The following is a 72089-nucleotide window of genomic DNA, read 5'->3' as shown; positions in this document are numbered from 1 at the left end:
TGATGATGAGATGCATATGTTAACCTACATCTCATGACTGGTAACAAAACACAGTTCACCTGCTGAGAAGTCCAATCCTTTAATGTAAAATACAATTCATATGAGCGCTTTCGTCTGCATAAAACAAACTTCATCAGATAAAGTCCCACTATAACTGACATAATTTATAAAAAATGTTTAACCAATGAAATCTTCACATTAATAAAACAATTAATCAATAAAATTCTAAAGATACTGAACATTCAAAATTTAAAGAAACAAGAACATGTTGGTGGTTGTTTGTATGTATACACACACTTCTAACAGATTAAAAAATAATGCATAATGAAAAATTTGTGTTAAAAATATAAATAAACAAAGGAATAGTCTACAACATTATTTCATGGGTAAGTTGATGTAAAATGTATGGTTACATCTGATGTGTTGAAAATATATTTATGCCATTTTCAAAGTATATTTGCCTTTCCTATTAAGATGGCTTTGATGTTTATATACTCATTTAAACCTGGAGAAATATTGGATTTTAATCTTAACTGCCATCTAACTTCCTTCTGCAGTAAAATATTTTTGTTATCTCCTCCTCTGATTTCCAAATTGCCCTGATCTATGATACCAAATTTGAAAGAAGGGACGGGTTGGCACATGGTGGTGTGTTTGTATAAAGCACTGGTCTCTTTTTATTTTTTATGTCGTTCTTATGTTCAGAATCCTTTCTTTTAAATGATGCTCAGTTTTGCCATAATAACATGGGCAATAACAACAGGTTGCCAAATACACCACCATGGAAGAATAACAGTTACCCCTACAGAATTTAACCTCCATTATTCAACCCATTTTTAAAACAATACTATTGGAGGTGTTGATAGAGGAACATTGGGTACATCTACCACAGGGGTGGGTACCCTAGAGTTCTTGTAAGAATAATCTCTTCCTTCCAAGGTTCTTTTTAAAATTATTGCCCACCCGATGAATAAATGCAGGTTGATTCCCTATAACTTCAATAATTTCAGGGTTAGTTTTTAAAATAGACCAATTATCTTGTAAGATTTTTTAAAAATAGGAGAAAAGTTGTTGTGTTGAATAGAACAAGAACTTGAAAATTCATGGGTCTATCTTCTGATGTTTCTATATTCTCAATGGGTGCCCAAGTAAAGGTTTGAACGGGTCCCCACCCGTTATATACTTCCGTCAAAATGTTTTCTACCAAAACCTCAGGATACCCTCTTTCTCCAAACATTTTACCCAGTTTAATGAATTCTGGTTGGAGATCTTCTCTGTGGGATGTCATCCTAGCCACTCTGACAGCCTGCCCTTTTATAATACTTTTTTCTGGAAAAAGGATGTTGGCTGTCAAAGTGGAGGTAGCTGTTACACCAAGTTGGTTTTCTATACACCCGAGATTTAAAACCATTCAAGGTTTTGGATAGTGTAATGTCTAGATAATTGATACATTCTGCACTAACTTGGTGAGTAAAGACAACCAGGAGGTGGTTTGGTTGATGTGTAAAATAAATTCTTCCAACTCAACTGGTGTCCCTCCCAAATCACAAAAATGTCATCCAAAATCTGTAATAAGCTGTGATTTTAGCAGAAAAAGACTCTCAAAATGTGTAAGGTCTCCCATTCCAGGAGTACCAGGTTGGCATAAATGGGGCGCAAGCTGCCCCATTGCCACTCCACTGGTTTGTTTGTAAAAACCCCCTTCGAAGTTTATAAAGTTATTGTCTAAAACTATTTCCATTAGTTCCAACAATAAAGATTTTCTGTCTGGTGTTAATTCAGAATGTTTATGAATACTGGTTTCAAAAACTTCAAAGCCCTCTTTCCTAGGGATACAGGTAAATAAATCTTTCACATCGATGGTAATGAGGAGACTATCCTTGGACCATAACCCTTGGTGCATTTTGCCCAAAAAGTCCCAGGAGTCTTTTATAAGATGTTTATGTTTTTTTGCAATATTTTTGAAATTCTGATCAATAAATATTGCCAAGGGATGGGTTTTGGATCCACGGGCAGAGACAATTGGTCTAAAAGGTGGTTCCATGATGTTTTTGTGTGTTTTTGGTATCCCGAAAAAACCAGGAATCAGTGGGTGGGTTTGTCGGAGAAAATGAAAGGTCGTCTGGTTAATTCGTTGTTCCACCAAATACTCCTCTAAAAGGGAGTCAATTCTGTTGTAGGCAGTAGTAATTTCATTGAGGGACACCAAACAATAGGTTTTTTCTTGTGTCAAAATGGTACTTATGGCTTTTGTATAATCGTTTTGCTTAAAAATTACCAAACCTCCCCCTTTGTCTGGTTCCATGAAACGTAGTTGTTTATTTTGTGTTAAATTCTTCAGAAGGGTGGCTTCTTCTGCTTTTAATGGCTGTAGACTGTACTGCCTTCCAGCTTACCCCTGTAGCTGCATCCCAGACAATGTGTTGGGTGTGGTGTTAGGTGGGTTTGGCAGTGTACATGGCACAGAGATTAAATTCCCCCAGGATGGCCACATACACAAAGCCGACATTAGTAAACACCAGTGGCTGACTAGTGGACATGCCTGTATGAGCATTCAGTACTACAAGTACCAAGTACTGTATTTAGTTTACTTATTTCTTATGAAGATGTTTTAGACAGTGATGCTCACATGTAAATATTTGTGTTATGGATGTGACAACACTGGCTATTACGGAAACGTTGTAGCTACCTTTAGCAGCAATCTTCCTCTGAGGAGCACATCACATCCTGATAGTTGATTACAGATGATGCAAGTGTCTACAGGTCTGTTTCCTTCTCTGGGTATATACTCACATATCCACTGGGACCATGATCTCTGTTGGGCACAGACACCCACTCATCAAACAGAGTCATGTATCAATAGACTCTGATGTCACTATCAGCATGATCAGGATATAATCAGATAGTGTAAGCCATCACCTATGAAGCAGCTATTACACATGGGCAGCAGTCTGCTACATCTTACACTCCTACTGCAGATGTTACACTAGAGTTAAAGATGATATGCATCCTGTTTCATTACCAGTACTGTGCACTACCTTACATGCAATATGTGCAAGCGGCTGTTAGGTTGGCAATGAGAGGTTAGGCTACACAAACCTGGTAGTTCAACCAGTGTGTCTCTACTCTCAATATCCATTCTATGTAGATGTGCATAGTATTTTGGCCCAGCCCTGAAACAAGGGTCACTACACATTTGCATAACATGCCCACATGCACAGCTGTTATTGCTTGCAAATGATACTAGAGAGGTGGATATTACATGTGTTATGTGCATGGATAGTTACATAGCTCTTCCAATTATCTTTGCTATCATGCTGCTAAACTGTCAGATGAATACAAGTGATATGTATCCTGTTATTGAGTACTGTAATTGCCAATAGACATAACTACTGTTTGCATAACATAACAGAAATGCTATGTAGAATGGAATACAGATCTGCCTAAAATACTGTAAATTACAACGTTATTGTCACAATATCCCACAATGCAAACCATATTTGCTCAGTAAGCCCACCTTTGACATGTTCATCTTACTTATACACCCATACATATGTTGACTGTTACAATATATCAACATATACTATCCCCTGTTATAGCACATACTTGTTGTACCAACCCTGACACTGACAGTGGCTACAAGCGAATTGGTGAGTTCCAAGCCCATATCATCCCTTGTGGTGTATGAGGAGTTTGCCTTGTGACCTACAGCAGTACACACATAGAATACTACAAGCATTACTACTGCTCAACAATACATCGCTACAAGATAGCTATTTCCACTATATGCATTGATTACACTGCAATTCTTACAGAACAGGTACTACATACACAGACATACTACATGTTATACATACCTTCTTAGTAATTGGAGGTGTTATTGACTAGTAAAATACTCGTGTTCAGTTTGTCTTTCAGTGTTTTCCACTGTCCTACAGGTAGATACAGATGGTTTGAATGTGTGACAAGGCAACCTTTTATAGTTACAGATCAGTAACATGTGCTATCCCGATAACCAATTGGTGTTCCTAAGTAGCTAATTACATGCACGTCAGCTGTGCTGCTACTGCCTTAGCCAATACCATGGCAACAGTGGAGTATAACTGAGTACTCCACTTGAGCATTGTCCCTTTGCCTTACTTGTGAGGAATACAGCCTGGAAGTGTTGTTTGAAATCTATTGCAACAGTTGTATGGAGACGGACAGTAATATATTGTGTGTAATGCCTAGAGGATTTGGTCTAAATGTGAGTACTGCTGCTATATTTCTGAACATTGCTACTTGTGCAGGGTTTGTCTGTACCTAATACTTCTGCATATGTTTCAGTCTGGCCAGGATGTTTGACCAGCTGAAGGCTGCATAACTATGCATATAATGTTAGGGGGTTTACAGTGTGCTTACCAGACATATTTAGTTTGGTGTTAATGTGTTTCATACTATGCTGATAATCAGTACTCTGTAACACCTCCTGGTGTATGAACCTTTCAACCCTCTGAAACAGGATTAGTTCATACAAACCCTGTAACATCAGCAGCTATTCAATTGCATAACAGCAACTATTTCACATACGGCCATGTTAGTGTGTCTGTGTCCAGGTATGTTAAGGTTTCAGCAGATGTTGTACAGTAGTTGAATAATTGGTTATGGTATGACACTATGTACTGATGTAATTATTTTGGTTGTGGTGTAGATGTTGGTGGGTGTACATAGCACATGTAGGTGTGTAGGAACCCCTTTTATACTTCTATATGTGTGTGGGTGTTCTTTCCCTATGTGAACACCTATCCCTTAGTGGGCTAATACTATGGTAATTGAAGGCTGATTCATTAAGGCACTGTTAAATGCTTCCTGTATAGCATGCAGGTACTGTTAGTCCTTGAATCCTTTTGGCAATACATCAGAATGTAATAACGTTTTGCTAAATGAAAGCTGTCTGTTTATTTCTGTCATGGATATTTGCAGTCATTGCAGTTGTGCTGGTGACTGTGTCCATAGAACATATTTGTAATAGTCCATTGGCATATATTCTTCATATGTTATGTTCATATTGTTTGGGGGAGGTCGGAATGTGTGATTGCTATGGTCCATGTTATACTCAGATATGAACACTTCAGATGCTGTCTACACACATGTATGTATGTGTGTGCGTATATATATATATATATATATATATATATATATATATATATATATATATATATATATATATGTATATATATATATATATATATATATATATATATATATATATATATATATATGTATATAGATATAATGCATATTATTGCATATGTGTATCTGTACCTCCATAGATGTGCAGATGTTTTTAACCTATCTATTTATCTACATATATATGTAGATCTGTATATATTGACATGTCTCTATGTCTCTCTCTCTCTCTCTCTCTCCCTCATTCTCTCTTTCTCTCTCTCTCTCTACATATATATATATATATATATATATATAAGGTACATGGCGGTTTGTCCTATTTCTACACATTCCTCCCTTTTGTGTTCTAACCTGTCTGCATACACAACTGGGATAGATACATCTCAAGTAGCTTAGTGGTAGGTTACCCTGAGGATGGAGTATATGGTTGTGGGTTCTAATCCTGGAAGGTGTTATTATTTTACCTCTCAGAGTAGACACTGGTAGGGAAAGTGTGAATAACACACATTTAAGCTGTTGTAAGCAGGTTTGCCCATGGTCTGCGCAACATTTAGCAAACGTTAAACCTATGAAGCACTTCTCCATTTACCGTGTTTAAGCGCCGCTTACTGTTGTGCAAACCTGTGGAAACCGGCTTACAACTGCTTTAATCCACCTGCATCCAACAGCCCTTATTCTGGCCCTCAAAGTAACTTAACAGCCCTTGCCGGTCTTGAACCTAGGACCATGAACACCACTGTCACTGACTTTACCACTAAGGCATCTGAGATATATACAAATGTTATGGTGTTTAGAATATACATTTTACTACAGGCATTCCTCACTACTGAAAACAAATGTGACAGTCAGTTGGTGTACATATGTTTGATACATGTTAATGTTCATATGCTTGTGAAATTAGGTGTTGCAATGTGACATGACAGGGTGTATTATAAATGAAAAAGGTTCTTGTTTTGTGTCCTTTTTTATATTGTCCCCATACTCCATCTATACCCCTCCAGTTCACTTATTGAACATCCGACCCAGGCTCTCCTTAATGCATGATTTCATTACCCATCATTACTCCTCCACCCCGATCTTCACATACACAACAGCCATCCCTTCTATGTTGAATTAGGTTAATATTAATAGTTATAATACCAGAGCTACATGTGTTTTGTGTACACTTCAATTCCTTTGGATTGTTTCTGTGTCACAAAGTGTTTTCATAGATGTTTATATATATGGCTATTGATGTAACTGTATAATATATATATATATATATATATATATATATATATATATATATATATATATACAGTCATCACTGACATATATAACTTTATATTTATATCTATGTGCAGACATTACTGACATGTATATATATATATATATATATATATATATATATATATATATATATATACATATTTCATATTAATTTGTAACAGTAATACATATGTAGACTTGTATGTTTTGGTTCACATACTACAGTACATTACAATGTACTGTACATATGTTATCAAAGTGACTATCCCATTTGTGGTCTTTACAGTGTAATGCATATTTTATAAGGTGTAGTCTAAAGACCATGAAACATGTAGACACCTCAGATGGCTTAGTGGTAAGTCCAATGACTATAGTGTGCATGGTCCAGGATTCAACACCTGTGATGCTTTAAACTGTTTTTAACTCCAGAATAAGGCTCATTTAAGCAGTTGTAAGCATGTTTAAAAGTGTTTGTGTGACATTATAGTAGCGGTTAAACACAGTTAAACAAACTTTGTAATGTATAACCTGTGCACACAAACACGGCCACATCCGCTAACTACTCAGGATATATATATTTCAGTGAAGTAACATCTCACTATGTGCTTACATAACATTACATTCTCTGTTGACTATACTCTCCTGCACACATGGGTTTATATGAGTGTTTCAAATGTTTATTATACAGACGATTACTACCTATATATGCAAGCTGTGGTTAAGGTATACTTTTTAACATGATAAACATCCCTGATTTTATTGGGATTGGGACCTCGAATGCACAGATACTATGCAGATGCCGTAACCATTACACTATTGACATTAATGTTGCTTCCGCCTATTTCCTATTTAGATGATTTCTTTGTGTAAGCTAGGCTAAGCAAAGGGCGAATGCCCCCAAACCCACTGAGCTTCACTTACTCTTGAAATAACAACATATAACAAATGTAATGTGAGACAGTACATTACATTCCTAACTACATTAGGCATAGCCCCTCACTGACACACTTCAAGGGAAACCTTGTTGTGTGAATGGGTAACAGAATATACACCCCTGGGATCATGTGTCCCAGAACCATACAGCCAGGGGGTCATTGGACTTACCACTAAGCCATCTGAGGTGTCTACATGTTTCATGGTCTTTAGACTACACCTTATAAAATATGCATTACACTGTAAAGACCACAAATGGGATAGTCACTTTGATAGCTGCGAGACCTGTTGGGAAAATTGAATGGTGTTGAATTGTCACATTAACATGTCCTCTTTAGATCACTAAGTGCCCCTATCACCCTTCACCACCCCAGTCTTCAACAGCATCTGGCAACTCTGCCTGGAATTGCTTCATTGGCTATGCTTGACAGAGGCTCAGTTACTTCATCAATGGTGCAGAGAAAGCCAACACACTGTAGCTATGCTTCTAATTACCCTTGGGCAGATAAGTAGTAGGCTATCTGTGAACCTCAAATGTGCAGGCCATCACAGCCATAGTATGTGAATAAACAGACTTTCAGATCACAATATACAGTGAGAAATCACCATGTAGTCAGGAAAAGGTTAAGTACAGCAAGAACATACAGAACACTGATACTTAGTCACTCCAAAAGCCTATCTTGGAAGCTAGAAGACTTAGTTTAAGGCTTTCTATTGCTTACCAGTAGGTTACCTACAGGAGAGATGAGAAACAAGCACAGATGGGAACATGCATGCAACAATACCATACCGGCTTATGTGTCAGCCTTAGGCTTTGGAATACTGGTCAAGGCTACTGGTGCCCCCATGGTGCTTTTTTTAGGAGAGTCTCAAAGGTGAATACCAGCTCCATAAACAGCACAATAGCAGAATCAATGAGGGTTATACTGCTCAACACCAGGGGTTGGGATCACAACATGCATGCACTCACAGCACTCCTCAGGATGAACAACATCAACATCTGTGCAGTAACTGAGACTTGTCTTAAGGCTCCTGAGAGAGCACACCAGCACTACCAGACTACAACCCATACCACACATTTCAGCCACAGAACATGAACTGACACAGACATGGAGGGGGTGTATCCATATTCATCAGGGATACCTACACCTCCAGGTTAGTGGGGCAATACCTCTGAGATCATCCATGTGCAGCTAACGTCAGCCACAACTGCAGTATAAACTGTGACCTGCTACAGATCACCATCCATGACCCAGGACCACCACGCCACTTACCTGGAGACAGTGGAGAACATGACAGTCCTAACGCACACCCTGGCATTGGTCGATGTCAACTACCTAACCATTAACTGGGAAACTTACTGAAGTACTCACTTCCAGGCCCAGTGCTTCCTGGAATTTATCACCTCATATGTCCTGTATCAGGTGGTAACCTCCCTAGCGAGGGGCACAGCAGAGGTTAACCGGTCACTGGTTAGATATGACCATGAACTATTCACTGTTTCCACACCCAAACATCTCCCCCACCCATAGAAACCACAGTGTATACCTTTCCTACAGCTAAATCTGCACTACTAGTGACAGGGGTGGGGGGTTTTACAGTCCCCACACTAAGGGGAAACACTGCTCAAGATACAGACATATTTACAAATGCAATCTATAAGCACCTACATGGATGTATGGATTGTGCCATCACTGGTAAACCATGAATCACTCCTCCTAGACAAGGACGCCAGTCTGGTGGACCCCTGCAATAAACAGGCTATACTACGGAAGTAGGACAGTGTTCCAGACTAACAGCAAATCACATGAATGGCAGACATCCATGACCACTATTAGTATGATACGTAGGTCCCTCATGACATCAACAAAGGCTAACATCAGCAGGAAAATACGCAAGGATTCGAAAGATAACCACAAAGCCTTCTTTGGCTATGTCAAGGATCTAAGTGGGGACACACAGATTTGCAATATGCCGGTGAAATATAGCACAAAATATGCTGACCCTAGTGATGTCACCAACATACCTGCAGAAACATTCAATGCAAACTTCACCCCCTAAAGAGCCCACAACACTACCTGAATGGTACAGTATCCCACACATCAGAGACACACAGGTGGAAATGGCCCTCTCTAACAGCAGAACACAGCATCAGTGGAGGCAGATGTTGTCCCAGACTGCATCTTGCAAACTGTACAAGACAATCTGACCCCCCCACCTATTTAAGCTTTTCAACCTCAGCCTCTCGACAGGCTGCATGCCCATGCAATGGCACATGGCAGTGGTTATTCCACTCCATCAAGGTGGAATCACAACTGACCATGGTATCTACCAGCCCCTAAGCCTGACTAGCCTGGTCTGCAATGGTATGGATTGCATCCTCATGGCGCTCATTAACAAAGACATTGGTAACCTCCAAACACGTGACCCAACCCAGGTCAGCTTGGCTGAGTGCAGTTCATGCCTACTGAACCTGTTTGACGTCTTACATACAGTCACCAAGACATTAGATGATGGGAGAGGTGGTTCACACATACTACCTGGACCTTGCCAAGGCTTTTGACACCATGCCCCACTTAGGTATTATTGATAAACACACCAGCCTGTACATACACCCATACATCACAGGTTGGGTTCCCAATGGGCTTACACACAGAACTCACATGGTATGACTAGCGGTCTCCATGTCCAACTCTTGACCAGTCATGACTGGTGTCCCACAGGACTCAGTCCTGGGAGCCCTACTGTTTGGCATATACTTCTCAGAGGTACAGGCAAACACAGGTGGACTATGGCAGACCTTGTTTGGCAATGACTGCGAACTGGGAGCCATGATTGATAGTCCAGCTGACGCAGACATCCCTCAAGGTGCCTCACAGAGACCGACACAGGGTGTCAACATCATGGCCTCCAGCCAAGTGCCACTTACTTCATGGTCATTCCATTGTGGATATTAAGCACCCACATATTAACACATAAGTGTCAGCCACTTTAATACAGACAAGGTAATGGGGTATCTGGGGACTAAGGTAGATTGTGATCTCCCCTTTGACTATCATATCTCCAACGTAGTTAGGACATCCTTCTATGTAAGCCATCTGATTACTAAAGGGTTTCCATCTAGACATAGTGGGGTTATAGTGCCCCTTTACTCATCAGTCCTATCATAGGGTATGAAAACCCCATTTGGGATGTACCTCAGAAGACACTTCCTACAGCTTGAAGGTCCACAAATGTACCTCACCAAGGGGATTACTGGCCTCAAACATATGCCCTATGTAGCTAGACTGAATAAACTCCTGCTTTACTCAGTGGCATCTCGTTTACCCAGAGATGATCTCTGCTGGCCAACACAGCCATGTCGAACTCAGGCTTAATGGATATGCTCCACCTGTGGGATTCCATGTCACAGTGAGCCACACACTGTAGTGAGCTGAACCTTGCCACAACAATAACTGGAAGATGCTGGAGGGACAGATTCCTGTCACAGACACTCCCCATACTTTGGAACAACATTGCTAACCACAATTATACAGAGTCCCTCACTAGCACTCTGCAAGAGAAACCTTGAAAAGTGGATAAGGAACAGTAGATGCACCCCAGGGATCGCACCATTGGCTCTGCTCCACAGAGGGACAGTTAATGAATCAATGGGATGGCAAAAGCTGACACATTTTGGCTAGGCTTATGAATGGCCTCTGGCAGTTGGTCAAGTACCTACCTATGAACCTATACATACAGTATCAGCACATGCTGATAGCTTAATTTACTGTTCAGGTGTTGACTTACCTTGTGCCAATGGCAGTTGTGTGTACCATAGTTGAGGGCTGCCTATGTTGGATGCACACAGTAGACTGCTTATACATGAAAATTTACAGGTGGTCTTGTATGTGTGCCATCCATTTTTACTGTGTGTGCAGCTGGAAAAAGGTGTCAGTCCCTAAATGCCTACGCTGTCAGTGTGTGTGCTATACATTCCCTCCTTGCCAAGGCATGGGCATACTGGGCATGCCTCCATTTGCCTACTGGGGCTGGCTCAGGGTGTTCATGGTCTGAGTACCTCTGTGCCTGTGGGGCCCTTGGCAATGGTGGTGGGCTGTGACGGCCTTCACCATTCTGTCCCTGCTGCAGTTGTTTCTGCAGGATCATATTGTGTAGCATGGCACATACTATGAAGATGTGGGAACACATGCCTGGAGAGTACTGCAAGGCTCCTCCAGATATGTCCAAGCAACGGAACCATGATTTCAGTATCCCAAACACACGCTCTATGATGATTCTGGTTTGTGCGTGTGCCTCATTATGGCATTCCTGCATGGGTGTGTGTGCATTTCTGATGGGAGTCATCATCCACGGTTCCAGTGCATAGCCAGCATCCCCCACCAGGTGGCCATTTGGAATGTCTCCCCTAGCAAATAACTGATACAGCTGTGCTGCATGCCAGATGTGGGAGTCGTGATAGCTTCCAGGGCTGCCAGCACACACATTCATGATAATGCCCTAGGCATTGCACGTGACTTGGCAGTTGATGGAGGGGTATCCCTTGCGGTTTATGTAGCACCTATCCTGCTCACCGGGTGGTGACTTGATGTGTATGTGTGTGCAGTCTATTGAACCCAGTACCTTCGGGTATTCTGTCACACAGTAGAAGAGACGCATATTGCTGTCCAACTTCTCATGCATTCAGGGGAAGTATACGCGCTGATTGGCATGTGGTAACATGGCATCCAGGAACTGGTGTAGTACCCTGGATGCTGATGCCTGTGAGATCCCCATGATAACCCCAGTTGGTCTTTGAAAGGTATCTGTAGCTAGTATTCTCAGGCTTAAACATACCTTCATATCCACTGGGATCGGTTCCCCTCTGTTTGTTCTGGCTCTGAAGCGTGGCCGGTACAGCTCCACTAGTTGCTGTAGGGTGTCCCTGTCCACCCTGTAATGCTCTACTATCTCCAGATCATGTAGCCCCTAGTAGGTTACCCTGGGTCTGAACACTCTCCTCCTCCTCCTCTAGTGCCTGCAGTGGTCGTGTGCATCATCCTCCACACCACCTTCAGTCTCCAACACATGCTGGTGGATCAAAGCTGTGGCAGCCCCTAACATGTACATACTAAAAGTTCCCCGTCTGCATACACCACTGGTGCAGAGTGTATAGGAATACACAAATGTGTGTGAGGTGCTTTCACACTTTATACTACTGTACTATGGATGCTGCTGATGTCATTGGGTGTGTATGAGCTATTTCAGCTGCAGAGTGTCTTAATTATGAGTTTTACAATGAGTACTGCAAGTGTGGGGCCTTTACTGTGGAGTTATGCTTGCCTGCCTTGAATAATCTGTTGCCCTTTAATTCACTTTTAAACATGGATCCCCTCCCATTATCAGGCATGCATCCACTTGCCGTCTTTCTTGTTTTGTACTTTTCCTACTCAGTCATGGCAAAATGTGTCTTGTAGCTGATATACTGCAAATCGGCTTTGTTCTGCTTTGACACTTTACTGTTTTCTTTGCAGTATAGCCCCTCCCCTTTCCTGTTCTGCAGGTAGCTGCTTTCAGCCTTGTTAGCTGTTGTCAATGGCCCACTGTAGGCTCCTAGGTGTTAATTAGTCATTTGTACTCCAATTTCCCTGCTGCAGCATTTCCTTATTTCTTTCCTATATCCTTCCTGTTTCAGCTGCAGTGCGTACCGCGCAAACCCGTTTACCGGGTTTATGTGAGTTTTCATCATCTTTCACATGCATACTCAGTTACCTTGTGTACTCTCAGCTAAGCAAAGCTATGGCCAGTTCAACACACCCCTATCCTGCAGCTTTGCCTAGCTAGGGGCAAACCAGTTTAGCAATGCTCCAATGTGCTTACAGCAATGGCGACACACTCCTTGATGTCATCTTTATCTCAAGGGCACACCTCGGTGTTATAACGCTACGCTGTGAGGTGCATCCTTACACCAGTGGGGAATCTGTGATTCACTATTACTCCTCTCATTTGCATGGCATTGCCTACTAATTCCTAGCTACCGAGCATAACACTGTCACAGCCCCTTAGCAACCCTTACGCCATAGTATGGTGTAGCATGCCTGCCATTGACTATTATGGGGAAATCATGATATGTGTTACATTGCAGTTTTATTCTATATTTTTATATTTTCCTTGAGATCCCCTTTGCACGCCGCTGCCCTGCGCTTCCATGTCACGATAGTGCGACTATATATATTTAATGCTAATTTTATATTTTGTACATTTTTTTATGCCAATGGCTATATATTTAGCCATTGGCATTTATTAACAATATAATACATGTGTTTGGTTGGCTGTCATGGCTCCGATTTTATGTTTGCAAAAATGTAAACCGTTTTCTACAGTTTACATTTCTGCATGCTTACACTATGCCTGCACCACTTTCTAGATCACTACATACCTTCATTTGCATGCTACACTGCAGCACATGGGGTAATTAGCATACAGGGCCCGGGAGTTGTGCGGGCGTAGCATACGCAGGTAGTGCATGTGGGAACAGCTCATATCTGGATCGCTCGGTGGCCATATTTGGTGTTAGAACGCTGATGCTACACCTGCACCTGGCGCAAGCTTTATGAATCCCGTGGACTGTATCAATATGGGAAAGCAGATGAGCCAGAATGACTGGTTATTATTCAGCAATAAGACAGATTTTTTTATTTTGTTTCACAAGCCTGTTGTAATGTAATTCTCTCATTTTATGTGGCAGACATTGCAATAAGGGCCAGATGGCAGAATATATACTATGACCCATGAATGTCTCTCAAAGTGAAAGTCAAAATGTATTGAAAATGGTTCTGCTGCTATTTTGTAACTTGTTAATAGGTTTCAGGTTATGCCACAATGGCAATCATGTTTAATTTTCAAATTACATTTTAGAATCTAATGGGCATTGCTCCCTGAACATTCAGGTGACAAGGACGAAATGCCTGTCTGCTACATATTCATACTTGTTTCTTGTGTCGAATATGTGAAAGTTAAAACCATATTCTGATCTGGAAGACAAATGAGATGTCTGCAATCAAGCTCCACACATTAGTTTTTGTCCTTACTAATTTCATAACTTCTACAGTTTATATGATTGGGCACAAGGCTGCCACATGTACAACATGCACATAAGTTGGAGACTGTTAAATATTTGGAAATAACTTCTGGTGACAACGTGTTACAGCACTGGTGCCTAACAGCCTTTGGTTCTCTTTTTCAGGTCCAGACTAAAATGCTGCCTGTATGGATTTTTCACTCCTTCCTACTTCTGCATGGCTTTTCACAAGGTGATCCATTTTAACTTCCACAGCCCAAGGACACAGAGTGAGGTGAGTGTGGATTGTGCAAACTAAGTATGCATATGATATATGAATGATTCCCTGTCCTGGACTTACTGCTTACTGGTATGGGCCCCAGAATCCTAAATAACATGTAACAGGTATCAGGAAATGGATGAGTGATGTTAAACCTTATTTAATTATTTTAGTGCAGTTGTAAAGTAAATGGGTGATGCAAACAACTTAAGTGGAATACTTCTGTATTTTATTTATATTTTAACATTTGTTGACCATGAAATTCCAATTAGGACAGAGCCTATTTTTAGTAGAGACCCAGGGAGAAACGCTCCAGATGCACATCATTCCTGAGTGTCTACTCTCATCTAACCTGCCTACTGGCTGCTGCTTTCTTCTGCTTCTTTTCTAACTCCCTAACACTCATTTCTCTGCTGTCTGCTTTGCTATAACTAACTCTCTTCTCTGCTATTACCCCTTTTTGTTCCTCTACTTGTCCTAACTAGTCTGTCATTTGTAGCTCTTCTGTATTACTCTTTGATCGATCTCTCCAGACCCTGTGCTATGATAGGCTATAACTAAATATCTTGTATGTTCCCCTTTTAAGTTTAGTCCTTGCATACCAGTGTTTATCAACCTCCTAGGCAGTGAAAGGTCTTGCCACAACTTAAAAAAGAAATCTAAAACACTTCTAAGTGCTTATCTGCAACTGTGGAGTGCACTGCAGACTGAAATTATAATTTGAAGTATTGCTTAAAAGATTAACTAACCAGTTCAGTAGCTGTTACTTACTGTAATACAGTTAGCCCTATTGTTGCCATGGACTTTGTTGTTTTAAGCCTAAGGAACATTCTGGTTTTATAGAACACTTGCCCATATGCATGATTTCTGCTTAACATTTTAGCCATTTCCATTTGCACATTCCTTACAGTTTTAGGATTGCCCTCAGTCCCTCTTTGAAGTACTTATTGTTTTCTTTTCTGTAAGTTTCTTTTCTTCTCATTCTCAGCCAGGCTTCCAACGCCGTAGTACACGTATTCACATTGATTGGCCTCACCACAGCTCACCAGTTTGAGCATGCATCTCTCCCTGAGCAACCCCCAAATCACTGGCCACACTTTTGGCTCCTTACTCTTATTGCTGCATTTCCTCTCCCACAAATGGGTTCTGAGAAACACCCTCTTAAAGTACATAAACCAGCACTACTAACTTATGCTCATCCTAAGAACCTCAGTTTAAAAGCAGTAAGTTAGCCATTTCAGGACAACCAACACAAGGTTTTAACTCAGTATCAAAACAAGAATGCAGAGCCTCATAACATAACTCAAATTAAATGTACTATTATGATAGCAGAAACACACAAACACCTCTCACTTATATTCTGCTACAAGCACTTTACCTATTAACTCTCCACTACCTTCTTCCATTAAACATATCAGTTTGCAGAACCAATTAAGACCTACAACCTTGCCAAAATGCAAACTTTCAGAATCCCACTTAGCATGACACTTCTAGAAATAATACAGATCACATCCACCCACACCTCCCAATATTCACCTTCTCAACCATATACTTCAACTTCCCAACTGCTGTTACATGGCAAATAGTCAGAAATGCTTCATATTTACCATCAAACTAACCACATTAATCCAAGTTCATTCTATATGCAGTTATCTTAAACATCTAATCTGCAGTACTGACAGATACTCAGGTGAGATGCAGAATAGAGTGAAATCAGTGTTGTACTAAGCAGAAATTCAGTGTGATGTGCACTTCAAAAGCACATTGATTGCAGGGAGAAACACACTCAAAGATATGACAGCAGGTTGTATACTGGTGCACATCTAGGTGGCATTATGCATTCTGGAGTAATAAATAGTACAAGAAGTGGTATAGGTTTACACTGTATAAAAGGTGCAGTGTCACAGCCTGCATCTGTTTGTTAACAGTGCAACAGGCTCTGTGAGTGGTTGACACTTGGGTGACTTACTTACGGGTGCACAGTATTGAAGGTCTTGAATGCATATGATAGCAGTGGGCCTGCTTGAACCCTACTCTGTTATAGTGCCTGCAGGCATAAACAGTCATTTGAGAGCAGACTGCATAGTATTCCATGCAGGTGATGGCTTTTCACAGTGTGGATAAATGCTGCTAAGATTTCTATACAGCAATAAGTAGGGTGAATCTGAATGTAAATTAACTGCATTATGGGTATTACTCAGTTCTACAAACTACTGCTCATTTTATTTAATTTGGGTTTCATGTGCTGACTGATATCCATAGAGCACAGAATCTTGCTACGTTGCAGTGTTGTAGTGTTCTGCACTGTTGAAACAATGTTCCACTGGTGTCCATTACAGAGTTTGGGTGGTGATGTGATATAATAACAGTGGTGGTTCCATACAAGGAGACACATGGACATTAATCTACTTCTGTGAGTGAGCAAGTGTGTTAGAGGGAAGCTAGGGAATCAGCAGCAAACTAAACCCACTTCTGGCAGCACATCTTTGTAAGTGATATTTAATGTAAATCTTGGAGACAGCTTTGGTATGCAGTATCAGTATTTCTAAACTGCATCAGCAAAAGAGGTCTGCTCTTAAACTATAGAAATCTGCGTTCTACATATATAACAAAGAGTGTTTTAGTACATACACTATAACTGCAAGCGCAGTATCAGCATTAATTTCTGAAGCCAGGATGTTCACCTGGCTTCAAAACCTAATTACAATTCTGAATTTCCACAGCATCACACAATCTACTCAGGCACTCCTGTAGTTTGTTTACACCCTCATTTGGCATGTAATCCCCTAAATCTTCTCTGACCATCTTCAACACCTCAGCATAAATCTGCTTCCCTAATATCCCTACACCATCATCATCACTATCATAGACAGCGTCTACCACCATCTTTGTATCTGTATTTTTACCCTTTCCATACTGTGGACTACATATTGACATGATCATTATTGTATAAAATTACTTTCATCTTAACCTTGATATCTCTGACCATTGCCACCTTGGTTAGACTGCATCCTGAATTCTAGTCTTTCTGTACACTCTTGCATCACTTGGGTGAACTCATGGTACAAGATCTCAGTCCACTTCCATTCCATCTGTGCCTTGGAACATGTCTTTTCCTTATCCAGTCCTGGTAGATTCCAATCTTCCATGAACATAAACATCTTCCTTCAACCCCTCTCCTTTATTATCTAATGTGGGCTCTCAACAAGACTCTCATCCCCTCCCTCAATATTTCTCAGGGTCAGTGCACTATAATATGCCTTTCTCTACTATAACTGCCAGGGTACTTAATCTAGGTTCTTACCATGCCTGCTCCTTTGCCTCCTTCATAGTGCCCTTCTTCTCTCTTGTTTTGCATTTAATATCCACCTTTATGCAGGTCACCACTCCACCTCCAACTATGTCTCATTTGACATTTGTAAAGAACCAATACCAAGGCACTTTCATTTCTCTCCTATTACCAGAATGATTACTTGTGAATACCTTTAAGGCTGTATTACCAGGAAAAACAGTACACATGTTTATTTATGAAGCACTGTGCTACTGATGTTTAAATTTCCTCATGTGAGCTCATTCACCTGACACTGTTTAACTTTGCAATTGCCTATAGGTCTGAGTCACAATAAATTAAAATGTGATGCTGTATACATTTTCTTGCAGCAGTGATCCTATTATTCATAAATCTATTGTTATTGTTACTACCTCCATACCTCTCAACTGTCCAGATTTTCACAGAAAGTCTAATTTTTGCCTCATATTTTTGGGCTGTTCCTTTCAAAATTTGATTTTAAATAAAGACAGGCCTTTGAGTTTCATACTCTTCAGAAAATGTATGCTAAAGCAAAACCTGATATTCTAGCAAATTTCTCTTTATAAGAGTCTTTGATTGTGGGCATTTGTCCCCCCCCCCCCATTATTTTTGGCTTTGCCAAGATTTCTTACACCAAGAGATTGAGAGGTATGGCTGCATGACACAACTGAACTTAATCTCACAGAAAATTAAACATACATGAAGGAATGCTGCTGCCCCCGGGGTTGTTTAGCATTGGTACCTGTTTACAGGAGGAGATGTCCAATAGTACATGACAGCTTGACAGAAGAGCCCCTTAAATGACTACTCTGAAATTTTCATATCAGAATTCCACAAAGTTGAAAAGTTCTAACCCCACATATCAATCAATTAAAACAGTAAAAAACAATAAAACACAAAAATCATATATAATTATTAAACTATTCAAAATACTGATGCTCATTTAGAAGTGCAATAAGGCATTTGTGTGTGGACAATACAGATATTACCACACACCCTGAGACTGTAAGGCATAAGTCTGAATAATATGGGTAGTATCTCTGCCATGCATACCACAAATGTCTTCTTGCATTTACAGAGATAGACAGATAGATAGACAGATAGATAGATAGATAGATAGATAGATAGATAGATAGATAGATAGATAGACTGATGGTCTGAAATATAGCTCTGTGTACAGTTATTTCAGTTTACCTTTACAATGTTGCAAATATGTGTGACTCAACATATATTTGACTCTAAAGGTCAGAAACTGCACTTTCAAATGCTGAAAAAATGAAATGTGCTAAAAAATGAATTTGACATTCTGGGAATGAGAGATGTTTTCAAAACACCCGACATTTCCAGATGTCTCCAAACACTGTTATGCAGGGAGGCAAGCCTCTCCTGCACATCCCACTCCCCCTGCTAATTTAATATACTAACTCCAAGATCGCACAACAGTGAGGGAAGGGGTACATATTCCGATCCCCACTGTAGTGCAATCTCCACTCAGAATGCCGAATCCACATGAGCGAATGCACACTGGCATTCACTCATTTGTGATTTTGGCAATTCATAGTTCATTATTACGAACTTTTGAAATTGTACTTTCGCACATCTGGCCATCGCAGATGTGCACTTCAGCCTTATACAGGTAAACTGTTATTTCTTATTCTATTAGGCCAACTGGGAAGTTAAAGAAGAAAGGTCAAATAGTAGGCCTACCTCACTTCAAAAGGGCACACAAGCTAATAACAGTACCCTCAGTTAACATCCATTATACTATCCTCTCTTACAATAATTCAGAAAATACATCTTCAAAGTTGATAAATGTGAGCCACTGGACAATGCAGTATTATAAAACACATCAGCATGACATGCAGTCCAAGACAGTTTAAACCAACAAAATGAGTTTAAAATTAAGATGCTTGTGATAAAAAGCAATTCAGTAATTAAAGTAGGAAGTAAAGTACTGATACTAAGTATAAAATGCTGAGATTTAAAATATATTTTCAAATACTGTACACCATTTTGTAAGTGAGGAATAAAATCTGCAAAGTGTATAAAACCTTTGCTGTCAGATAGTTAGAATATGAACTGTACACTAATTGTTGTAAGTAGCTGTAGATCTGCATCAAGCCATTCATTCTCTAATTACCCACGTAACCTAGTAAACAATACATGCTGCAAAAGGCTCCCTTTACGTTTTAATGTGACAGAAACTTACAGAAAGCTATATTTTAATTTATAATATTCTTACAGCATTAACAGCAGCAAATACAAAGCAACAGTCCAAAAACAAAAAGGAAATGAAACATAGATCCACTTTATTGATGTATTTATTTATTTAATTCATTACTTATTTATTTCAATTTGTCAACTGACTAGACAGGCTGATCTTACTAACTCTCTACAGCCAAGATCCAAGCTCTCAGATCATTAATAGACACGCATTAACAATTATTTACAGCCAATTTTAAACAAAGTATCAGCAGATTTCCAGTCATATTTAAAGCAGAAGGTGACAATTGTAAAATGTTTACCTCATGAACTGGTATAGTAACACAACAAACAAATAAGAGTAAAATAAAATAAGCAAACTGATTTTACACTGTCTCTTTGATAAGGTTTTACAATTTTCCCAGCATGTTGTCAATCTCTGTTTTTTAAACACATGATTCTGGTTAGTATCCCACTTTCGTATTGTAAGCAGGAAGAGTTGTGTGGCATTTGCTATTCATACTTTATGCTGATTAGATGTTCAGATTTGGCGCTGGCTGTTTCTGTTTCTCAAGGGACTTTGTTCCTATTTTCAATGTCTGCGGTCTAAGATTTATGATTATCATTACCTAGATTGTGACATTTTCAAAAGTCACTTCTGATCTACTTAATCCCCTTCTTACCAAACAAATAAATACATAAACTGCCTTCCATAACCCAAGATGGGAAACATTTTTTTCTAACTGAAGCATTGAGGTGGGGCATGACCCTTGGCCCTTGCACTAGCCTTCAGGCATTTAAAATTAAAACGGGCCCACATTTTTCTGTTATTTGGATGATAGTAGTTATCTCTCCTCTTTTATTGGCTGCAAAATGCTCTAGTCTTTCAAACCATTTATTTTAAAATGCTTTGCGTTGTTTATGTAAATTTTTGTTAGTACATTTTGACATTGTGACCCAAAACTTTTCTCGGGTATTGATCAAAGTAATTTAATTTAAATTTAGCACTGTAAAATTACTGAAGTAACATGCAATTTTAAAAGTGTACAAGACAGTGAGATGGTACAGACATACTAAAGAACCGTTTTATAACTTGTGAAGTTACATGCTTTATCCTAAAGATGAAAATAACTTTCTGCAGCTATTTGAGTAACATAATTCTGATAGGTGGTGGATAGTAGGTATCTGCCATTGCAAGTCATTTATTGATTGATTGAGATTATGTTTTGTTAATCAACATGTCCTGCTTGGCAATGCCCATTTTTGGAGGATTCCCATTGAGGAAAGATCCACATAAGTACATTGTACACACTAGGGTATGTCAGTATGTAATAAGCATATTGCAGAATTGCCATTAAAATAATACAGCTAGTCACAAAACAATACAGAGAAGTTCACAAGTATAAATCCTTTTCAGTTAGAGTACAGATAAGCACAGATACTTAGATGAGAGAAATGTTTATGCAATCTCTATACAGATATATTAAATATGACAAAGCTGAACAGGCAAGTTTTCCTATTATGTGACTAAAGTACACATTCAGGAATCTTACAACCATACAAATAATAATGTTGCTTTAAAACTGAGATATTATATGCTATTTATACTGTGCATATGTGATTAGGTGAAAAGGCTGCAATACAAGGTTCACAATGAAACAGCCGTAAACTCTTTTAAAGATCATGTCCAAAGGTTGTTTTCTTAACATTTTTTCTGCAGTAATTTTTGTTCTCATCATGTAAATTATGCTTTCTGAGTCTAAAACCTATAGTTTTTACTTTATTTTCTTCACTGGAACTGTGTGCATTAAGATTAATAAACTTGTGTTTGCATTTCCTGTAAGCTGATCAGCTGTCATGTCTGAGTCATGTAGTCCTGCATTTTGATGATGCAAGTGAGGTGGCAAACATCTGCAGTGATAAGCATGTAATCTGTAGTCTGCAGCAGAGTTCAACACATAAAGTGAGCCAGACTGCAATACAGTCAGTCACTCAGTCAAGCAATTAGACAGTAAATCTGTAACTAACTAAATGCATATATATTCAAATAAAAAGTAATAAACGAGAAATGGGAAAGGATAAAACTCCTAATGAAGTGCATAATGTTTGGAATAAGGTCTACTCGCATAGATATAACACGGTGTGATTACACCATATGCCAAACATTATACAGTGTAAGCACACAGATATAGGGAGTTGTCTATGGTGAGATGATCACTCTTAGGAAGAAAACTAGGGATATGTGAATCATCACAATGACAACTGCAGAAAAGTATGTTGGTGTGTGTTATACAACAAGTGTAATAGTGCTAGAAAGAAAAATGTTCATTGAACTGAATGGCCTTCAATGCAAGATGAAAACTCCACCCATATGTGGATGAGGTACTGAACCTGGCAGGATGCAAGACCACTTGCAATACGGAGTTACATCTACATATACAGCTGCACTCTAGGCTTCAAGTGTCAGGAAGAAAGCCTGGAACTATGCACTTGTGCAGTTTGCTGTAGTGTGAGCCACCCCCCAAACTCTCGTGGAGGTGATTCACAGTGCTCTGTCTTCAAAAACAGATTTAATGCCCTGGTGTACTAGTATGAGACTGAAAGCTTATCCCTCATCTTGGATGGGGAGAATGCAGTTCTGTTACCCATGATACTCTACTGGTAGAGCTCTTGGACTGGATAGCCTCATGGCCATGCTGTTCCACCTGTATGTCCAACCTGGTAACCTGCAAGCAATATAGGTCTGTCATACAGGCAGAGTTACAGCAACACAGAACATTCATAAGAATCAGGTGCCCTGCCAATGCCAAAGGAAAGTTTGGGTTATACGCAAAACAGGTAATGAGATTCAATAGCATAGAATATTACAGAATCTCAATACCTGTTCTTAGCAGAGTGAAATGTCTTTCGTTTCAACACCTCAAAGAATTGAACCACACATTGTTTATCCCCTTATGATGTCATCAGACAGTGCCACCATATTACAAAGAATCAGAAAGTAATTAGACAGCTGCTCAACATATGTCTCATATTTTTTTATTTAATATAGTTTCATTGCTGTAATTACATTAGAATCAGAGGCCATTTTACTTGATGAAAGCATAATTACAGAAAAATGAAGTGGAAAAACATGGCACATGATTTTACATAAATGAATGTACATTTAGTTTACAGTGGTATGGAGATTAAGTAAAAATGGGCCCTATATGATATATAAAAACACAAAGAATAAAGGTTGTGAAATAGGGTGAAATCAGAGCAGAGAGAAAGCAGGAATGACCTGAAAAATACAAAACTAAATGTGGGAGGAAAGGTAGCTGTTTAAGCAGGTGTAAGGGAAAGGAAATGAAAGAGCATGATCAGACATTCAGAGGAAAACAAGACAAGCTGAGGGGTAAACACTAAAAAACAAGTGTAGGAACTAGGGAAAATAAGCAAGGAGTTTTGCTAATGTCATAGTTCTGGTTTGGAAAAAGAAAGCTAGGTCATAATATTATTAAGTTTTACAAAGGTTTCTATAAGAAAAGGCTGAGACCTTTTATCCTAGAGTTATGACTATTTATAGTGTCCTCTTTACGGGACAGCAGGAACACCTATTGTAAAATTAGAATTTAGATTTGAATTATACATTTTTTTCACTTCTTAACTTACTTGACCAGTCATTCCAAGTTTTGTACAGACAACAGTCGTTATCTTGATGTCAAAATAAATGACAAGAAGAGAGAAAAATCTTTTTTTTTTTCAAACACCTTTATTGAATTATCACTTGTGACATAATCAAATTTACATTCATATAAAAGTAATCAGAGTAAATTAACATAACAAACATTATACTTCACATATATTGCTATATATCATATAACCTAAGCTATATTACATAAATTATTCAATTCTTCCATTTTTTTAAACAAGAAGCATCTTTATTAAACCATCACTTACTACATAGGCAATCATATATTTATATAAATGAAAACAAGACATACTGACAGAATCCTTGTTGCAAGCATTTTACATCGCAAACCATACTGACACACTCCTAGTTGCAAACATTATACATCACTTATAATCTACCCAATCTTTCTCACTCAAACACTATATAGCTCATTTAAGTTCTGCCACCTTTTAGGCCTCATTCCTCCCCATTTTCTCCTATGTAGTTTGCCCCTACCCTTTTCTAAAGATCTCAGTTCCATTTGTTTTATCTCTGTTATTATATTCACTACTTCCAGTATAGTTGGTTTAGATTTTGATTTCCATTTTCTAGTAATTGCTTTTTTGGCAGAAACCATTATTAGGCTTAGCAAGGCCTTACCATGTCTAGGCAATTCTGATTTGGTATCATAGCTCAAAAAAATGATCTCCCTCGTCAGACCAATCTGCTCACTCAGCTATCTCTGACAGTGCATCCTGCAGAGAAATTTTAAAGTTCACCACCTCACCGCACCCCCAGAAAATATGTTTCCAATTACCTCTTTCTTCATCTTCACACCAATATTTACCATCTGCCTGAGGAAAAATTCTCTTGAGTCTACTTGGGGTATTAAAATATCTATGTAAACATTTTCAGGCAAAAATCCTAAATCTTCTAAATTTTATTGCATAGAGAAAATCTTGAGCTGGAGAGAAATTTATTTGTCAGTCTGTTGGAAGACTAATTTGTTGTATAAAGAAATATAATGAACACTGAAAGAAAAAGCTAAGGTGAAGAACTTTAATGTGGCTAGGAAACTCACTTCACCCAGGAGGTTAAGATTTGCAAATGGAACCCCGTCAATGTCTTGCCAAATGGCAAAGTAGAAAGTAGATAATAAAATGGTATATCTTTTTTATAAATTTAGCCAGAGCCCATAGCAGTCTAAACAGTCTGCAGGGTTTGCAAATAACAGTATCTGGTATAGTTACATGACAAAAAGGTACTGAGTGCTTGATTCTAAAATGTTTTGATGTAGCATGACAGGGGACCTCCACCATGATATAATGTTACCTCAAACTTTCTACTCTGTTTGGCCCCAGGTCCCAGAATGATATTCACCAGATGACTACGTGAAGCTGTCAAGGTGAATTTCTTGTCGTCAGGGGCTCGAAAACATAACAGCACTGTTATGGTCACCAACCTGCTCATCATCTTCTGTATTATTGTAATGTACCATTACCATTATTGTTATTAATGCATTTGACCTAATCGGCCTGGGTTGAGGCTGAAAAGGGTCTTTTGACTAGCCTACCTCCCAGTTAATACATCTCCCCAGGTAATTAATAAATAGATAGATAGACAGATAGACTGATAGATGACCTCTGGAGCAATCCACAGAAGGCCAACAGTACACCAACACATGTATGTCAGCATTAGTCGTGTACACATTACAGGAGGAGATAATGTCAGGCCTGCAGATAGAAGGTTGAGATTCAAATGATGGCACATCATGTATGATGGTAAGTGTGTCACATCACACGTATTGTATTAGTTTCATTTTAGTGACTTCCTCTTCTTAGAAAAGGAATGACACTGTGTTCATCCAAACTGTCTATACCTGCCAGTGCTGGACAGGAGTGCTACACACAGTGCCCATTTGTATGTCAGCCTTAGTACTGCAGGTGTGTGGCATAGCCCATGTAATGCCTGCATTTCTATGGACAACAAGAAAGGAAGCTCTCATCAAGGATCCATATAACCATGAAACTCCCTGGTAGTTTCAGTGGGCTATGCATATTTCATCCAACTTACAAACTGTCACACAGTTTTCATTGGTAGTTACTACGCATGCAGTTCAGGACACCATTAAAGAGCCTTGTCCATACTTCCAGTTGCCTCAAAGCACTCCCTGGTAAAGTGACTTGCTCAATGTCACACAGCACAAAAATGAAAGTGGAAAGATTCAAACCCTGTACTCAGAGCTAATGGACTAGGGTCCTCCAGCCACACCAACATCACATTATTTATCATGCTGTACACAATTAACTAAAATGCTATTCAGTCATCTCAGAATGCACACTGCTTTCTTTTTTACATTTAAATGATCACAGAAACTTGAATTTATTTCAAATTTTACTGCAAAAACAGTGAGAAATTTGTTAACCAAAACAAAAATTTCTCAGGCTGAAAAACAGACTTGGCTTGAGCAACAGTAAACTTCTATTCCCTTGAAACTCACATTTCATTAATGTGCATCTGGCAAGCAATTAAGTTACAAGAAACATAGGCTGGAACTCCTAGTGAAATAGTGTATAGCAAAACACTAATTAGCAGCTATGTGAAGGTAGATAGATTCAAATACAATGAGTAATACATTGCTTTCTTACCTGTGAGAACACTGCAGAGCAAACTCCCGAACATCAGTGCTGTGCAACCTCAGTGTGCTTGTCTATGTATTCCAGACGCAGTTAGTTTTCTGGGCAATTTGCTGCCCATTTGTCTTAGATAAAGTTTTTGACCTCTGACATGTCCATGTCAGAATAATAAATACAGATGGCATTGCAGACTACATAGGCAGAGATACTTAGAAAGTTGTTTCATTTGGCATTCATTTTCTGAATTCTGAAGCTCAAATCAATATCATTACTTAGTGTCTGACTGCAGATATCTCTACATAGCTTTTCATCTCAACAACAGTCAAGGGCAAAGCCAAAAATAATAAGGAACAAAGGCCCCAAATAAGGAAAGAATATCAAATATATTAATCTTCTTATGTACTTTGAAAAATTGCTACCATAACATGCTTTTTTACTTAGCATGAGTTTTCTGAAGCATGTGAAGTCTGAAACTCAAATGTCTCATTATTTAGCGAATGTACAGCCATCTTCAATAAGGGACAAGCAGAACAAAATATGAGGCAAAATAAAAACTGGTGGCGTACACAACATACACAACATACACAACATACACAACATTCACAACATACACAACATACACAACATTCACAACATACACAACATTCACAACATGCACAACATACACAACATACACAACATTCACTGTGCTTTTCCTTCTGCAATTAAAATATTCTACAATAACTACTGTGTGGTACCATGGCTTTTCTTTGTTGCATATACCTCATGTATTCCAGTTTCTAAAGAATAAATGTGGTCACAGGAGTTTAGTTAGTAGTGCACTGTATGGGGCTATATCAAAAGCGTTATGTTAATAAACAGCCATCCATCCACAATTCCTTTTTGCCATTTTTCTACATGGGGTTGGGGTGTCACTTCCAGAGCCAAGGTTCACACTGCTGGGAGGCCAGCCCTGCCCCATTACTTCTAAATGTTTTTTTCCTAAAAGAAGTACATGCCACACTAAGTAAAGTATAGGTGGTAGCAATAACACAGCACCAGCTGCACATTTCTTAGCTTTTTTGCTGAATAATTCTGGACAAAGTAAAAAATAATGGGATGACAAAGTCCCAAATTCAAGGACAGTTTTTAACTATAACTTGATCACTTAAAGTTAATAGAGCAACACATTTCACCTCAACATGCATTTTCTGAACAACAAATATGAAACTCTAATGTCTGACATTACTGACCGACTATAACCCTCAGTGATTTACCAGAATATCAAAAATGTTATGAGGGACAACACAACAAGCCATAAACATGAGGAGAATCAGGGGTGTTCTTCAAAATCAAGGACAGCTGAAGAATAAATAGATGCATGTGACCGGAACAGGTTGCTGGTTTCATAGCTTATGCGTATGCATGATATGTCCATTAAGTTTACAGACTGTCTTCTCTTCACACATGAAAAAGTAAAACACTGCAAATTACAACTAATAGGGTTCTTTCCATTTTTCCATTAGAAGTTCTCTTAGATGACTTGCTATTACTGTTTTCAGTCTGTCAATTAACACTGTAGTCTTGTTTAATACACAACTTTAAATAAGATTACACTATTTATCTAATAGTGAGATAGATGAAAAACAGTAGCATTCACAGCAGCTGACTGGCCAAGCTGGCCAGCACAATTTGGCTGAAATTTGAAATGGTAGCATGTTAGATATTTCATTTCGGGAGGGAGGCAGGAAGAAACTGTGGAACCATATGCAATGTCAGTACATAATTCAAATTCTGGAGCCAAGAACTATATTAGCTAGGCTAGGCTTAGTTAGACTACAGGCAAGTGTGCAAGTGCCATTTCAGCTTGCATCACGAGACGTTAGACAACTTACTTCATAATTATATGGGTTCATCCGTTAAAGTTGTCTGGGCAGACAATAGGCACACCACAGCATTCTGTTGAAAACTTGCAGTCCGAGGCAATAGCAGACACCCATAATGATGTGGGCAAGCAATTCACACATCTTAATCAAGTACAGAAGTCATCCTGTCCAAAGACTATGCCTATAGTCTCATTTAGCCTGCTCTACCAAATGCCATTGAGTGGCAGGTAGACCAGATCAATTGAGATGGGGAGGAAGGTGAAGTTAGAAATTTGAAATGGCTGATGCCTCCCAAAAAAAGAAAGTGTGGGAACAACACACAATGAAAGACTAAACATACAACATAATGTAAAATGTCTGCTTTTAAAAAAGTAAAAAAAAAAAAAAGAAAAGTAAAATGCTCCTTCTCAAATGGAAAAAAGGTCAAGGTAATTGTAAGCTATGGGTTGTATGTCATTCAAGGTGGTAGGTCAATGCTAGTGCTAATTTAAGTAGGAACAGCTTCGATGTGGAAAATGGGACAGGGATGGAACCTTTTTTATTGTACTATACTACTGACTGAGGTCTGTTCATAATCGTAAAGTAATGTTGAACTTAGTCTTCTTATTTTTTAATATCTCAAAGTCTTTTGGGTTTCAAATACCATAACAAGAATGGATCCCATTCCTAAGTCAAAGTACCACTAAAATTAATGTAATTAATATTGTTTCACTCTTTGATGACAGGCAAAAGTTCTCTTCTCAGCGCCCGCAATGTGCCCAGTAATGATTCCTTCTGCAATTCGTATGGAGTAATATGTATTGGTAGAATATTTAAATATGACTGTAGACTCTTGTTTTATAAGACCTGTTGCTCCTACTACTATTGGAACTGTCTGGGTATCTTTCTTCCACATTGCTCTAGTTTCTGCTTGCAAATCCTGATATTTTATGACTCTGTGTCTCTCTGTGCGCAGGACACTGTAGTCACTGGGTGTGGCGATTTCAATGATCAATTTTCAATGATGCTACTTTTGTCTTTTTTCTTGGACCATTATATCTGGTTTTCTAGCATCTATCTGTTGAACTGTTGGTAATGGATGATCCCATGTGATGTAGACTTCATCATTTTCTATGCTGCTTTGTGGCTCATGTTTCATCTGCATTCTCTTACTTAGTGATGGTTAACATTACTGTTTAGCAGTCATACACACAGAAATGGCATCTGTTCCCCAGCTAGCTTCGGGACCTTGGCAGGTGCAGGATCAGGTGCTGCTTGTACTCTTGGCCCAGGATGCAGCTCATTAACATGTCACAGCTTTAGTCGTCTGTGCTAACTGCCAGAGAGTTATAATTTATACTTATTCAAAAGTTCAAAGTAACAAGGTGGAAGCATTTTATGGAATCAGGCAAGGATCTCAGAAATTATTCATTAGTATATACCACATCAGACGTTACAGAGGTCCTCTTTTAGATTTTATCATGCTTAGGTGAGCTGGAGCTCAGGGTATTATGCTTTCCCAAGTATAAATTGTTTTGGAATCTGGCCCTCATTGACTGTTCATTGCCAAAATGCAGATGAAGCCTGAAAATAACAGAGACATATAAAAAGTTCACATGAAAGCAGGGACTGATAGTCTGAATCAAAGGCAAAGCAGCTGCATGAGCATGTGCCATGATCTAAAGCAAAACTTGGGAAATGAAAGGAAAAATTATTATTTTATAGAACAAACTTCAAGAAGAGGATGCAAAAATTAAGTGGTGAAACTATCATATAAATTCTGTCTAGGCTTGGAACAAACTTATAGTAATAATGATTACATGGAACAACACATCCAATGAGGATTACAAGGGAGAGAACAGAAAAGCTGGAATCTTATGCCATGGTTATTTTTGTAAGAATGATCATAGGAATATGGAATGTCATTGAACATTCACTTCTTTTGTTATTTGTTCCATATGTTTTTTACATATTTGTTAACAGGGTAATCCAACTGGATATAAGTGCTCTTTTCCAGGGGTGATCCTTGCACACTGCCTGGTTAAGTGACTTTCTCAAAGTCACACAATGGGTAAACAGAGGCAGAAGGAATCAAACTTTGCACCCTTTGATTACAGGAAACAGCTCTTTAACAGTTCAGAGCCTTAATTGTACTCAGTGACCTTTAGACCTGGGTGCAGATAATCCAACAAATGTAATACTGTTCACATTTCAAGCTTAAAATTAGGTAGCTGATATCTGTATTAAGATTCTTAATGCTGATATTATTGAAAACTGGTTACTTTTTTTACAAACTCATAAAAGAAAAGTGTATTTTAATAAAATGTGCTGTGCACATCAGCCAAATTGTGCAGTAAACATGATTTCCTGTTTCTTTCCTCTATGTTTACTAGACTTCACCAAAAAAGGATTATTTAAAGAACAGATGTAATAGCCTGCAAAATAAAACCACCTGATGATAGGTTATTAATCACAAAACTTATTTCTAAAAATATTATTACATTTTGTGTGTGTACAAACATGCATACTTGTATGAGCATGCATGTATGTGTGTGTGTGTGTGTGTGTGTGTGTGAGAGTGTGCATGTGCACGTGTGTGTGTGTGTGTGTGTGTGTGTGTGTGTGTGTGTGTGTGTGTGTGTGTGTGTGTGTGTGTGTGTGTGTATTAAAGACAGCAGTGGGCCACTAGGGTTTATTTCTATGTATCTCATTGAATTTTCCTTTTTGTACAATCTCAGAGGTGTGTAAGCACCTTAGCTTAACCCACTGGAAAGTTGTAATGGCAATAACACTAGCAAAAGCAAATATTTCTGAGCTTGCTGACTCCTTTCTGAAGTGAGGTAATGGGACAGACTAGTAAGCAGTTGATAGAATCAGATGCAATAGCAGGAGAGGATAAGTTATAGGCAGGTGTTATACATTTGTCCAATTAATAATATATAAACACTTAAAGCCTCTGCCTAAGCTCCAACACTGTTGTCTCCTTCCCCCAGGCTCATTTCTGTAGCTACCCAGAAGTATATTTTTAGGCTGTACTTTCTCTCTCCCTTGCCCTGTTGTTAAGACTAGTTTGTTGTATGGGGTCAGACAGCTTGATTTATAATAATTTTATTGTGAACAGATAGTCTATGTATAACACTATTATGTGGTTTTCTACTGTCTCATACACTGTTGTATTATTTCTGCTTCTCAGTAACCTGAATGTTCTACCTTCAGTCAAACACCAATACTTTGTTTCTGCTCTTTGTTTACTGTGGAATTATCCGCTAATCTCTTTAAGAGGACTCGTTTAAATATCATACATAAAATTACATGCTGCTTGATTTCTAGGTAGCTATGTTTGCTGTACAGTTCCATGGGAACATAACTACAAGTTGTTTTGCCTTCTGCATTAGGATGTCTAGCATGATCGACCCTATTTTTTTCTGTTTCTCAAGGATATTTCTATTTACACGATGCTTTTATCTTCATATATATTTGTTATATCGTTATCAAGGTCAGTGCGTTGATATAAGGCCTTGGTACAGATGTAGTGTGGGATGGTGTTTGGCCCAGACAAATGAGATACCGTCTAGACAGAAAATGAAACACAACCTTAAACAATGTTGAACATTAACGCATATCAGAAGATACAGGTCTACTCAAAATGAAGGCCAGATGAGCTAATCAGCATACAAAGCGTGAAATATGCAAAGTGGAAAATAAATGAATGATACTGCAAACAGCAGTCATCACCATAAGTATCTCAGATTTTAGATTGTGATGCTAAATGCACCAAGTGATCAGTTTTATGCGGGATTAAAAGTCACTTTCAGTACTCAATATTTTACAAAGCTAGAGCAATAAATATAAAATGTGGTAAACAATATTATGAAATCTGAATGAGGAATAGAAAAAAATAATTCATCTGTCAAGGCAAGCCCTGTGATTCATTAACAATTGTGTAAGATTCACACTAAGCCTATACAATGTAAGCATGCTGGCATTATGAGCAGCAGTGTTAATCGAGTATGTGTGCTGCTCATCACACCTACACATTTGCAAGCACCTTTTCATGGTCAGCAACAGTGCTTCCGCCATGGAAAGGTGCTTACATGCACAGGCACAGAATGTAAGCAAAACAGCTTGCCTACAGGCAAACCTAACATAAGCTTCTGCTGTAGCCCAGAAATATTAAGGGCAAGTACAGTGAAAGAATTCTGAAAGAGGGGAAGTGAAATGAGGGAATTTTATGCAATAGCATTAGTTGTACTACAGAAGTAATTAAGAGGGGAGTGGAATGGGGAAAGTGTGCCCATATACTGCAGGCAGATGTGCTGAACTGCCACCAAAACGTTTATAACATACATCATGCCATACTGATGCAATAAAAATGAATCTCAATGACAACACATGACTTATGCACATAAATAAAAACAGACATGCTAACAAAAGATGTGAGAGTGATATAAAGCTGCAGTGTAACAAAGAAAAGTTAATGCGAAATACATATTAATAAAATGCTGAGTTGAGATAGTTGGCAAAGACAGGAGCTACATTATAGGATAAATGCATAGACTGTCATTATTGCATATGAGATGTATATATAGAGCATGTATGTATGCAAGCCAACACCACTGCTGTGTTCCCTACCTCATCATGTATATACAAGAACAAATGATCCTTACAGCTGTCATGTCATACACATCAAAAACTGGCATATTTTTGCAAATAAATGATATTGGCACCCGTAGGAGAGAGGTTTATCACCTATAAACAAGCAAAAGACAAATGTATTGTATAGTAATTTAAATCCTAAATCCTGGTAATATAATAGCACACAACATACATAAGTGACAAATGATAACACAGATCAGATGACATTTCGTGATTTCAAGTTTTCCATTGGTAATTTGAACACATCATTATATTAGGCATGGTCACATGAAATTACAGGAAACAGTAACATAACAGCACTTCAACAAATCCAGCACACAAGAAAGTGTTGTAGCAGAGGGCCAATCACACTTTCTGATGGTCTGGCAGCATGCCATACAGTAAGGAATGTGTTATGGATGGTTTTATCTGCCATTAAGATGTATAGTGTGATAAAAACAATTGTGTAATAAAGAAATGTCTGGATGAAGACATGCAATACAGATCATAATTATCTTGGGAATAGGTAATGCCTGTGAGCAATGAATGACAATAAACATTCACATCATGTCATTTTCAAACACATGCCAGGACAGGTATCAGACAGATGCATACCAATCATAGACACCATAGAAATATGCATTTTAGTTGTGCCCTATAGAACACCTCTGAAGGGCTTACAGCACTTTCCTATCATAAGAGATATGGATGCCCCACCTTCTAGGACAATGGCCTGAAAAAGGAAGCCCTCTGACTGTGCGATAGCTGTATTCTGTGTGAAAGCCACTGCTGCTGGACACAGTTGTCTGACAGAAGCATTTTACCAGATTCAAACATCTGTCTGTGATACCAGGCATACAGACCTCTGTATTGAATGCATCATATGCATCAGGTAACAGTGACAGAAACTGTGACAAATAAATTAAATCAGTGTATGCAGTAAGAAAGGAGTTATGAATATAATTTGAACAATCTGGTTTAGTCAGAATGCTCAAAAGGAGCTACATGTGTTACTGTCCACACAACAGTGAGCAGTACAATAAGAACACTTCATTGCCAAGGAGCTGTTTCCATTGTGTAGGAAATACTGTCCTAGAACTGAACCACATTCTATCTGTGTAACTATGCTACACAAGCCAGTACTCACTGCATGTGCCACAGGAGGCTCACAGCATGACGTGCCCTGAATAACCATTTCACTGCCATGCAATCACAACCAGTGATGATATATCATTGTCCAACATAAACATGGGTATGAATAACTAGATACAATGGTGTTGGTGCAATGTCGGTACGCTCATATAATGTTGCCCTTTCAAGAACTGAACAGCAAGCTCTGTGCCTCTACTAACTCATGGTATGGATACGGATGAACCACAATCGTCACAGTGTGAATCTTAACACAAGTATGACATCCACCTATGCCAACTTATTACACCACATGTTTGTGTCATAAATGATCTCTTTAAGATAAAAGGGATGAGGGAGGCCTTTCCCACAAACAACTGTGGTGGATTCCATTCATGCTTTATAGTATAAGGCCACTCAATGCTAACAGTCACGGACTGTGGGTGTTGAACATGTGAGCAGTGGAGTACAAAAGACACATGATATTGTAGAGAATGAATGCACCATGGTAGAAGCGTCACTACAATTGTGAGATATGTCAATATTTTAGGGCATTATATCATGTTACTGCTGCAAAGTATATCCATCCATCCATCCATCCATCCATCCATCTACAACCCTTTTTTCCACTTTTGCACATGGGGTTGAGGTGTCACTTCAACAATGACAATCGTTTGTAGCCAAGGTTCACACCACCAGGTGGCTATTGCTGCAAAGGATATGTGTGCCTGTAATTGCTGTACTAAGGCAAAGACATACCGAATGCTGTCTCATTCTCTCATGCCAAAGGAGTATGATTACTACATATGTTAACTAAAGAAAATGAAATCATACATCATCATTGCATTAAATAAAAGCATTGCTTTGTGAGAAATGATTACAGTTTTTTTCTAGAAGGAATCAGTATATATATATATATATATATATATATATATATATATATATATATATATATATATATATATATATATATATATACACACACACAGCAGATGTGTTTGACAATGGTGTTAGTGGCATGTAACTAAGTCATTAAGACTTACACAACATAGTCTGAGTAGTAATGGCTGGATTTGAACTAAGCACCTAAGATCACAAGCTACAGATTACTGCCTTAATCACAAGCACCTCACAACATGCTGAAGTACAGCTGTGACACTGCACAGTTGAATGAATGACATCATCATCATTGTTTATTAGCTGTATGTTTCTGCTAAAAAGTGGTCGAAGGGCACACTAACACTGCACAGCTACACACCATATATGTACTTGAAGAGTAGTCTAAATAGTATGAGAGTGAAAGACACACTCACACCTATACTCAAACCTCCTACCTATGTAGGTATACAATGTAAACACCACAGTATCAAAGTCATGCACCATGGCAGAAGTCACAGTACAACTCTAAATACTGTATTTATGGTAGAATTATGTAATCATTGTGTTGCCAAAAAGTTTATTTTCCTGGGGATATTAGAATTTGCTAGTTTAACAGTGTGCCACTGTAAATACATCTCATAAGAGGAAGTATGCATAAAAGTGGTTATGAGATAGCCAACTGTATATGACAGTTATTGCAGTCACACTACTTAAACAAGGATGGACTTGAACCATCTACCTATCTACTTACACAATCTATACAGCACATTATCAGCAGCTAGTGCCGCAGGACAATTCTGAGTACAAGGAAGGTGTGCAGCATTTATGAAGGGATGACAGCAGTGAATTGCCAAGGAGATATGTGTGGTAAAATAATTTTTACAGTAATCTGGGGTTGTAAATGTTGCCAGCTGCAAATGTGTGCAAACCAATCCTGAATTCATTTACCATCACGCAAACACACACTTACATACACATACATAGCAGTTAATCCCTATTGTATTTGAACCTCCTACCTATCTTGTTGCACATATGAGAGAATAGGGTATGAAACACAAGCAGCACAAGGAGAAGTCTGACTTCTAAATCATGAGAGTGCACTATAGAAAGAATGACCTCATTAGTGTGTTACAGTGAAGATGTTGGGAAAGATGGGATAGTGGAGTTATCTAGCAGTTGCATTTATCCAGAGTAGAAGTTGTTTAAGTGCAGCTGTGTGGAGGACATGTTCCTCTGACTGTGTATATACACACACATACTTCCCACATTGAGCTTTGAACCTCCTACCTATCCAGCTATACAATCCATACAGTATATTATTAGTTGCAAGTGCCACACTGGAAGTCTGACACTTAAGGGGACAGAGTGCACTTTTGACAGGATGACCTCACCAGTGTGATACAGACAGAATGTTCCTGTTAAAAGTGGGATAAGGAAGCTGTGTGTAAAATTAAACAATTTCCTTTTAGGGAAAGTGGATACAGCAACAAGCATTACACACACAAGTTTTGTAAGTTGAGTATCACACCTCCTGTCTATCTAGTTACAAAATTTAAACAGCATAGTATTAGCTGCAAGCACCACAGGAGAACATTAACTCTTAAGGGGAGAGAATGCACTTTTGACAGGGTGGCCTCATCATTTTGTTGCAGAAAGGATGTTCATGTTAAAAGTGGGATAAGCAAGCTGTGAGTAAAGTTAAATGAATTTGCGTCATGAAGTGACTACAGCACCAAGCTTTAGACACACACACATTTCCTAAGTTGAGTATTGAACCTCCTACTTAGATAGGTACACAATTTATATAGTACAGCATTAGCCACAAGTGCCACAGGAAAAGTCTGACTCTTAAGGGGAGACAGTGCACTTTTGAAAAAATTACCTCATCATTGTGTTGCAGCGAGGATGCTTGTGTTAAAAGTGGGCTAAGAGAGCTGCACAAAACATTACACACACACACACACACACACACACACACACACACACACACACACACACACACACATGTTCCACATTGAGTATCAAACGTCCTTTCTATCTAGTTACATAATCTACAGAACATAGTACAAGTGTAAACACTGGATAGCAGACATACATTAATTGGCTGAAATAATTGAGTCAACATCACTCTGAAATCAAGATAACCTGTTGTCAAAATTTAATACAGACATACAAATGTTGTGCAACCTAAACAAAGGCTTATTTGTTGCATTTATTTATTTTTACTCAGTGCCATAAGAGCAGTACTGCCAAACTCAGTTATGCTGCTGATAGCAAAGTATTAGTGCATTTATAATCATATTTTGAGGTGTTGAACTTATAATGAGAATTAGCAGTAGTCTGTGGTCATCTATATCAACGTTCACGCAAATAAGCAGTACACATACAGCCATTTGTGAATCTGATGGAATACAGAAGAGATACTTGTTCTGGTCATGTTTCATGTGACTTGATTCACACATTGGTCAAGACAGTTGCATTTATTCATGCCTTATATGTATGGTAAAGGTGTATTATGAAAAACATGAAGGACCAAGCATATTATTGCTGGTGGAAACATGGCTTATGGAAGAGTTTTATTGGATGAGACAGAATTGGTTGGAAGTGTTAATGACAAGAATGCACAATACAGACTTAATAACACATTAGTGCATGTTTCATTCTGCACATATTTGTGTTGTGTTACTGTTTGCTTTATCAGCATAATTACTCGGGCAAGATCTGTACAAGACAGGCATCATAGGAAGCAGGCAGATTAATATAGCAGCAGAATAATAGTATGTTAAGTAAAGGCGTACAAACATATACACCAACAGGAGTCATGCAAAACATTCTAAAATGTTTTTGCATCCATCTGGATTTGAATCTTTAGAGCACTCCAAAAAAAAATATAGGAAGCTATACTTCTGAAAGTTTACATGTGACAACAGATTTCAGAAAATGAGAATGCATCTTCAGTATCCTACTGACAACTGTAAGCTGTACATCTACCTCTTTAGCTTATTGAAATGTATATTAAATTGACAAAACATAGCAGAAAAGAGGAGTGCAAAGCACAACAGGGTAATGCAGCCAAAGACAAAAAAATCACAAGATATCACCATAAGTTGCGTGCATCCACTTAGCCTTAGTTGCATTTGGTGCCCAGCACCAGTCATTGCACAAATGCAGACGTGGAAAAGTAATGACCCAGAAGGGAGAAGATACATTGATATGGCGAGACGGAGGCAGGGACAAAGTAGCTTATGGCAGAAGAAGGATAATGTTGTCTTATACACTATATAGCCAAAAGCTGCACATAATATAGTGTACCAAAAACAGTCAATTACACTTACCTAACGCCTGGATTAGAATCCTTGAAAGTAGTAAAAAAAATCTATCTACACATGTGAACATTATCTCAACATGCCACAAATGAACTACCACTTTGCACCATTTAAATAACACAAATGAAGGGCCGTAGCAACTTACTAAAGCAGAATGGGTGAAAAAAGAGAAAGAGAGAGAGAGACAGAGACATGCAGAGAGGAAGAGAACCAGTATGTGTTGTGGCACATGTAGGAACATCTTTACACTGTGCTACTTATTAAATCATCATTCAGCTCTCATGGTCTGTACAATAAAGTGCTTGCTATAGTGAGAAATAAAGGGCAGGAGAGTGGAACAAACATGAAGACCTATGTAGGATAAGGTTGGCTTAATAAGTTTCCCTGTTGGTGCTGCAATGTTTTTGCAAATGATGCCTTGTTGCACTACTCAAATGGTATGTTAATAAAATGCTGTATATAGAACGAAATACAGACATTTACAGTTAACTATATGATAGGAATATAAAATGTCATGAAATTAGTTAACTATATGATAGGAATATAAAATGTCATGAAATTATAACATGACCTACAGTTGTAATCCAACCTATGACTCTGTGCAAAAACAACAGTCTACAAAAAGGGTAATAATTTCAACACACCACATAGGACCTCCTGGTTTGTTACATTCAACAGCCTAAGATCTCTTACATTAACTATTTCACACTACTGCCTTTACTATGTATTCTCAAAGCCTAGCCAGTTTAAGCAAATTTGCATAAAGGTAACCAGACTACTGTGGCTGAAATTAACATCTTCAGCTTTTGCAATAAGAAGTTAAGCAGTGTTCACCATCACTCAGCATTGTTGTACTAGACCAGCTTCCACACAAATGCTGAGGACAAGTGAAGGCTTTTCTATGGGCCATTTCCTGCCATGTGTGTTGTATGTGAATCTATTTTTTGACTAGAATAAACATGTGAGAAAGGGGTGGATAGGACACTGTTGAAAATGGGGTTGGCAATCAGAGGGTGGGACATAAGGGAAAGAATACAGGAATTTGCAGGAGGGAGGTGGGACAGCACCATAGCTTTCCACTTTTTCACAGCACAAATTTACAACTGTAAGCAAAAATTCATGACTTTGGAGAGTCAACACATCGGAGATGGGTGACAACAACAGAATAATGTTGTATGCCCAACTGGACTAAATCAAGTGTGTTAAGATGACACCTAGGTGAAGTTTTTGGGGAGAGGAATGTTGTGGTAAGTGCTTGGGAATGAGAGGATCAGGTAGGTTGGGTAGGCTAGGATGCATGTGCAAACATATCGGACATACATTACAGGCATGGATGGTGATGAACAGAAAAGGCTGGGGAACACCATGATTGGAGATATGTACAGGATACTATTATTCCCTCTGCAGCTGTACAGTAATAAAAGAAAAAAATATATATATGAAAGCATAATGAATAACTGCGCTAGCTGGCTAGTTAATTTATGCCATACCATAGACAGTTTATGGGTAAGCCACGGTGGTGCAGCGGTAGCATTGCTGCCTCACAGCAAGAGGTACTCCCGTTCATTTCTCAGCTGGAGCGCCTTCTGTATGGAGTCTACATGTCCTCCCCACAGTCGAATGGTGTTCGAAAGATATGCATAAATTGGCGTGCCTTCGTTGAAGGTTTGGCATCGGGCTGGCAACTTGGCACTGTAAAAATCTACTGCCCATCATTAGCGAACTGGAGTTCTACTGTGGTGACCCCTAACTGGGAAAAGCTGAAAGAAGAAGACCATAGGCAGTTTATGGGTCAATATACTTACATAACTGAGAGGTGTTTGCAGTCCTAAATTTAGTCTCCCATCAGCTTAAGAGGCCCTGCTTGCACTTCTTAAGGACACTTTAGTGGTAATGGCACTGATCTTCATTATGTGGAATGCCAGCTGAACTGGAGACAGCCTTAGCCAAACAATTCCAAGCCTCAGCCTTATACTGAGACCTTGTATAATCTTCCTGCTGCAGCCTATAGCTGTAGTGCTTCATGAGGAGTGCCACAAAATACTGGATTTGTCAATACCCCACCTTTGTGCTTTAAATTTAGCACAATTCTCTCCATCACCAGCCATGTCTGCAGAAGTCAAGCTAACAATATATGCCTGACTTGGCACCCTGTTTAGATCTCACATGTTACTGGTGTTGCACAAAGAAGCACAGCCTTCCCAACTTTATTTGTGCAACTGGAAACATAATGATCTCTTGGCACACACATTGACACTACTTATATGAAACAGCACTAAAGTTGTCAAACATGACATTGAGATTTGCCATGTGTAATAATCAGTCTAGAGATGGATGTTCCAATGTTCAGCAATGAAGTGCTTAATGGCTTGGCTTGTAATCCCTGATGTTCAACAGGATAAATAGGATGAATTGTGACATGTTTTGATGTTAGGACTTACAGACTTTTAGAACTGTATTGTAACACCTGGGAATCGAACCCATGGGATAAAAAATGTAAAAAGTGAAACTTCACTTAATAATTATCCTTGCCACAGGAGAACTTCCTTTTAAGCATGGTCATTGTAGATATACTAATTTCAGAGTACAAGGAGATATACTTTAGAGAGGCATGTGTTATGTGTGTGTGTGTGTGTGTGTGTGTGTGTGTGTGTGTGTGTGTGTGTGTGTGTGTGTGTGTGTGTGTGTGTGTGTGTGTATGTGTGTGTGTGTGTGTGTGTGTGTGTGTGTACATATATTTCAGATGGATGGAGTTGCATAACCTGAGTAAGACAGGTTGGGGTATGTTACATACATACTTCACAAGAAGTACTCTGTAAACTCATAGGATATGTGATGAGTCATTTTGTTTACAGCAAAATTTTTGTGCCTATCATACATATGCAAATACATTTTAATTTAAATATCATCAGTGTCATGTTTAAGAAATTGTACACACATTAGTTTGAAGTTATATGTGAAGCATTTATGATATATGCTAAATAGAAATAAATAGTTATGCAAGCATTACTGATACAGTGTGTGCAACAAACATGTTTATCATTCTCATTTGTCTTTAGTTTTAAAATCCTAATCAAAATAATCTTAATCAACATGCTGTGAGAATGGGACTCTGGCACCTTTCTAAAAGTTACCTTTTAGTAGGATTTGAACCCTTAATCACCTGTGTTCTTTATCTAAAGTCAATGCACTTACACCTTGTGCTTCCCTGCGGTCAAGTGAGTTTTAAAGCCATGCAGGTAGGTGCGTGCATGCATATGTGTCTGCCTTCGGTGAAGATTGAGCACAGGGCTGGCAACTCAATACAGTAAGACCTTCACTGTTAATCAATCTGTAAGCAGCTATGGTGACCCCTTACTGGGAAAAAACAAAAGACGTTGCTATATATGCCAGCATGACTATCTAAAATTTTGTAAATAAATGTATGCTTTTTGATTATTACTTTGATTTATGTAAGATGTTTGAATCATACAGTGTTATTCTGACTGACCAAATGTACATTTTTTAAAAGAATTCTGAATGTAGGTTATGCCAGTCAGTTGGCATAGAAGTGATGTCATTGTCTGCCAGAGCTTAAAGGAATAGATCTCCACATCAGCTGTTTTACTTTTTAAAGTCTGTTGTGAGAGAGTACAATTCTCATAACAGCTTTCTAGGTACTTTACAATTATTTACAAGTATTTACAAAACTTCAGCCAGTCATGCTTGCATAGATATTAATATCTAATATGCTCACAACAATCTCCCTCACTAAAATGATCACTGAACAGGTTTCAAACCCTGCATCACTTCTACTGTTTTTCTAAGCTCAATGCATTTACAAATCATGCCACAGAAGTAGGGGCATGACAGCATGAATTAATCTGCTTAGTTCTGTCCAGAACGCTGAGGCAAGTGCACCAATGCCAATCTCAATTGCACTGTTGATGGGATTCCAAATTAAAGTTGTCAATTTTTTACCTTTGGGAAGTGAACTTCCATTTGCAGTTACATACTGTTGGCAGTTAACAGAGTGCAATGGCAAATGGCATGCAAATAATTAAGTAAAACATATAAAATTGAAACAAGTACCTTAAATGTATATTTCTGATTATTCCTCAGCTTTGTTATCTTCTAAAAGGAACTTGACTGGATTTGATCTATCAAACCACAGTATTAGGAACAATCTTTTAAGATTATTTCCCATATTAGCCACAGATAATGACATATATTAGCAAGGAATAGACCTGTTTAGATTTAATCAAACTAAGTCACACTGAATGTACAACAGAAGCAAGTTATGAAAGTTGTCTTTTCCAATTTGTCAGGAAATGTCTTGATGAGTGGGATATTGAAAGCAGTTTGGATACCCATGTACTCATAATATTAAGCAAAGAGTGCAAACATTACAGCTGTATTCCTTTCTTTTTATGGTGCCTCATTCCTTTATCTTTGCTTTCCTACCACCTATGCTATTAGATTTTTATTGCATATGGTATCTGTATCAATGCTAAATGTACTCCCTTGAATATTTACAGCATTTCTTAGTAATAGGCAGTAAATATGGTCATTAAAACAGTGTTAAAGTGTTAGGAATGTTGCTCTCCTAATTCAGTCAATGTACTTCCAAACTGTTTGGGAAGTCTCTTCATCCTGACACACTGTCAGTAAGTGTACATCAAAGAGGGGAGACAGTGAAACAATGATTGTTCCTGCAGTAAGAATAATCATAGACATCTGTAAGCCATTAGCAGTAACACTTCTCATTTCTCATCCTTGCAGTACTAGGGTATGTACATGCACTCATGTATTTCTTTACACCAGGTTTACCTTCCCTGCACTTTGAGCAGATTTTGATATTCAGGAATGCTAAAGATGTAACACCTTATTTGTACACTGTCCTCTGTTTCTTGTTTTAGTTGCATTGTGTTAATTATCAGCCTTTTTTTCCTTTTCCTTATTTACATACAGGGACATTTGGATTGAGTTCTGCAATACTTCATGCACATGGTAAGCACACATTTGTTATTGTTATTACTGTATATAATCATAAGATCATAAGACATTACTAGATTAATGGCCTTGGGGCCCATACAAGCCTAGCCAAGAGTTTATCCCTAAAAAAGAAACCTCAATCAGCATCTGTTGCCCCTGTCAATGAGGGACACACGTGGAACCCCTGGGACAAATTTGTGGTTTCCCATCCATTCATCAAGGTTGTGCTTGAAGAGGGTCAGCAACGTACTTTGACGTGTATGGGGGTCTATACCAGAGATGGGGCAGCCTCTGAGAGACAAACCTGTCTCTCCAGCAGGTTTTGTTAATGTCACATATTAGATATAGGCCTTTCAAGTGGGTAATGCGCGAGGAGTAAGACTTACGGATATGGAGCATCTCTAATAGAGCAGGGTCAGAGATTGCCTTATAGGCGACATACAGGTCACCTCAGAGCAATCTGTACGATACCGAGTAGAGTGATGGTGATTTGATCCTGTCCACAAAGGACAGCTAATGGAGGTCATGGATTCTCTTTGTGAGGTATTTCTATGGCCTTTCTAGTTGGTGCAGGTGTTTGGAGAGGTACATACAAAACAGGGCATTCTACACAATTATTGGCCTAATGAGGGAGGAATACAGAAAGGTATTAACCTCCTTTTTTCTGGATGCAATCCCTTTACTTATGAGGCTTTTCTGACTACTGCCGCTACATGATGGTGGAATGTGAGATCGTTGTCACCTGTGTACCCAGGTCTCTCACTACAGGTTGTGTGCTTAGGGGGTTGCCATTGATGTGGTAATCAGTAGGGGTCATGTTTTTGCCGAATGGTATTATAATGCATTTTTTTACATTTAACTTAATGCCATGACTTTGGCACCATTCATTTTTTGTTGTGAGACCCTCTTCTAGTATGTTAACATAATTTGGGGAGTCAATGACACCACCCAACTTACAGTCATCCACAAACTTCATCAGCTACATGCCTTTTGTCTTTTCCCTTTATCTCAGAGAAGTAGATGCCAAACAGTAGGGATCCCAGGACAGATCCCTGGGGAACACCACTACTGACAGGTCTGCTGTCAGAGGTGGATGAACTTGTTTTGACCTTGTGGGTCCTATCGGTGAGCCAGTTGGCCACCCACCTGATATGATAGGGATTTATGCCAAGTTGTGTTAGCTTTTTGATGATCCCCGAGTGGGGATTTGTGTCAAAGGCTTTGGCCAAGTCAAGGTACGCTGTATGTACTGACTTTCTCTCATCTAGTGCCTTGGTGACAGTCTCAAAAAAATCAGCCAGGTTCAACAGGCAAGATCTGCCCTTGATGAATAAGGTAGATTGAAGTCTGAGTGTAATATTTGCATTGCTTTAGCATCTATTATAGTTTAACATAACTTTTGTATAAGAAAAAGTTTTGATCAATTTTATTTCCTATTTATCTTTGTTGCATTTATTACTTGTTAACATAGCTGATCCTGACAGTGGCACTGTGGAACTCCTGCCACCTGATATTAGAGTATATGTAGCTTCTGATGATGATTATGGAGATGAAAAGGTGCAGTCTGCAGGTTCAGAGGGTAAGTCTGACACTGAAGTTGAGGTTCCCACATCCACTGCGCATGTTTTAAATACAGTCAGTATGTCTGTGCATAACAATGACACAGAGTTCCCTGATATATGACAGATTGAGAGTGGCAAAGTTAATCATGGTATTATGGCTATTGCTGTTGCAGAGCTGGATGATTCTCCCATAGCCACTGTGAGGGTGAGGTGCTACAGAGGAGGGTTGGTAGAAATGCAAGGAGGAGGGCTACTGTCCACCCTTCTCCTGATGCTGGAGTGTCATTAGGTGCCAACAGACATATGTGTAGGGCCACAGTAGAGGTGCAGGCATGCTCCAACTTGGAAGAGATGGTCCAAGTACTACATGTTGTGCATTCTGACATGCATGACTCCTGAAACTGTGGGCAAAACTACTTGGACAGGATGAATGACACACTGGAATGAGCAGTGTCTGTGATGGAACATCTGATGAAGGAGGGAGGGAGGATATGCATCCACATGGGTGAAGAACTGCTAAATCTTCTTGTGTTAGCAAATGTGGCCATGCTAGATCCGGTTTTCATAGTGACACTACTTCCACTGCTCCATCAGTGATTGCAGTGCTCACACCCAGAAGTGGTAGACCATGAGGTTGTGGTCCTGGACACAGTCATAAGAAGAGCTTATCCAGCAGACATCACTCATATTCAGGTAGCACCCTGACTTCTAGCCAGGGCCATAGAAATAGCAATGCAACTCCTCTCTACCATGCACAACTTCCACCTGTCTGAGATGCCAGGAAGTAGTGCTAGCACAGTGATTGATTGTGTATACAGACGCACACACATTAAAAAATATACTTACTTACCCATACCACCTCACAGACTTGCAAGCTATCTAAACAGTACTGTTGAATACTGTACATCTCTTGTTAAAATGCCTGACCTCTGCATACTTTGATGTGTTTCTTACTTGCACACATTCACATCTTTGGTGTCAGCCTTGTCCTACTGCAACCCTCCACCCCCACCACCCTGCGCAAATTATGATGAATATGACTTGCCATTTACACGTGTGTGTGACTTAGAGTTGCATATATGTGTGTGATGCACACAGTGGATAGCTAATGCTTTCTTACTCATAAGCTTACATTTATAAATATGCATTGCAGAAGAAATGTTTTTGATTTTTCATTCCTACTCATTTGTGAATGATTTCTTAGATAATTGTTGAACCTCCCTGTATTTCAGTTAGTAATGTAGTAAAGCAGTCAAAGCAGTAGGTATTTCAGTCTTGCTTCTTGATATACTTGTGCAAATGAGGGTATAATTGACCTGTTCTATGTTTTATGGACAGCGGTCAAGTGAAATGCTTGATGCACAGTATTGGGTAGAATATATAGCTGTACATTGCAAACATCAGGCATATGAACTATTGCTAACATAATTGTACACTTCAGAAAACTGCTCTGCTTAGGTACATATACATATTTTCATATGAAAGTACTCTGTTATGTAACCTTTTTTATTTTCATTCCAACTTCCACACTTTCTTTGTCATTACTGCAGGTAAAAATTTCTGCCCTTGGGGGTTGTCCCTGTCTGATGCTATCAGAACATAGACATTACATGGTTAAGTAAAGGTTGTGGAGTTTGACAGGCAACAGTTTTCCTGTTTGTATGTGCTTAGGATCTTAGACTTTGCCATAGGTAGCGAGTGTATTTGCCTCTTTGCCAGAGACAGCGCATACTGTGCACGTCTCAGTCTGACAGCACCATCTCCAGCTGGTGGCTCTCCCTCAGATTACTCATTTGTATTGCCACTGCTGCTGGCCCTGACTGTGGACCTCCCCTTGCTGTACTTGTTGAAGCTGTTTCCTGAGAACTAAATTGTATAACATGACACAGACTGTAATTATTTCTGCAGAGGTGACGAATTGTACTGCAGTCCACCTCCTGATGTGTTTACACATCAGAACCTTGACTTGCGCAATCCAAACACATATTCTAAGATATTCCTATTTAGAGCATGGGCCTCACTGTGTCATTGCTCAGTGGGGGTTAAGTGGGTTTCTCACGGGTGTCATGAGCCAGGGCTTCAGTGCATAACCAGCATCCCCCACTAGATGCCTTTGATGAATATCTCCCCTAACAAACTTGGTGTACAGCTCACATCTGTGTTGTATATGTGAGTTGTGAAAACTGCCTGGGCTATCTGCACAGACATTGTAGATGCCCACTTGGACATTACAGACAACCTGACAGTATATAGAGTGGTAACATTTTCTGTTGATATACCTCCTTCCCTGCTTATTAGGTGGGGCTTTTATTTGTATATGTGCAATCTATGACCCCCAACATTTCACAGAAAGGTTCCACTGCATAACCTCCATGCATGGCACTTGCTCTCTCCTGTGGGGTGCGTGGGAAACTGATGTAATCCCTTGCACATTGTAGCACTGCATTTAAAAACTTATGCAATATTCTAGAGACTGATGCCTGTAACACCCCTAATATATCCCTGTAGAGTCTGGAAAGTACCTGTAGCTAATATACATAATACTACACATACCTTTGTTTCCATTGGGATGGGTTCTCCATGATTTCCTTGGGGCCTGAGGTGGAGGCGGCAAAGGTTGCATAATTCTTCCAGTGTTTCCCTGTCTACCCTGTATTGCACAGGAGTTTCTGTGTCATGCAGTCTATAATAAGTCAAATGGGGTCTAAACACCCTTATTTTTCTTGCCTGAAGTCTGCCAGCAGCAGCAGCAGCTTGATTTAAAGCCTGTTGCACATACAACATAATGATAGCAGCAGCTACCCATAACAGTTTTTTTTCCTAAGTGAAATCATACCTACATTCCAAAGAGTTTTAGAGTTTAAGGTAAATGGCTACACTGAGTGTACATGATTACTTTATGGCTTCCTAAATAGCTCCGCCATGTTGAATAGGTTAATTTGCATGTACTTTGGCTCTTTATGCTGCTATTATCAGATTCTTCCATTTCCTCTGTTTTGCAGCTCTACACAACATGTATAGCCATTTAATGAATACAAAAATTGCATGCTATCATGTTGGCAGCATGGCACACTGACACAATAGGATCATAGGATCATAGGAAGTTACTACGTTATTGGCCCTGAGGCCCTTATAAGCCTAGCCAATAGTTTAGCCCATGTTTAGATAAGTCAGCACCCAAACCCCCTGTCCAGCAATAGTAGCACTTACTGTAGCTGTTAATGAATCCGGTCCAATGAGTTTTATATGTCTTTTTGGACTTGTTGGCTGTTAGTGAAGCACCCACCAAGAGGAGAAAATGCTGAGAGAAGAAAGGAGCCACTTTTGAGATTTTAAGTATTTTGCTTCAGATTATTTGTTAAGTTTTTCTGCACTGCCGCCTACTTTTGAGCATTTTCTGGCTTGTTAAACTTGATTTCTGTATTGGTGACTGTATTTAGAACACAACCTAGAGCTAATTACTGAATTTCCTGCCTACACTTATTTTTAAAATCTTTTTTTTTCTTAAAACTTGCATTTTATCTGTCTCTGGCCTAGCACTCAAGTGTGGAGTCATTTATTGCACTGTTCTAACTTGTTGATACTTGTGAACCTCTGCTTTCCTTAAAAAAACAAAAAAAAACCAAAAAATCTTGCTTTTTTTCACTTTTCTGAGATTTAAAAAAGTTCAGTTACAGATTTGCTGTTCTGAACTGTTTGTAAGTTTCTTGGAGGCCATTGTTTGCTTGGGCTTAAGGGCAGTCTCTGTGTTCATCAGTGGCAGTGATAAACATTGAGCAGCCTGCCTGCCCCTGTGGGAGTGGTTACTGCCTTGAAACTGTAGTTTTATTGGCCATTTTGGGTCAATTCCAAACTCCTTGATCTCCCTCCCTTAAAACCTGATTGCCTCGTGGTTTTAGCATCTTTTTGGACTTGTTGGCTGTTGGTGAAGCACCCACCAAGAGGAGAAAACGCTCAGAGAAGAAAGGAGCCACTTTTGAGATTTTAAGTATTTTGCTTCAGATTATTTGTTAAGTTTTTCTGCACTGCCACCTACTTTTGAGCATTTCTGGCTTGTTAAACTTGATTTCTGTGTTGGTAACTGTATTTAGAACATAACCTAGAGCTGATTACTGAATTTCCTAACTGCACTTATTTTTAAAATCGTTTTTTTTTTCTTAAAACTTACATTTTATCTGTCTCTGGCCTAGCACTCAAGTGTGGGGTCATTTACTGCACTGTTCTAACTTGTTGATACTTGTGAACCTCTGCTTTCCTTAAAAAAAAAACAAAAATCTTGCTTTTTTCCCACTTTTCTGAGATTTAAAAAAGTTCAGTTACAGATTTGCTGTTCTGAACTGTTTGTAAGTTTCTTGGAGGCCATTGTTTGCTTGGGCTAAAGGGAAGTCTCTGTGTTCATCAGTGGCAGTGATAAACATTGAGCAGCCTGCCTGCCCCTGTGGGAGTGGTTACTGCCTTGAAACTGTAGTTTTATTGGCAATTTTGCGTCAATTCCAAACTCCTTGATCTCCCTCTCTTCAAACCCGACTGCCTCGTGGTTTTGGCGTCTTTTTGGACTTGTTGGCTGTTGGTGAAGCACCCACCAAGAGGAGAAAATGCTCAGAGAAGAAAGGAGCCACTTTTGTGATTTTAAGTATTTTGCTTCAGATTATTTGTTAAGTTTTTCTGCATTGCCGCCTACTTTTGAGCATTTTCTGGCTTGTTAAACTTGATTTCTGTGTTGGTAACTGTATTTAGAACACAACCTAGAGCTGATTACTGAATTTCCTGCCTGCACTTATTTTTAAAATCGTTTTTTTTCTTAAAACTTGAATTTTATCTGTCTCTGGCCTAGCACTCAAGTGTGGGGTCATTTATTGCACTGTTCTAACTTGTTGATACTTGTGAATCTCTGCTTTCCTTAAAAAAAACAAAACAAAAAACAAAAAAATCTTGCTTTTTTTCCACTTTTCTGAGATTTAAAAAAGTTCAGTTACAGATTTGCTGTTCTGAACTGTTTGTAAGTTTCTTGGAGGCCATTGTTTGCTTGGGCTAAAGGGCAGTCTCTGTGTTCATCAGTGGCAGTGATAAACATTGAGCAGCCTACCTGCCCCTGTGGGAGTGGTTACTGCCTTGAAACTGTAGTTTTATTGGCCATTTTGGGTCAGTTCCAAACTCCTTGATCTCCCTCTCTTAAAACCCTCTTTTGCGCGGTTTTGTGCGTATTTGTGCATAGCGCAACATCGGGCAGCGCTGCCTAATTGGGTTTAAACTATTCCTGGCTTCACAAAGTCTGCTCTTTACTTTTTCCATTAGAACTGCTCTATCTCTCAAATTAAACACCATATTCTCATTCTAAGGCCCCTCACTGGTCCAAATAAGTAATCTTACAAGTTAACACTAATAAACCATAAGCACTACTTACTCTTATACTCTCTACGATTACCTTGTCCCCTATTTGTCTGTTTTAATTCAGTTCCATATATTACTCTAGCATGTCCAAAGGTCAGTCAATGGTTTCCTCTCCAGTCCAGCTGGTGAATCTGGGAATTTTGAAGCAATGTTACAACTGTCTCATGTACACGGACAACCCTCTCCTCCTCCAAACGGGTTCAAATATATGTGAGAGATGCAACCATATAGCCAAACTGGAGGCAGAGCTCTCTCATCTCAAAACTGGTGTAACCAGTCTGGAGGAGAAGGTAACCTCACATAACACAATTCCAGTATCACATAGTCCCACCACAACAGCGAACCAAACACATAAAAACACAAAAACATACTCGGAGGATCTAAATGAAAATCTACCTAAGCAACAGAGACCTCCAAAGCAGACATCCAAGCAAACGCTATCCCAAAACAAAACACATACAACACATAGCATACAAAGTCAGTGTGCCAAGCAGTCACAGCCCTTAAGGCTGAATAACACACCTGATACCCTTGTAATAGGTGACTCTATTGTCAGACACACTGACGTCCCGCTCACCAGGCTGAATAAAGAGAAGGTCACAGTGAGCTGCCTGTCAGGCGCTAGGATCCGCCACATAACGCAAGCACTCAGGTCACTCCAAAGCAAATACAAATATGACTCAGTCATTGTACATGCTGGCGTGAATGACCTGAGATGTACCTCCCTCGACTACATGAAAAGAGACATAGAGGAGCTCTCTGATCATGTAGCCCAGGCCGGTATGACCCTGACCTTGAGCAGCATCTTACCCTCACCTAGAATGATGCCACAGTATAAAGACAAAATGATCGATTTTAACAATTGGCTAAAATTTTGGTGTCATTCAAAGGGAATCCAGTGTCTGTCAGCCTGGGATGACATGCTCGACAAGCCACATTGCTTCGCTATGGATGGCTTGCACCTGTCACCCCTGGGCTTTTGGATATTGGCAAAGGCTCTTGCCACCCCCATAGTGCCTTTTTTATGCAAGGCTCAAAAGTCAAACCCACCTCCATAGACAGCACAAGGAACAAGAAACTAAGGGTAATGCTGCTAAATGCCAGAAGTCTTAACCTCAAGATGCCTGCGCTCGAAGCTCTCCTCAGTATGGAGAACATCGATATCTGTGCAATGACAGAAACCTGGTTCAAGGCTCCAGAGAGCACCCCAGCACTACCAGGTTATACCTCATATCATGCTTTTCGGCCCCAAAACCTGGACCGAACCACAAAAGGAGGGGGAGTTTCCATATTTATCAAGGATATCCATACCTCCAGTTTAGTGGCAGTACACAAAGTATCGGAGACCATCCATGTGCAACTGACAGTGGGCAAGACTGCTTTTCAGTTTATAGCATCCTACAGACCACCCTCTCAAAGTCAGGAACCCCACTCGGCTTTCCTGAAAACATTGGAGAACACTAAGATCTCTCCGAACACCATTATATTGGGCGACTTCAACTACCCAAACATAGACAGGGAGAATTACTCAAGCCCCAGCACCTTAGCCCAAAGGTTCCTGGAATTTATAAACTCAAATGCTATGGAACAACTAGTCACCACTCCCACAAGAGGGGAAAACATACTAGACCTGATCATTACCAACATGGGGACTTTATGCTCCATACCAGAAGTATATCCCTCATTGGTAAGATCAGACCATAAATTAATTTCACTGGATATCCACATCCCGACTCCACCCCCAGCCCAGAAAACCACAGTGAAAAACTTCTCAAAAGCGAACTTCACACTTCTCAAAACTGAAGTGGAATCCTTCAAGGCCACAGGGCCAGTGGAAATTACGGCCCCAAATTGAAGAATCCTATATAAACGCATTCTACGGACATCTCCAGGAATGCATGGATCATGCTATCCCAAACAAAATCAAGACCCAATCATCCAAAGGCAGGCGTCTGGTCTGGTGGACCCCAGCCATAAATAAACTGTACAACAGAAGGAGGAAGCTACGACATGATAGAGCAAAATCCCTAAAAGGGAAGGCATCTCTGATCAGTACTAGCAAAAAATTACGATCCCTCATAAAATCCTCCAAGGCCAACTTCGAGAGAAAAATTGCACAGGACACTAAAGACAATCATAAGGCTTTTTTCAGTTATGTTAGGAACCTGGGATGCAACTCCCAGACTTGTTCTGAGTTGATTCTAAACGACAAAAAATACACTGAACCTACAGACATCGCCAATATCCTGGCAGACAGGTTCAGTGCAAACTTCTCCGCCCCCTCCCCCCCAAAAGAGCAAGTATCTATCCAAGCAGAGTGCAGCCTCCCAAACATCTCTGATGCTAAGGTGAAGGCCGCCCTTTCCAAAGCAAAAAACACTGCTTCCATGGGACCAGATGGTGTCCCGGGTTGCGTCCTACATGAACTCCAAGAAGAACTAATCCCTCAAGTAAAACTGCTGTACAATCTCAGCCTCACTACAGGATATGTGCCCAAAGAATGGCGTACAGCAACAGTGGTCCTAGTCCACAAAGGTGGCACCTCTGCGGACCCTGGAAACTATCGCCCCATAAGCCTGACTAGCCTAGTATACAAGGCTATGGAGAGGATCATCATGGAACTCAGAAACAAAGACATTGGGGACCTACAGACACTAGATCCTACCCAATTTGGCTTCGTCAAGGGCAGATCCTGCCTTTTGAACCTGGTTAACTTCTTTGAAACAGTCACCAAGGCCATAGATGAAGGGAAGGTAGTCCACACAGCCTATCTGGACCTTGCAAAGGCATTTGACACAATACCCCACTTGGGCATCATAGATAAGCTATCCAGCCTAAATATAAACTCCTATGTCACAAGATGGGTCGCAAACTGGCTCAAAGACAGAACCCACAGAGTCAGAGTTGCTGGAGCCATGTCAGACTCGAAACCGGTCACAAGTGGAGTCCCACAAGGTTCTGTTCTGGGACCTCTCTTGTTCGGTATTTACTTTTCTGAGGTACAGGCCAACGTGGGAGGACTATGGCTCACCAAGTTCGCAGATTACTGCAAACTGGGCGCCATAATCGACTCTCCAGCTGACACAAACATCCTTCAAAAAGGTCTCACAGAGACGGATAACTGGTGCCAGAGCCATGGTCTAAAGCTAAATGCCAAAAAGTGTATAGTCATATCCTTTGGCAAAAACAATGTGCCCACAAATTACCACATAGGTGGTAACCCATTAAGTACAGAGAAAGTAATTAGGGATCTGGGGACCCAAGTTGATAGCAATCTCTCCTTTGACAACCACATTGACAAAGTGGTTAGAAAGACCTTCTACATAGCCCACCTCATCATGAAAGAATTCACATCTAGATCAAGAGAGGTAATTGTGCCCCTTTATTCATCCCTCATCAGGCCCATCATAGAATACAATGCCCCCTTTGGTATGTACCTTACCCGACACCTGCAGCAATTAGAAAGACCACAAAAGTACCTCACCAGGAGGATCAAGGGACTCAAACAGATGCCATATGCTGCTCAGTTAAAAAAACTCCAGCTCTACTCAGTTGCATACCGCCTACTTCGAAGCGATCTATGCCTGACATATAAAGCTATGTCCAACCCAGAATTAATGGACATGCTCTACCTCAGTAAATCTAAATCCCTTAGAGCCACGCGCTCGAGGGACTTGAACCTCAGCACAGAAATAAATAGAACATGCTGGAGAGACAGATTCATAACCCAGAGGCTCCCTTCGCTCTGGAATAGAATTCCAATTCATGTTAGGCAGAGCACCTCACTGACTCTCTTCAAGAAGAATCTTGATGAGTGTATGGGGGATCGTAGGTTTGTCCCGGGGATTACTTCCGTGTTACTATTAGACAGAGGCACAGTAAACTAAACTTTAAAAAGGGCACAGTATACTCAAATCAAGGGGTGGCGTAAGCCAAACACAATCGGGCTAGGCTTATAAATGCCCCAGGGCAGATAGCCTAGTATGAACCTATGAACCTAAATATGCAACTGTTAAATGGACTTGGTTAAGTTTGTCTGATTCATCTACAGAAAAAGCAGTCAGGTTTTAACCTTAATCTCTATGTCAGTACCAGAAGCTAGTTATATCCCATATATTGGACTATGTTGTTATTTGGGATATCAAATACTAGAAACATCATTAAAAACATGGGTCCTGAACAATAACATTTTGAGACTTCCTAATTTGCAAGAGTAACACAGAATCATTCATTAACTGAAGCAGTAGCAACAGTACTCTTAAATTAGTAATAATGGCAAAAAAATGAAATATGAGCATTTTACAGAAATTAGTCAAGGTTTACAGGTGATTAATTGTAAATTTAATGCAAAATGTAGCCAAACATCTTTCAAAACTTCTGTAGGGAAGATAGTAGGGTACCAGTGGTTAACCCTAGGAGTAAATCATAGAATAAATAACATCAACTGTTGAAGAAAAAAGCCAGTGTATTGGGATACCAAATGATGGTTACTTTGAACAAAACAATAATCACAGACATTCATAATTTTCTAACACCACTTTTATCCAATTCAAGATCAAAAGGAAGTCAATGCCTCTCCTGGAAAGCAGGAGGCACAAAGCATAGAATGAAGCCTAGATGGGTTACCAGTCTAGTTTGGAATGTGCATACTCACACACAGACACACACACATGTACGCATGCACGCACGCACACACACATACACACACATGCACACGTGTGAGCACACACACACACACACACACACACACGCATATGCACACGCACACATATGCACACGCACACACACATACACACACATGCAAGCGCGCGCACACACACACACACACACACACACACTCAACACATAAACGCTAATTTATATCAGCATATCTTCAGATGTGGAAGGAAATTGGACCATCCCCCCTTTGAATACTTCATGGACACAAAGCATACATGCAAACTCCACACAGAAGGCACCCTAGCTGGGATCTGAAGTGAAGAGCCAAGCTTTGTGAGACAGCAGTGCTGTACCACAGCCAAAATGGCACTTGCCTTAATTGCCTCAGAAGCCCTTTAAATCTGCTGATGTATTATTATTATTATTATTTGCTGCTAGCTAGCCATCATTTAACAGAGTGCACTTGATCATATAAGAACAGATCATAATCTGAGTTTTGCATTTCCCATTCTCTTTTCCACGTGTGTCTAACAAAAACTTAATATAACTAAAATCATTGTTAAAGATAGACACAGGTTTTTACAGCTTTCTACTGAATAATACGGTTTCCTCAGAATTATGTAAATTTCCTATAGAAGCTAACAGCCAGTTCTCGATACAGTAACTAAGGTAACAGAGATTCCAAGAAAATTGGAAGGAGAGTTAGTTAGGTGTTTTTCATATCATTTGCAGAATGGAACAGCAGCATTTCTTTAATTCTTTTACCCGTGTACGTCTTATGGCAGACATTTCAACAGAGAGCTGTGAAAACTCTGTTTATCATTAAAAATGTGCTTTTGTTTTTTTCATTCCTGTCCTAAATCAGAGAGCTAAAATGTGGTGACACCTTCAGAACTACCTGCAAACAAACCAATATTCTTACATCTGAGAAAATGAAAACTTTTTTGCATTATAGTTTTCATAAATCAGAGTCTGTCTCAGTATTCATAAATCAGAGTCGGTCTCGTGCTGTATACATATAAGTCCCATGCCTCTGCAATAATACAAAGTAATACAGTAGAAAAACAAACTCACACCCAGCTTAACACATGCTTTTGCATTTTATTAATTACTCATTATGATTTCTTGCCTGGAAAAGTCTCAATGGACAGTGTCCAATTATTAAGGATGTCTGAGGTGAAAAGGTATTATGATAAACAGAAATGTGTAAAACAAACAATATTTTAAATACACAGTAAGTATAAGTTGTGCTAAACTTCACAGTAATAAGTGTCATATATGGCAATATGTGAAGTTATGTTTTTTACATTTCCCATTTAGAGAACGCTTGGCATTATGGGAACTATGTAGCACGTGACTCTGCTGTGTATTCAGGCCATATTATACAATTTTGTGAACTCTTCTTCCATTTGCTCTTTGTAGACATCTGTATTATCTATTTTAACATTACAGTTATATGATGAAACAGTAAACAAACATGTTAAGTTTAAATAATAATCTGAGTTTGCAGTTATTAGAACTGGCATTTTCATTGTAGTGCAGCTGCTATTGAAAGAGCATTGCCCTTCTTATGAAGAGTGCAGGTCATTATAAGAAGAATGCAGAGGGTCACTGTACATAGGTAGCCACAAGAAGAGTGTGTCCTGCATCCACTGCTGTCTACTAAATGACAAGATAATGACAGAAACAAACAAGATCATAATAATAATAATAACAACAATAATAATAATAAACTTGTATAATCCAGAGATGAGGTGAATTTCTTTTTTTTTCAAAAACATTTTTATTTTGTTTTCATTACAAACATATGCAAATGTACATCTAACAAATACAATAAAACAATAACAAAACTACAATATTTGCATTCATCCATGATAAACAATCATTTTATCCACAAGAAGTTATCAGTATTTGTTCAAAAGGTTTTCCAATTTTTGCCATGCTATTTTTAATGAGTAATGTTATGAGTTCTATAACAAATGGTTTGCAGTTCTTTTTTTACAAACAACTTTTGTTAAATTAATAAAATCTTTAAACATCAAATCTTGTTTACTTTTCCAGTTTAAAGTAATAACTTTTCTGGCAATTGCAAGAATTGACCAGAGTATTGATTCTGAGATTTAGGTATTACATTAGGTATAGGAACATTGAATAGGATTAATGAGTTAAAAATATGACAGTTATCAGACCATAAAGCATTTCCAAATATCTGGTCTTTCCAGTATTGAACAACATTTCTATATTAAATAAACATGTGAACTCAGTTGGCCTCTAGTAATTCATCACATTTCCAACATTTACTTTCACTGTTTTTGAGTATAAGATTTATTTTATGTGGAGTATAGAAACTCCTATTCATAAATGTCCATGTATACAATCTCCAATATAATGAAGAAGAGGTACAGTACATAGAATTCAATAACAATTTTTGGATTCATCAGATGTTTGTTCTCCATTAATCCTTACATAGTAATTCCAAAAATCTGAGTCAAACTTCTCTTAGTATATTATAGATATGTGAGATACTTAATTTTTGATTATCTGTCTTTTCAAGACACCTAATAAAAAGCTAAATCAAACTAAGTATAGATTCAGTCTCTAGGTTGATTGATGCTCTCATTTTGTTTTTTATAAACTGCCATATTGAGTGTATAAACAACCGTCTTGACTATTATCAGAACTACATAAAAGAGAGTTTAGTGGTTTAATACTCTTATTTTCAATAAATTGATGCCAGAATATCAGGTTAGTTTTCTTTAATTTTTGCATCGCATTGATGTTGAAAGAATCTAGGCAATCAGGGGAGTGTGCTATAGGGAATATAAGAAATAGAAATCGTTTAATGTTGTAACTACAATCATTTATATTTTTAAAGTTATTAAATATTTCATTAATGCCATAAGAAAAATGATCAAACTTATTATTAAAAAACAAAATTCATGTAAAAGCCAATGAACTCTACTTATTCCATATTGTTCCTTAAATTGATTTTTATAGTTCTGACATCAGTTATATGAATCTCATGTATTGTTTTCCAGCCAGATATATAGGTAGGTGTAATCTAATGTAATATTACATTAATAATAACTGATTTGGAATAAAAATGTAAGCTAGGGAATGCTATCCCATTACTGTTCCAAGCTCTAATGTGCCATTTATATGCAATCCTAGGTTTTAAGGGGGCATCATAAAAATTTAAGTAGCATGGAATCTAATTTTTTTAAATACATTTTTGAGAGGGGGTATTATCAATGACTGTATATAAAACAACATTTTAGGTAAAATTATCATTTTAATTAAAGAGAGCCTATCCTCCATTGTGAAGAACATTTTATTCCATCTTTTGATTAATTCACTAATGGTGGTTATTAAATTATTGTAGTTTAGTTTAACAGACTCTTTCCATGTACTCTTTATACTGACATCCAAATATTCTAATACATCATTCTCCCAATTAAACAGGCTATTCTCTCTTAAGTTTTTGTTGATCTTTTTGTTAATTAGTAATGTTTTGGATTTATTATGATTAAATTTAAGCCCTGAAATTCTTTTAAACTTGCTTAAGGTATTTGTAACATCATGCAAAGAACCTTATTAATTTGAAAGCCTTTTATATTTTGCTTGTTTCTGATATATGTAGCAAAAGGTTCCATTGAAAAGGCAAATAATAATGGTGACAAAGGACAACCTTGTCTAGTTCTCTTGAGGATTTCTAGTGGTGAGGATAGACATGATCCGATTTTCACATAAGTTTGTGCCCCACTATAAATGTTCATTAATAAGTTGACAAAATCTGAGGATAATTCAAAACCAATCTGAATTCTTTGTAGATAAGACCAACTAATAGAATCAAAAGCCTTTTCTATGTCTAGGCTGATAATAGTTAGTTGTTTTTTGTATTTGCATGCTATATCTATTAGTAATAATACTTTAATAATGTTATCTTGCACTTTTCCATGAAGAATGAACCCTGTCTGGTCATTATGTATTAGAATAGGTAATATTTTCTTTATCCTATTAGCTAATATTGTCATGAAAATGTTATAATCAGTGTTTAGTAACAAAATTGGCCTGTATGAATCACAAGATTTGGGGTCCTTACCTTGTTTTAATATGGGGAGATAATTTAATATTTCCATGATGGGGGTGTTATACATTTTTGCTTAACCATAGTAAAGGCACTCATCATTTTCTTTATTATATATTCAGGAAAAATCTTATATAGTTCAGGAGTTATTCCATCCAGTCTTGGAGCTTTATTATATTATACATTTTTTATTTGCTCTTTCACTTCTTTTAGTGTTATTCGTTTATTTAATATGTTATTTTGTTGCATTGACACCTTAGTAGTTATATTTTCTTGAATAAAAATATTTATTACATTATCTGTCTACAAAAGTGGTGTGTTATTATTTATATATTTATAGTAGTTTTTGAACACTTCTAATATGCCTATTAATTTAGATGTACTCTTAACTGAACCATCACTTTTATATTTAATCTCATTAATAAGATTTTGATTGTTTATGTTTTTGGATATTACCACTATTTTATGTGGATATTTGGGATTTACAACATAAGATTGCAATTTCAAATTTTCCAGGTTTATGGCTACCTTATGATTCAGAACTTCTAAGTAATTTTGCTTTAACTTAGTAATTTTGTTATGTGCTAGTTTGTTATTTGGTTTTGTGTCCATTTTTATCTTGTCTATTTTTTTGTAAGTCTAAAAGTTCTTTGTCCCACACTCTCCTTTTTTTAAGGTACCAATATTTTATTCTAACATATATAAAAACTTTACAGGTGTCCCATAGTATAGTATCAGTCACTTCATCATAATCATTTGTTTCCATAAACATGTCTAGTTCTTTCATTATCCATTCCCTAAAGTCATTTAACTTAGTTATATAAACAGGAATTTTCTGTAGAAATCTTAAATCATCTGTATGTGTAGTTAATGTAACATTTATAGCATTATGGTCCCAAAGTGGACAGGTCATTATTGATATGTCACTTATTTTAGAGTATATATTATTTGATACAAAGACTTTATCAATGTTTGTTTGTGTACCAAGTTTGTGCTTTTCCCACCTTTCCTGCCTTTTCTGTAACTAGTCTAGTCCAGATACAGATTTGTTGTATCCAGGTCTGTATGTACACTTCTGAGCACCCCCCAAGCCTTTCTGTGTTGGAGGGAAGCCTTCTAACTTATTAGTGGAAGTGGTAAGCACTAGGTAGCCTATCTACCACAGGAGGAGTGGATTCTGACCCAGAAATTGTAGTTCATTGGATATTTGGGCAGTCTTTCCATCGCTTTCAACTTTCAGGTTTAAAAGCCTGCATTTGCACTCATTTCCCACCTTTCCTGTAACTAGTCTAGTCCAGCTGCAGATTTGCTGTATCCAGGACAGTTTGTAAGCTTCTGAGCAATGCCAAAGTCTGCTCTTCAATTTTTTCCTTAGATCTGCTAGTTCTCCCCTCTCCTGCACTTTTACTAGCTTATTAGTCTAGCACTTTACCAGACTTCTTGTAGCAATTCTATGAGCACTAAACATTCTACAAGGAAACAGCTCTAGTGCTTATTAATGTCCACCCCTCCAGGCATGTCTAAAGGTCAGTTCCCTGTGCTTTCTCCAATTAACCTGGTGATCTTGGGCATCCTGAGGCAATATAGCAACTGCCTCATGTACAGCAACAACCCTCTCCTCTTACCTCCCAACACTCAGACTTGTGAAAGATGCACTTATATATCCAAATTGGAAGCCATGCACTCTCCAGCCAAGACCAGAACAGCTGGTCAAGAGGAGAAGGTCAACACTTGCACCACATCACATGGAACACATAGCTGTGCAGAACACACACTAGCACTGCCTTCACATAAAAACACAAATCACACATCCACTTTCATGGAGACTCTCAATAAAAATCGACCCAAATATCAGAGACCTCCAAGGCAGAAATGCACTTGACCACCACAACACAACACTAATCATGAGACACATAACATTCCTAAACAGTGTGCCACTCAACCAAAGCCCCTAAGGCAAAACAGCATGCCCAACACACTAGTCATAGGTGACTAGATAGTGAGGCATACTGATGTCCCACTCACTAGGTTGAATAAGGAGAAAGTAACAGTCAGCTGCCTGTCAAGTGCCAGGATCCACCACATAATGCATGCACTCAGGTCCCTGAACAACAGGTACAAATATGACTCATTGTACATGTGGGTGTGAATGACCTGAGATGTACCTCCCTGAACTACATGAAAAGAGACTTGTAGGAGCTCTTTGATTATGTAGCCCAGGTGGGAATGACCCTAGGAATCACAACACCAGCTCTTCAGCTCGAAAAGGAAAAAGGAAACCAAATGTAGAATACAACAACAGCCAGTTCACCAGTTCACCAAACTCGATTTATTTGCTGTACAGTCTCTAGCGCCTCGGCTTAACAAAGCCTTCAAGGAGTAAATTACAATACATCACTATTGCCTATTTATACACACACCTATTAGCTACTTACTTAATTAAACAATCATTAAACAATTAAAAAATCCATTACCTTTTAAAAGAACAGATTTATATTACACTTTTCCAACAGCAATCCACATTCAGTCCCTTTGGTGTAAGTGTCTGATATTTTAAAATAAAAATTAATTCTTTTCTTAAAAGTAAATTCTTCATTCTTTCTTCACTAGCTCCCTTACTATCAACCTTTTCTAATACTGATGCCTTAAACTTAGTTATATCAGAATTATGGAATTTAACAAAATGTTGAGCCAAAGGGCTCTCTAGTTTGTTATTTTTTATGTCCCTAAAATGTTCCATTATTCTCACTTTAAACATTCTTTTCGTTTGTCCTATATAGAATTTTTTACAACCACATTTAATCGTATAAATAACTTGTTTGGTACAACAACTAAAGGAACCTGTTGATTTATAACTTTTTCCATTAATATAATGAAAAATATTCTCCACATGAGAGCAAATTTTACAATTTCCACAGGGCATTGTGCCAAAACTACCCATTATTCTGTCTATATGAATATGTATGACCCTAGCCCTAAGCAGCATCCTACCATCACCAAGAATGATACCACAGTACAAGCAGAAAATGATTGATTTCAACAATTGGCTAAGTTTCTGCTGTCATTCTAAGGGGATCCATTTTCTGTCTACCTGGGATGACATGATTGACAGACCTCGATGTTTTGCCAGAGATGGCCTGCATCTGTCACCCCTGGGCTTCCGGATACTGGCCAAGGCTCTTGCCACCCCTATAGTGCCTTTTTTAGGCGGTGTTCCAAAGACCAAATTACCACCATAACAGCTACAAGCAAATGCAATCCGAGGGTCATGCTGCTTAATGCTAGAAGTCTAAATCTCAAAATGCACTCACTTGAAGCACTCTTTAAAATGGAGAATATCAACATTTGTGCTGTAACAGAGACCTGGTTCAAGGCAGCAGAAAGCACTCCTATACTACCAGGCTATAACTCTTTCCACACCTTTCGGCCCCAGAACTTGGACTGAAGCTCCAAAGATGTTGATGTTTCCATATTCATAAAGGATGTGCACATCTCGAGACTGGTAGCCTAACATAATGCATCAGAGATACTTCAGGTGCAGCTAATACTGGGTACGACACTGATTCAGGTTGTAGCCTGCTATAGGTCCCCAGCCATGTCACACGACTCACACTCCATGTTCCTAAGTAACCTGGAGAATATTAGGGTCCAACCTAATACTCTCATACTAGGCGACTTCAGCTACCTCTCCATTAACTGGGAAAACTACTTATGTACCAATACATTTGCCCAACATTTCCTGGAGTTCATTAATTCCAATGCCCTGGACCAGCTTGTTCTTACCCCTACCAGAGGTAGCAACATCCTTGACCTGGTCTTTATAAAAATGGGTGACTGTTGCTCTACACCAGTAGTCAGCTCCTCCCTGGTTAGATCCAACCACAAACTAATCATCTTGGAAATTCACATCCCTCCCACACCCCACACCTTTGCAAAGGTAACCACCATGAAAAACATCTCCAAAGCTAACTTTGGGCTCCTAAAAACAGAGGTGGCTAACTTCACGGCACCCATGCAAATGGGGAATAGTTGCATGACTGCCAAATCATACACCAATGCACTGTACGAACACGTACACAAATGCATGGATCTCACCATACCCAATAAAACCAAGAAGCTCTCCTCCAAAAAAAGCAAGCCAATCTGGTGGTCCCCTGCCATAAACAAACTCTATAACAGAAGGAAGAAACTGATGCAGAATAAGGTGAAGTCCCAAGACTGGAGAAACTCCCTTATCAGTCTCAACAAAAAGTTGAGATCCCTCATCAAATCCTCTAAAGCTAGCTATGAAAACAGAATTGCAGCAGACAGTAAAGATAACCACAAGGCCTTCTATAGTTATGTAAAGAATTTCCACCGCAATACCCAGATTTGCTCTGAGCTACTGCACAATGTTACCTCCTATACCGAGCCAACAGATATTGCCAATATACTGGCTGACAGATTCAGTGCCAAATTTACCCATCTCTCCCTCCAAAGGATCAATCGCAATACCAGTAGATTGCCAGACACCCAGTATTGCTGCTGCACAGGTAAAAACAGCACTGTCCAAGGCCAAAAATACAGCTCCTATGGGACCTGACAATATCCCTGGCTATGATCTACATGAACTACAGAGTGAGCTAGCACTTCACCTGTGTGTCCTGTTCAATCACAGCCTCACCTCAGGCTTTGTCCCCTACCAAATGGTGCACTGCTACAGCCATCCCTCTCCACAAAGGAGGAGTGACTACAGACCCTGGGAACTATTGCCCCACTAGCCTGATGAGTTTGATATACAAAGCTATGGAACGCATCACCATGGACTTAATAAACAAGGATATAGGGAATCTCCAAACTCTGACTCCCACACAGTTTGTTTTTGTGAAGGGTAGATCATGTCTGCTCAACTTGGTCGACTTCTTTGAGTCAGTCACCAGAGGTGTGGAAGAAGGCAAGGTGGTTCATACACCCTTCCTTGATCTGGCCAAGGTCTTTGATACCATTCTCCACTCAGGAATCAGTAAAACTCACTAAGCTTGACATCAACCCCTATGTCACTAGGGGGTTTGCAAACTGGCTCACAGATAGAACCCACAGTGTGAAAGTAGTTGACTCCAAGTCAGACTGCTGAATAGTCACGAGTGGAGTCCCACAGAGTTTGTTCCTGGGTCCTTTCCTGTTTGGTATCTACTTATCTGAAGTCCAGGCCAACATGAAGGGACGCTGGCTGACAAAGTTCACAGACAATTACAAGCTGGGAGCTATTATTAACTTCCCAAGTGATGTTGACATCCTACAGAATGGCCTCACTGAGACCAACGACTGGGGTCAGAACCATGGCCTTACGCTCAATGCCAAAAAATGTGTCATTATCCCCTTTGGGAAAAATCTGGTTCCCATGAATTGCCACATTGATGGTAGTCCACTAAATGCAGAAGGCATTATAAGAGATCTGGGAACACAGCTTGATAGCAATCTCTCTTTTGATCACTACATTGCCACTGTGATGAGAAAGTCTTTGTATGTGGCACATCTAATTACTAAGGGTTTTGCATCTAGCAAGAAAGAGGTCACTGTCTCCCTCTAGTCTTCCCTCATTAGGCCAATCATCGAGTACAATGCCCCATTTGGCATGTGCCTCACTAGACACCTGCAACAACTGGAGAGGCCGCAAAAGTACCTGGATCCTAGGCCTTAAACATTTGTCCTATATGGACAGACTCAAAAAACTCCAACTATTCTCCATCTCGTATCCCCTACTTAGAGGCGATATCTGCTTGACTTACAAGGTCATGTCTGATCCAGCTCTGTTAGAAATGCTACATCTAAAGAAATCCCAATCCCCCCATGCCACACGTTCCAGAGACCTCAACCTCATTACCACAATCAACAGAATGTACTGGAGAGACAGGTTCATAACCCAGAGACTGCCCATGCCATGGAATAGACTTCCCATGCATTTCAATCAGAGCACCTCACTGACCCTCTTCAAAAGAAATCTTGATGATTGGATTGGAAATAGAAAATTCACCCCGGGGATAACTCCAGTTGCTCTACTCGACAGAGGCACTGGGAACTAAGGTCGGGTGGCACAATGCTAGGGTAATGCTATGGCTAGGCTTGTAAAGGCCCCAGGGCCATTAGCCTAGTAAACACCTATGAAGCTATGAACCTATGAACCAAACCAATATGAATAGTGAGTATAGAATAAGGAATAATGTTCTCTTAGAGCATGTATATCTTTAAAGTTCCTCTGGTTTGTAAAGTTATTTAACTTCTTGGCTTGAGATGTTACTTTTATTTTACCATTTTTAGAAGTATCATTGCCTGATAATAGGCAGTTAAAATCACTTGTTGCTATAATTTCCCCTTTTGCATTTAAAGTAATCAGGTCCAAATATCTGTCAACATATTTAGTACTCAGTCCTGGTATCCAGTATGTATTAATCAAAGTAGAATACTTCCTACTGATTTCCAAAATAGCCATGATTAGCATCACATCTTTATCTGAAATTGTATCTATAATTTTTGGTATAGTATAAGTATTTTTCCATAGAATAAGAGTGCCCCTTCTCTTAGTCTTAACACATGAATCAGCCAGAATGGTATAGCCATTGAGCGAGTATTTTTGTAGATTTTTTTTTTAATAGATGGGTTTCCTGTAAAAAGATGATCTGGGCTTTATGCATTTTGATATATTTAAGCAAACCAGCTCTTTTGACATTATTGTTCAAACCATTAATATTTAATGATAAACATTTATAAGCCATTGACTATAATGTGTATGTTATTACTAACTGACAGACATTTCTTCCATGTTGACTTGAAATCTACTGAAAATGTACTTATCATGGATGCATAATGTGTATTAAGCACTACTTTCAAAAACCCAAAACTATTTACAAACACATACATGAAACATAAAGTTTCTTGTTTTGTTAAAAACTTAACTAAACCATCCATCTACCACCTCTCCAATACCAAGCAACACAAATTATCCATCCCTGCTTACAGTATAGTATAAAAACAAAAAAGAAAAGCATTATGAAAGCAACTAAAGAAATGTGAATCCATGAAATATACATTAGAATGAGTGTCCAATATATCTGAAGCTATATGAATATGTCACATATGATAATAGTACCTCTAATACATATATATGCCAGATACACATCAGATCAAAGTGTGTATTAGAAGCTGAAGGTTAAGAAAATTGTTATTATTTCGAAGAATTTTCAAGAAACATCAGATAATTTAACCATTCTGTCAGTCATCTATCTAACATTTTTCATGTAAGGATCTGTTGAATATATATATAACACTTATTACAACATAACTATATTTTGCAATTATACATATATTACTCATATGTCTATCTATGTTGACATCTTTCATTAGGAAGGGGAGAGAGACAGAGAGAAAAAAAAGGGGGCCTCATAACCCTCGGCTTAGTAACTAAAGGTTTAGCTATATAACATAAGTCTGTTAATATGCATAATGAGTTTTCTAATGCAGCTCCTAGATCACTTGATGTCATTTCGTTACTAAGTGTAACTGAATCTGCAGAATGTATGTATCTATAAGAGAACACAGGCATTTTCAAAGGAGTTAAACACTTTTATCAGTACTAATTATTTGCCATTTAAAGTATCTAGTGAAGGATAACAGAATTTCAAGAGAAAAGAATTCTAAGTACAATTATTTAACAAGTTCAAAAGGTCAAATTATGTCATCAGTGTTGTTTCCTCAAGCTGCAGCTTCATAAACATGTTAAAAAGTATCTAAATAGGCTCATGCACAATGGAAGTTGTCTCTAGTGAAGAAAAAAGCATTTTCGGCAGGAAATTCAGATCTTGAAGCTTTTAGAGTTTACAGAAAGCAAGAAAAAAAATAACACTCAAGCTGCCTTGTCAGTGCATGTCATGAATCTCCACAATGAGTCATACAGACCACCAGTTTCCTCACAAAACATCAACATCATGAAAAAATTAACCCTTTCATATAAAAACAGCTATTTAGAAGTAACAACAGATGCCTCAAATCAGAAATCATATTATAACATTTCAATCACATACCCACCAGTTAACCAGGCCAGAGAGAGAAAAAAAGGAACCTAGTATATATATATATATATATATATATATATATATATATATATATATATATATATATATATATATTTATTTATATATATATAATTTATATTTAGCTATCTTTTAAACACCATTAATGTTTAAATGTTCTAAACAAAGAGTCTAAAACATCCAGTTAGAAACACTAAACAGATACACCTTGTTACCTCACCTCTGACCCACTAGAAAAAAATGCACTTTGATATTAAATCAAATTATACTATTACTGAAGAATAAGAAGACATACATCATTTGTAGTTATTTAAAAGGGAAAAGTGTGTAAAGTACTTATAACGGGGAAAATAGAGAAAAGGAACATTGTTAATAAAAAAGAATAGGACGAAAGAACAGAGAGAGAGAATGTTATTTAAATACTTAGTACTATATGTAATTAGAAGAAATAGATATAGAAAGGAAAAGAGAAGATTAATAATAAAAATGATTCACATTACCTTATAGCATAGAGACTTTCCAGAATCAAATATATTATGATTCATAAAACAAAGCATTTAAAATTAGAAGGAATTTATTCTTTTGTCCTTTAGTTTCTTATTTTTGTTTGTTCCTTCCATCACAGACCATCCATTTTTGTTGCCTGTCTCTTCAAACTCTGAGATGACCACTTCATTTCTTCTATGTCTGCCAGTATTTTCTACTTTTGGATAAATTCTACTGCTTCTTGTAGGGAATCAAAGATCTTCACTCCTTCTGGCAAGATGATTCTTATTCTTGCAGGGAAAAAAAATGATCTTTAATATTGGCTTTTTTCAAGGAGTTAATTAGAGGAACGCACTCCTTTCTTCTGGATATGACTGTAGAGGTGTAGTCATTGTCAAAACAAATAACTTTTTCACCCATCTTGGTAGCGGAATTAGTCCAAGCTGATTTCAGCAGTAAGTCCTTGTCTTGCAAAGAAAGAAATCTAACTATTATAGACCTGGGGTTAGATGAACTCAGAGATGAAGCTGGATTTGCCAGGGACCGATGAGCACTCTTAATTCCAAAAGAGAGGGATTCAGGCATGTTTAGTGCTGATGAAAAACACTTATTGAGGAACTGAATCATGTTAGCACCTTCTTCTTTCTCAAGAATTTCATATATTCTTATGTTATTCCTCCTTGATCTACTTTCAAGGTCTACCAGTTTCTCAATCAGCCTTGTGTTTTATTTCAGAAGAAATTCATTGTGATGTTCATTTTCTGTCACTCTAGTATCTAGGTCAGTTACTGTTTCCTCTAAGGCAAGAATCTGTTCGGATTGTTTTTTACTATTCCATTTAGAAGTTCCAGTTGTTTACTGCATTCTTGTTTGATAGTATCCATTTTGTTTTTGAATGTGTCCATTTTAGTGACAGTTTTTGGATGTTTGTTGTTATAAGATGTAGTTCTTTCTTCACTGCACTCTCCTGGTGTGGGCTCTTCGAGTTGCTCATCTTGAGATCTCCAGTAGAAAACTTCTTGACAGGAATAATTAAAAAATTCTCTTGACTATGTATTAATTTTTAGAAAATAATAAAGAGTCTTTGTTAATCTAACTTTTAGTATACTTTTAGTTAGATTTTTCTAAAAAATAAAGTATATTTCCTGTCAGGATATTAAAATCTAAGTAGAGCTATGGATTTCTGCTGCTATCAGACTGGCATCTTGGCCACATCCTGAGGTGAATTTCTTGAAATCCATGTGTCAAATATATAACAGCTTTGTTATAAACACAGACCTCCATCAGTATATCCTGTGTTTAAGTGTCATAAGCTATACAAATTATGAATTTATATCCATTGCCCCTCACTTTTAAGCAGTCATCCTTACTCATCTCAGATATGTTAATTAACACTTACTCATCTCAGATATGTTAATTAACAGTGCTATAGAAGAGCAACTATATAAAATTGTACAGTTGTCATGGTAAGCCACAGAGCAAAGGAGTAAGGACATACAGAGTACAGGTACTTCTCAGTACTTTTCCGTGGAATGCAAATGTAAGAATTAAGGGTTAGCAAAGCTTTCATAATAGTGACTTTATTTGGAACATTTGCACAGATCACAAGCAAGGGAAATTTACACCTTTGGATTCCTCTACACCATCACCATTTGCCCCCTAAAATGAATTTACCAAAATTGAGAAAAAAAAACTCCTCTAGCATTCCAATCTAGTTAGCAAGCACAGAAATCCCAAAATAGCACTACTAAACAATTATGGCAGTTCCACAGTGCCAGAACTTTACTTCTGTATTGATAATCATGCTCCCAAACTGTCTGTGTCCCGGGCATCTACCTCCCTGCTCCACCCTAGTTATGGTTCTGTGTTTGCACAATGCTCCATGAGTCACAACCGAGAAGTACTGAGAATGAATGATCCATCTTGAGTAGCTGAAGTCACAAGGCCACAATTTTTTTCACAAAAATAGATATAGTAAGAAAGGTAATTAGTGCAAACAATGGAAACCACACAAAGGGAACCACATGGTGTGTGAGGTGGAGGGATGAGTAAGCAGGATGCATTTTCTTGTTTAGTGAAATGGACCTTTTTTCTTCATGGGATGAGGGGTAAAGTATGCAAGCAAACAGGTGAAAACTGGATATGGAAAGAGTGTAGGATAGTTTATGGAAGTAAACAGACCGACATATATAAAATACAGCCAAGCATGGATGGTTTAGCTCACATGGTTGGGTTGACAAGGGATGGACACATATGTAGAAAGGATAGACACATGCTGTTAGGAAGAGCTGAACCACACACAAGGTGGCAATTCCCATTCCTCTAGCAGCCTGCTGGTGGGGCCTGCCATTCCAGTTAATCTGCTATTCACTGCAACAGAGGTTCAGTACAGCCAAGACATGCCCCACCTGACTCCCCATCACAGGCTCAACACTCCCTCGCAGGGCAACCATATCTGAGAATCAAACATGTCACATGCCACATCAGTGGGAAGTGTTGGTTCACAAAGACACAGTGGGAAAATTGACGTGTGAGATGTCATGGAAATACTGTCATCTCTAAAGTATATAGCTATCCTGTGCATCTTGTCTTACAGCCCGCCTCTCCTCCTCAATGTCATAGCCCACCTGAATGAGTTGTAGCTCTATATGAGTAGAAATGTGCACACAGTAAGATTATATGATTGACTGGTATGCATTTGGCAAAAAGAAATCATAAAAAATTAATACAGTTACAGGTGCTTGCTTTGTACACTTGCTTTGAAATCAACATCAAGACTGTTATATGGTACCTGAGGTCATCATAATACTGTTTGCATTGCTCCGCGTTTCATGGAATACCTATAACTCTACATAATGCTTGGCTCAGGTCACAGCAGGCATCTACTTTCCTGAAGGGTCTGTCATATAGACCCAGTAATTGATACCTGTGGTGCTTGTGACAGAGATAAAGAAAATGATTGACTTCCTTCACACACCATGAAGGAGTTCCATGTTTAAAGTGCTAGAAATCATCTTTACCTTGCAGGATGCCCAAAGCCAAAAACTATAACAAAATGGCAGGTAGTTAAGTATGCATGTTTGACTCACATTCTGGGCAAGCATGCAATGGTCAGTATGTATCAATATATAACAATCTGCACTAGCCCTGGGGCTCTGTGTTAGTAATAAGGCTGTCAAGTGCCTGTTGCATGAGCAGGATCTGGTGCATGGGAATGAAATAAAGTTATCCAAAGGCAATTTATTTGCCCAAGTAGTGGGCAAACTGTGGTGCTGTGGTAGCGTTGTCGCCTCATAGCAAGACGTTGTCCCATTCGATTCTCACCTAGAGCGTCTTCTGTGTGGAGGCATACGTGAATGGGGCATGCCTTCATTGAAGTTTGTGCATCAGGGCTGGTAACCTGGTACGTAAAAATCCACTACCAATCAATAGCGGACCGGAGTTCCGCTGTGGCGACCCCTAACCAGGAAAAGCTAAAAGACACAAACAAGACACAAACAGTGTGCAAACTGTATATAGAACTGCAAAGTTTGAAAAATTGTACAGTGGTTTTCTAAAAGTTAATATATTTCTAAATATCAGAGTTTCCCTGGTAAGGTGTATATTTTTCCATTCTGGCAATAGTGTCAAAGATTAAGGGCATGATAGAACAGTGAGCATGCTTCCTAGGTATATTTGTTAACAGAATAATTTAGTTTTCCCTAGTTTACTACATATTTAAGTGACTATAGCTGTAGATAATTTGCTTTTGTTGAGGGGGGTAAACTTTACCATGTTATGTCAGCAGATAATTTTGCAGGCTAATTATCTCATGAAATTTTATGTTGTATTTTAGTAAATCTTATAGGGCCAGCATACTGTGAGTATGTGCTTCTGTTGAGCAGAAGCATTCTCAGTACTTGTTAATTCATTAAAATGTCTTCTTTATAAGTAAAACTAGCATATTTTAACCAGTCTATGACCTTCCTAGTTGAAGTTGTTAGTAAGCCATTAGTATCTTCTTCTTCTTCTTTCGGCTGCTCCCGTTCGGGGTCGCCACAGCAGACCAACTGTTTCCATTTCTTCCTGTCCTCTGCATCTTGTTCTGTCACACCAACCACCTGCATGTCCTCTCTCACCACATCCATAAACCCTATCTTAGGCCTTCCTCTTTTCCTGTTACCTGGCAGCTTCATCCTTAGCATCTTTTTCCCAATATACTCTGCATCCCTTCTCAGCACATGTCCAAACCAACGTAATCTTGCCTCTCTGGCTTTGTCTCCAAACCTTCCAAACTGGGCTGACCCTCTAATATACTTATTCCTAATCCTGTCCATCCTCATCACAACCAGTGCAAATCTTAACATCTTCAACTCTGCCACGTCAAGCTCTGACTCCTGCCTTTTTGTCAATGCCACTGTCTCCAACCCGTATAACATAACTGGTCTAACTACCCTCTTGTAGACCTTCCCTTTCACTATTACTGGTACTCGTCTGTCACAAATCACTCCTAACACTCTTCTCCACCCACTCCATCCTGCCTGTACTCTCTTCTTCACCTCTCTTCCACACTCACCATTACTCTGAACTGTTGATCCCAAGTA

Source organism: Protopterus annectens, chromosome 4.part1 (genome assembly GCF_019279795.1).
Source record: "Protopterus annectens isolate FY-2018-M chromosome 4.part1, PAN1.0, whole genome shotgun sequence".
Taxonomy (NCBI): domain Eukaryota; kingdom Metazoa; phylum Chordata; order Ceratodontiformes; family Protopteridae; genus Protopterus; species Protopterus annectens.
The sequence above is the reverse complement of the archived record's forward strand: the minus strand, read 5'-3'. Positions refer to the sequence as shown.